Source organism: Malaclemys terrapin, chromosome 6 (genome assembly GCF_027887155.1).
Source record: "Malaclemys terrapin pileata isolate rMalTer1 chromosome 6, rMalTer1.hap1, whole genome shotgun sequence".
In the NCBI taxonomy this organism is placed as follows: domain Eukaryota; kingdom Metazoa; phylum Chordata; order Testudines; family Emydidae; genus Malaclemys; species Malaclemys terrapin.
The window spans coordinates 10,175,359-10,247,447 of NC_071510.1; the positions used below are offsets into that span (position 1 = coordinate 10,175,359).

Below are 72,089 nucleotides of genomic sequence, written 5' to 3' on the forward strand. Positions count from 1 at the left end.
TACCTCCCATAGATGTCGACTTCCCACTCTGCCCAGGCCCCACCCCCACTCTACCCCTTCCCCCAAGTCCCCTCCCCCCTCGCCTCTTCCTGCCCCTGCTCTGCCCCTGCCTTGCCCTCTCTCCACCCCTTCCCCCAAGCCCCCGCCCCCTCCCCTGAGTGTGCTGTGTCCCCGCTCCTCCCTCTCCCTCCCAGAGCTGACCTGTTTCGCGGTGGGAAGGAGGTGCTTGCAGGGAGTGGGAGGAGTGATCAGAGGGGCCGCCGCCACAGGAGAGGTGCTGGGGGGTGGGAAGGGAGAGGGGGGAGCTTGGCTGTGGGTGGGTGCTGAGCACCTGCTAATTTTTCTCCGTGGGTCCTCCACGGCTGGAGCATCCATGGAGTCGGCGCCTATGCTACCTCCCGTCTGACCTTCTGCAGGACCTTGTTTATGTAACCCTTCTGCCCGTCTGAGTTGGCAGCAACAAGGGCCGGGTTCAGTATCTAGGGGTTCCGTTTCAATAACGCAACGCAAAACCAGCTCGAGCTCCCACCCAGTGACCTGGAACAATTACATACCACCCCCTGGGCGTCTCTAAGAGGCAATACTTCCCCTCTTGCAAGCACGGAGTCTGAGTATAGCAAAAGCCTTTTAATAAAGGAGGGAAAGAATGCGGCATTATGTTGGGGAAACACCACAAACACGATACATAACACAAACCATGAGCAAAAGACCCACCCCCAAGTAAGTTTGGCAGTATGCTTTTCCCCTCAGGGTCTTAAGTCCAACAACCTGAAAGATCACCCCAAAGTCCCAAAAGTCCAACACCCCAAAAGTCTCTGTCCCTGGTTAGTGCAGCCCCAGAGTTCAAAATTTTAACTGCAGAGTTTTACCCCCACCCCGCCTCTCCGTGGGGTTCTGCTGCAGCCTTCACCACAAGCCGCTCCACTCCACCAGCCATCCCATGAGCCGCTCCAACCGTCCCGCAAACTGCTCCGCTCCGCTTGCCGTCCCGTGGGCCGCTCCAACCATCCCACAAACTGCTCCGCTCTGCCAGCCGCTTAGCAATATATCTTCAGGCTCCCTCACTAGTTAACACAGCACTCAGTGATCTCAGTTCTTAGTAATTCTAGCTCTTTAGTGATTTCAACTCATAGTAGGGGAACCCCAGTGCTGGTGCACCATTGGCCCAAAGTGAATTCAGCACAGCAGCCTGTAACTAGACTCTTAATGGAATCAAGATTAGCTCTGCTGTTCAACAGTGGAGAGAAGAGGAAGAGGTGCAATTAGTGTTTCAGGCCCTTAAAAGGGGCCCAAACCATCAAGTACAAATACCTGTCCCCAGCCTCTCTCAATTCACTGGGTTTTGGAACCCATGTCCCTTGTCTAGCGAGTGCTACTTAGTTGATGGTGAGTCCCTCTGTCATAAAACAGTTCCACTAGCCTTGATTCACATAATCAGGGTAACAACACTTTATTCTTCCTGCCCCAATAACAGGGAAACTGGGGATCCCACAGCAGCCAAAGTGACCATCTGGGCGGCTGTGGGCTCATGCTAGGCGGGGTGGGTGTGACTATGCAGACAAGACCAGCCCTTGAAGTTCTTTTCCACAACTTGCCACAATTCACCACCAGATGTCAGGATAGAGCTCATCCTGACTCTGCTTACATTTACAAAAGGGAAGGGCGGGAAAGGGTATAGTAGATGGTCCTTCCATCTCTTGTCCCCATGGAGGTTCCCAGGCTACAGATGTTGATGATGGAGGGACCCGTGCCTCTAAAATCACTGACTAGGATCTGGACCCCAGCCCTTGGGCTTGGTGGTAGGCCCGGGTCCAGAAGGGCCAGTAAGCTGGTGCCTGCCACTGCGGTGGCCACGACATCATTGGCAATGGCTGCCCTCCCTCTTGTTTGGAGCGGTGCTGCGAGCGGTGCCGGCTTTGCCTAGAGGTGTACGAGTCCGCCTCCGAGTCTGATGAGTACTCCGAACCTGGCGACCAAGGCAGTGTGGAGCAAGACATTGCACAGAAGTAGTGCGGAGGTGCGGGCAAGCAGTGCCGCATCATCGCCGGCTTGCCCCTAGAGGACACAGTGCTTCTTTGTGGTGCCGGTGCCTATGCAGGGGACTGCATTGTCATTGCTATGTGGTCCCTAGCCGCCTCAAAGTTGTCCGGCGTGGAGGGATGGTCTAAGTCCTCCTCCCGAGACTCCCACATTGGGGACTTCATTAGAACCAGACTCGACGGACCTCGCTGTGAGGCCAGAGTCAATGGTGCTGGCTGAGTCGGAGCTGGAGCAGGGTGTCCCAGCATGGGACGCACCCCACTGGTGCCTCCTTGTTTCACTGCTCTACTGGGAGAGCGACCTCTGTCGGTATTCTTTCTTTTGTGCGGCACCGGCGAATGGGAGTGGTGCTGGGCACTCGCACTGGAGGAGGTCTTCGGTGCCAGGAAGTGCTAGTGCCGAGGGTCCCTGGAGCCCGAGTCCTTTCTCGGCGCCATGGCCTCTCTTATTGAGGCTGGCGTGCTTCACATCGGAGTGCTGGGTTTGGGGGACAAAGCCTGTGCCGGCTGGGGATGAAGGGCTGACTCCATGAGGAGCAGTTTCAGCCTCAAGTCCCTCTCCTTCTTAGTCCTTGGGTGGAAGCCTCTACATATTTTGCACTTCTCAGTCTGATGGGCTTCCCCCAAACACTTTAAACAGGAGTCACGTGGGTCTCCCTTTGGCATAGGCTTCAGACAGAACCCGCATGGCTTAAACCCTTGAGAGAGAGGCATGCCCCAGTCCCCCGGAGGGGAAACATGGTGGGGGGAACTCCGAATTGAAACTTATCTAACTAAGAACTACTTGAACTAACTAATACTAAATTTTAAACTATGTACAGATACGACTAGAAAGAGTCCAGTAGGGGATTGCTTGCCGTAGCAAGAGAAGAGCTGCTCAAACGACGTCACTGGTGGTAAGAAGGAACTGAAGAGGTGACGGGTCGGCAGGGACCTATATACACCGCCATGAAGGCGCGACTCCAGGAGGCTCCACAGCTGACCTGACGGATACTGCTAGGGGAAAAACCTTCCAATGACTGTGCATGCGGTGCACTCACACCTACTTAAAAAAATTAATGGAGATATCCCATCTCCTAGAACTGGAAGGGACTTTGAAAGATCATTGAGTCCAGCCCCCTGCCTTCACTAGCAGGACCAAGTACTGATTTTACCCCAGATCCCTAAGTGGCCCCCTCAAGGATTAAACTCACAACCCTGGGTTTAGTAAGCCAATGCTCAAACCACTGAGCTATCCCTCCCCCCTTACTTGGAATCAACATGAGCAAGCACTCGAAGAATGAATTTTTTTCAGAATTTCATTTTGTGAAAAATTTCCAAATTTTGGCTTTTTGTCCAGATTTGGGAGGGAAAAGTTTCAAACTCTCAAAATTTGTCACAAGAGGGAAAATCCCTTTTCCAACCAGCTCGAACTCTGACTAAATTGTTTCACAGAAAATTTCAGGCTCTCAACATTTTGTGCCATTTCAAATGAAAATGAATTAAAGATTTACAAAAATTTTCTCAAATTGCTATTTAAATTTTCAACCAGTTAGTGGAGTTACTTTGGATTTAAACCAATGCAAATTCAAAGTTTCACTCATTTAACTAAATTAGTTTGTTGACTCTCCTTGTGTAGACACTCTTAATTCAATTTAAAGTTGGATTATATCGATACAACTGAATGCAATAAAGAATCGAATTAAACTAAATTGATATATTGATTTAACCGAAATCCATATATAAACCATGTTTAAATTGAATTTAGAGTGCCCACACAGGGTTTTGCACCAGTTTAACTAAATCATTTTAAAATTAGATTTTTATTTAAACTGGTGCAACTTTGAATATAGACAAGGCCCTTGTTCTTCCTCATTCTGTTAAGAGATTTAATTACAAATGGTTCCTTTTAATACAAAACCTTCAGTACAGAATCAGCCATTTAGTACAGTATTTTTCCTGGAAATCAATTTTTTTCTGCTTATGAATTTTCCATGAACAGACTGTGAAATTCTCACATTTGTTGCGACTTGAAATTATATATAAACTAATTTGGGGAACAGTTCTTAGTCTACACTTTGTTCAGACTGCAAAAATTACCACCAAATATGCAATTTACACTATCACATATGCAATTAACTTCTGGAACTTATTTAGCAGTCATTTCTGTAATTAAATGGATACTTCAGGAAGCTAGAACTATATGTTCGATGATTTCATTAGTGGAATGTACCGTGTTGTTGAGTTACCCAAGACATCCAATCAAAATAAAGAAACAGCACCATATGACTTATGTAAGTAACCCATACAGAGCAAAATGTGCTTATTACAACTGAATATAGAATTCAAAATGTACTTTCAGTGTATATTCAAGCACTTAAGGTAAATATTTTGGTTTAGCAAGTAGCCATGTAATCGAGTTTGAGCACTTGACTATTTATGGAAAGGGAATACAAAAGGGTTGAATATCTGGTTGGATCAAAATTCCCTTTAGAATTTTTAATGATTATTTGCAGATATTTTTCCGCTTGCTTTTCACTCAGCTCCAGAAATTTACACTGCTAAGGACTGACTAGTGAGCAAGGCCTTGTTTACACTAGAAAAGGGGTATAGTATAGAGCCATACTGGCCAACCCTTCTAATGTAGATGCAGCTTATACTGGCTTTTGCCGGTATGACTTATACCAGCTCCCCGAGCGGTGCTTTTGCCAGTATAAAAATGTTGCAAGCAAACCCACAATCCTAACGGACATTACTACACTGCCAAAAGTTTTTAATGTAGACTTGGCCTTGAGGGAGGAAGGATAGCTCAGTGGTTTGAGCATTGGTCTGCTAAACGCAGGGTTGTGAATTCAATCCTTGAGGGAGCCATTTAGGGAACTGGGGTAAAAATCTGTCTGGGGGATTGGCCCTGCTTTGAGCAGGGGGTTGGACTAGATGACCTCCTGAGGTCCCGTCCAACCCTATGATTCTATGACAGCTTAAAGGGACACGGGAAGCTTGAAATCTAGTCAGATTTAAAGAAATGAGTTTAAAGCAGTTTCGGCAATTGCACCTGCCCCTCGCCGCCTTGCCCCATTTTGTGGTTTCCCCGTCATATGTTAATATGTAATGCTTTTCTCTCCTCTGCTGCTGTCGGAAACACTCTCACAAGCAGAAAAGAGGAACAAACTGACTGCAAAGGAGAGATGGTGAAACTGTACACAAAATGCTGCCAAATGTGCAGTGAGTGATCCAAAAGAGAGATTGTTTTGGTTCAGGCTATTCTTTTGCCCATATAACAATCTTAGGTGTTATGTTGTGCATCGGACTGAAATGTAATTTTTAAAAAAAAGTTGGCAAGCTCTTAAAAATCACTCTTCTGTAGAGCCGTCAGACAGGATGGGATTCACTGGCGGCCGTAGGGTAAAAGCCTAGTGCTAATGTTTGAATTTTTTACCACTGTCCTCATTTCTTTTCTAACCTGTCGTACGAGGCTTTGGGATTGTTTCGCCGCTTGGGTCGGTAATGTCATTTGTGCCAATGCAGATTGGGTGCAGTATGTTAGAGTTCTAATGTGGTAGCATTTACATCAGGGCAATGTTTGTGTAAAATGAGCGTGTGAGGTGCCGGGCAATGGAGACTCCAGCCTTCTGTCTCTAGGAGCAGTATCAAGAGCTGGGTAAACTTGTAACCGTTGTTATGACACTGAACTTTGCTGGACAATCCCCTGCTTGGTGCAATCCTGGATGCTCCTTTTCTCATTTGTTTCCGGGACTGAGACTTGCTGGGAAGGTCTGTTAACGGGACGGCCCTGCCAACTGGCTGCTATGTGCTGCCTGGGTGAGGTACCGCTCAGAGTGAGCGACAACCGCCAAGCAAATGCCGTAGACAGAGGCTCCATAAGAGTTAAGTTGTGAGCTAACAATGGTCAGAAGCAGGGTGAGCACTCGCTTCCTGTCACGTTTTCCTGTCTCGCAAACACCGTGAGTGCAGTTTGCCACACTGTTTTAAGGCACTTCACAGTGCCTGAGGTTGAGATGCTGACAGATGCCTGTTTGGAAGTTAAATTACAACTGGACAAACCTGAGAACAATTCTTTGGTTAAAATTCCCCTGAATTTCACTTCCCATGGATTTTGTCTTTTTCAGATACTTCTCTGATCTCCCCCCCACCATAGTATCTGAGGGTTTCACAATCTTTAACATACCCTGTGAAGCAGGGCAGTGCTATTATCCCATTGGCTAGAGGGGAAACTGAGGCACAGAGCCACTCAGTGACTTGCCCGTGGTCAATCTGTGGCAGAGCAGGGCTTTGAATCCAAGTCCTGGGCTAGTGCCCTAACCGCTGGATCATGTTTCTTATAGTCATAGAGTTTAAGGCCAGAAGAGGCCACCCGATCATCTAGTCTGTCTCCTGATACATCATAGGCCACTGAACCCCACCCAGTTCTCCCTGTATTGAGCCCAATAACTGGGATCAGACCAATGCAGCACAGTCCTCTGGAGACTATACAATTTTACTCTGTAGGAGCCCCGTGAAGCTGGAACACTGTGGCCCAGCTCAGCCCAGATCTGTCAATCCCCCTGCCACACCACACAAACACATCTTCTTTCAGAGGGCTGTTGGTGAAGGGGTTGTTGAGGGCCATTGGGGAATTCAGTGTCTCGTGTGTGCTGCCTGGGTACACTGTCTCGCTGTATGTTGCAGGGCCGCTGTTTCGATTTGGATGGATAGTGTTTGTTCGAGGTGCATCAGGGGTTCACACAGGCACCAGATGTAATCATCTACACTTGCCATTTAAAGCGGGAAAAGTCCCTGTTTTGCGCAAAAACCATGGGAGCGTCTACATTTGCCAATGACTTTTGGCGGTAAAACTCAGACGTTTCACCACAAAAAGAAAACCACCTCCATGAGAGCTGTACAGCTCTTACCGGTGATGCTTTTGCGGTGATGTGCAAGTGAAGACACATTCTTCCTGTTTACAGAGCTTTTAGCCTCCACAGGATATCCCACAGTGCCCAGGTGACCACGCTGGCCAGCAGCTCTGCTGCTCTGACGCCAGGTAAACAGACGTCTGCCCCGCCCCCTGTAAAGCCCTGGGAACTTTGAAACTCCCCTTCCTGTTTTCTTAGCAAGTGCTCATTTATCATCTGGCCAGGTGACAAATCCTGCTCCGCGGAGCAAAGGATCCCCTGCTGGGCGCAATGCTGACCTACTGGAATGGATCAGTGTTTGGGGAGAGGAGGCTGTGCAGGGACCCAGGATGCCCCGCAATCAACCCCGCCCCTTCCTACAAGACCTATCCTCAAAATGGAGAGAGCTGCACTGTGGGGTAGCTGCCCTCTGTGCGCTGCTCTCATTGGCGATGGAAGTGCTGCAAATGTAAACCCGATCTGACGCCAGCGCTTTTCTTTCACCGGCTCCCGATCGCTGTTGAAACTGACAGCGCAAAAACTCTTCAAGTGTAGACATAGCCTAAGTTAGACACAAAACTGGTTTTGGGGGGAAATCTGTACTTGTGTTTCAAAGCTGCAAAAGGAAGAGATGCTTCCCATTCCAGAGAGATGAACACTGGACCGGAGAGCTGGACTTTCAGCTCTGCCAATGAGGGTATGTCTACATGGCAAAAAACCCAGGCGGCAGCGAGTCTCAAAACCCAGGTCAACTGACACGGGTTTGTGGTATGGCGCTAAAAATAGCAGTGTAAATATTCCCGCTAACGTCCCTTGGGGGAAAAGATCTGCAAAAGACGCAAAGAAGGCACTTTTGTGATCAAAGAGACTTGTATAAGCAGCATCTGCACCAGATATCGTGAGTGCTGCACATGGGGTGAAGTTAAACTGGTTCCAGTGTTTCTCCTCTGGTGATGGAGAACAAGCGTTTCTTAAAGTCTGTGTTTTTGGTTCCAAAAGATAAATTAATTCTTCCCGTAATAAAGCCCCTGAACTCAGCTTCTTACACTACAGTGCTCTCATTTACCTACAACCACAATATCCTGCTTCAAAAGCAGAACACGTCATCATCTTGCTGTTGGCCATGGTTTTCCTGTTGCTTTAGCAAAAGACGGCTTTTATACCAGCTCTGCTCAATGCTGTGTGCTGTGCCGAGGAGCCCTGAAGATGATTTCATATTGTCCCATATGTGGAAAGCCTGTTTACTTCGGTAAGTTTCTTCCATTGGAAGCAAGAGGCCTTTTTCCGTACGTGTCTTTAAATGTTAAATGAAGCCAGGCACTTTCTGTTCTACTTCTCTTACATTTGCAGTTAGTGACCCTCCATTCATAATGGCACTTCATCCGCTGCATAGCTAATCAGTTTCAGACAGCCAGTTAAAAGTAGTTTCAGTGATTGACCTGCTTCTCATTCCCTGTTCCAGTTTTTGTGCTTTTTATTTAAAAAAATCACATTTTCCTGTTTTTTAAAATATTGTTATTCACCTGCTGTTGTGTGAAAGACCCCCACAAACTGGAGAAGCTGGCTCACTCTGACTATACCAGGGCAGCAGCCCTATGAGAACTGCTGGCAATTGTACAAAGTGAATACACAGAACAAAAATAGAGAGAAACACTTTTTCTCTAATCTCTTTCGGTCTTAGATGATACTTTTAATAACTGAAGGAAAAGCATTTTCAGACAGAAGTCTGATTTTTAAGTTGATGGTGCTCTGTAAAGCTCAAAAACTTGTCTTTCTGACCAACGGAAGTTGGTGTAATAAAACATATTACCTCACCAAGCAACCTCTTTAATACATTGTCTCTCTATGTATAAATATAATCAGTTCTGAATTATGTGGATGTCTGGACAGAAAACCTCAAGATCAGTCCTCCAAAATTAAATAGGATTAAAATGAATTTCCTTCCAAATTTGCTATGAAATATTTTGGCAATGGACAGGAAAAGTTTACTCAAGTTGTTTCAAAATGTACTCTGAAATGTGTTAACTGCTTTTATTAATGAAATGATAAGCTAAGATAAAGCCACAAAATACCTTTTGGAACCTAGAAGTGATTTATAGTTTCTCAGATCATATTTGCAATGGTGCAGTAGGCCCTTATAAGACTGCTTGGCTTCATGTGAATTAGGACTGCTACAGTGTACGCATTATACATGTGACAGAGAAACAAGGATGGGTCAACAGCGCAAAAAGGTACATGGAAAAGGTTTGTTCACTTTTTAAGTTAGCAGTTGTTTTATAGGATTTATAGGATGAATTTTGGTTTATTTTTAAATCACCAGCTACCCTGAGAAGCATGCATGGGATGTATTGGGCTATGGGATGGATTTATCAGACGCTCAGTACCTGAAGGCTACAAAGGGTAGGGGAGCGTATATTGATGGGGTGCTCACAAATCCACGCTTATAGGTAGCACTCGAAGGGCGGGGGGGGGGGGGGGGGGTTCGGTTTTCCAGGAAGAGCTTGGGACTTGGAAGAATCCATCTTGTTTCATTTTAGGTTAGTCCAGAAAGCCAGCAGCAGCTTCTTCCATTTGCCCTTTGTCTCTCCACTGTTCCCACTTCTGTTTCCTGTGGTTAAAATTACCCAAGATGCCCAGCAAAGATCTGCATAGCAGGGTGGGGTCCTTATTGCTATGTCTCATTAACATTCCGCTCCATAGCCAACAGATCCCATCTGTGACCAAAGGGTAATTCTGCACCATGAGCCATATTACCCCTGTGCGGGCAGAGGCAGAGGAAATGAGTGGATCCAGGTGGTGATGGGGCCCAGAAAGGAGGTAGCTACCTGCAGAACGTTGCCCTCCTCCCATCACCTCGTGGAAGCCCCTGGATGCCCAGGGATATCTGTTCCACTGGTTGGGGTGGGACTGAGCAAGGATTAGAGGAGGCAGAACTGGGGGGCGGGGGCAGGGGCGGGGGAAATCAGTGCTTGCTGTAGGAACGCTCTGGTCTACCCCGTGGGAGCACCATAAGCTGTTCACGGTGACCTTATCAGTATTAACTCACGTGCTGTCCCCTCCCGCTCTCTGAAATGGCCCCTGAGAGGGCCTGAATGAAGCAGTTGCCTGGGAGATGATGTGCCCATGGGAGAGCCAATTGGGTGGCTATGGGGCTTGAGATTTAGGAGGCAGAACAGATGCAAATGGTCTCCATTCAGATAGCACTGACCTTGGGTACTCTGTGGCTTCCTTGGGTCAAGTCCCCTGTCAGTTCTGCAGTGGTTGGCTGGGGGACAAATCCCATTATTAAATAATAAAAGCAGAGACTCCATGAATGGACAATCAGAATCTCCTGTGCTTTATAGGGGGGAAATCCAGGAAAGGGACAATACAGCCCATTGCTCTCATTGCATCGTTTCTTCATAGAGACACATCATGAAAAGTTTGCCTGGAAAAATGCACTTTCCTGAGGTTTCTATTAACTATGAAGAGAGCATATGTGCACATATTTGATATATATATATATACTCCCCACCCTTCAGGAGCGGGAGTTAAAGGTGGGAGACTATCTCAGTAATTTCAGGGGGAAAAAAATCTTACAAGAATGTTGTAAATCATATTAGAAGACACTATTAGAAACCAGGGAAATTCAGGGTTAAGGTTAAATTAAAGAGAAACCAAACATTTTAAAGCATGGGAATGTACAATTCAGGCACCAAACAACCTTAACTCTGCCCTGGCCAGAAGTAAAGTTGAGTGTGATTTTGAGGAATTGAATGTGTAACTGTGGGCAGTTGTTTAGTGGAAATAAGAGGGAGTTTGCTGGGGAGGTGAGTGCGTTTGGGTATTAGTTTGGACGGCAAGACGTGTGGAGAGAGGTTGCAGGGGAGGTGAATGCCATAACTAGTGATTTCCTTGATTTTTAGTACTCCCATTAATAGGAAATGACCTTGAGCTAATTCATTCTAATTGAAGGAAGTTTATTATGGGGGATATATATCTTCCAAACATTATGCAAAATTTATACAAGCCCTCTTAGGCATTTTCATTGTAGCAAATTAATTCCTCTGTTACTTGCTTAAGAATGGGTCATTCACTGCATTATTGGAAATGTTGTGGCTTGCTACATAGAGCAGGTCTTATTTCAATAGCCTCATTATTTTCCTTTTTAAAAAAACGTTTTGATGGATTATTTAAAACATCATGGTTTGGTGCACAGGAACTGCATGATTTTATAGACGCTCTTCTTTGTTAGCAGCTAATGTATCTGCTTAAGTGGTTACAATAGTGCGTGCTTCATTATAACCTTACCTACCAGCATGGTTCAGCCTCTGTATCCACTATAATCCCTGCGTTTCATGGGTTTATAATTCAATCATTTAAAATCACATCTGGCTTAATAAACTTTATAAAGAGATTGTTTGTCTAGATGCTTTTTTTGGTAGAAATATGATGCAAATTGGACAAATTATGGAGTTTTAAAGAAATAATTTGCATTAGATTTTTGCAAGGCACAAATTTCAGCCAAAAAAAAAAAAAAGGGTTCATTTAAGAATAAAAATTTGGTACTGTTCTGTTTGTGAACTGATATTATTTGATATTTTGAAATGGCTGTTTGAAATATTTATTTTTGAAACACCACAGATCATACTGCATTTCTATTATGCATTTTTATTTTTAGTAATAATCAATAATAATAATTGTGTGTCTGCACACACAAATTGCACCAGTTTAACTTAAAAGCAGTTATAAAATTATTTATTTAAATCAGTGGTCCCCAAAATTTTATCTCATGCCCCCCAATCTCTGTCTGCCTGCCCCTCCCCGAGCTGGGGCCAGGAGTGGGACTGCAGCGCCAAGAAGGGGGACGTGGACACGGGTAAGGGGGACTGCGGCCACAGCTGGGGGCAGGGGAGGGACCGGGAGTGGAGCCTCGGCCAGCAGTCGGGGTCCTGGGCATAGGGCCGGCAGCTGGGGCTAGGAACGGAGCTGGGTTGCACTCCCTCCCTGTCCCCTGTGGGAGCTTGCCTGGGCCCCAGCCACACCCTCCCGAATGTTCCTTTGTGCCCCCCAGGGGGGCATCCCCCAATTTGGGGACCTCTGATTTAAGAGAATGAAAACCCATGTATGGACAACAGAAGCACAACCAATGTTGTCCTGGTTTAAAATCGATTTAAGTGTGTCCACACAGCCTCTTTCATCAGTTATCTAAATCAGTTTAAACATCGTGGGTGAAATCCTGGCCCCGTGAAGTCAAACTCCCATTGATTTCAGTGGGGCCAGGATTTTACCCCACATCTTTAGTTAAACAGGTGCAACTTTGTTTGTAGACCGGCCCTAAGGCTTAGTATCATATACTGCTGTAGAGATAACAGATCAATTTTTGCATGAATACAATGTTCAGATCCACAGAGACTGGCATTTTCCATGTGCAGTGATCTGTTGGAGCGCTTGTATACTGTCCCTCTTTACACTGGGACAGAGACCACAGCCAACAGACGCAGATATGCCAGAATACTGCAAAAAAGCAGTTTTCATGCTATCTCCATTCCCATAGCCCATCCTGCTCCATTGAAGCTAAACAAGTTCAGACTGTGAACAGTGAGAGCGATTAACCATCGGAACAACTTACCAAGGGTCGTGGTGGAGTCTCCATCCCTGAACATTTTTAAAGCAAGATTGGCTCTCTCTCTAAAAGACTTGCTCTAGGAATTATTTTTGCCTGTGTTACACAGGAGGCTGGACTAGATGATCACAATGGTCCCTTCTGGCCTTGGAATCTATGAAATCAAGGTTAGTTTTGTCCTTATTTTCAATATTGGTGCAGGAGTGGTCTCTATTTTTGTTCGCAGGGACTGAGTCCAATCTCATTAGAGCTGGTCAGAGCTTTTCTTGTTGAAACATATTTTGTTTTGTTTTTTTATGGAAAGTATTTGCTCAATGAAAGAGGAATTGTCCTGATTTTTTTTTTTAATTGTTGAAATGTTCAGTGAAAACCCCAAAACAAATCATTTTTGGTTTGGGGTTTTTTGATGAAAACTTGTAATATTTTGAAGAAAACGTTCAAGCAAAATGAAAAAAAAAATCATTTAAATCAAAATTGTTCGGGGGGCGGAGGGAAGAATCACTTTTTGACCAGCTATAGCTCTCTACCAAGTTTTACTATGGTAAATGCATTGACTTGAGTGGAGTGCCTCCTGACTTCCATCGTTGGAAGTGCAAAGACAGTGAAGCTGAAGGATCTGTCTTCCCTGGAGAGTTAACTCGGCTGATTGCCACCCACGTCTGAACATCTGGGTAAGCCTAATGTGGACATGAGCAGCCACACTGCAAAGCCCTTCCCTAGTCACTATGTTCTCACTGGTGCTGCACACAGCCGCGTGGGTCACCAGGACTTCTGGGGGCACTTCCCATGGTTCTGTGTGCTGCGGTAACCTGAGCTGCCCCACGATTCTTTCCCAGAGAATTGTGGGAGAACGTGTCTGTCCTTCCGGGCCCGTCAAGGAGTTGTGGGAAGGCATTGGAGAATTATCAGTGCTTGATTAATTTAGCCTGCATCCTCACTGCAAAGTGGGTGGGTTACCAACCCGAGTGAACGCCTCAGCGGAGCGTTAGCTATTAGCATTAGCTCCAGCTGAGCCAACGAGTTCAAGTTGAAAGTGCTGCCAGATTCAGTTTGTGTGGATGGCAACAGGGATTAGGGGCAATGCCTACGTAGGAGCCTGAATTATCTCAGCAGTGAAGACAAACCGTAAGTTAGGGCTGCAGGAATGGGACCAATGCTGGGGTGAACACTGGGGATGAAATCCCGGTGCCAGTGAAGTCAATTGGACCCTTGACCCTTGGATGTGGATTCAAACTGACTGTTAACACTTTGGGGTGTGGGGGGTCATCTGAACGCCTCCCCTGCTGCAGAGCTGTGCGTCAGCAGTGTGGGGGCTTCACATGTGTTATAGGACTCCTGAATTAAACAGCAGAATGCGTTAGCCTTGGCAGCCTCCCCTTGCTTTAGAACGCTGCTCAAGAGAGGTTTGCCATTGCCCTCTGGCCAACTGCTCATTTGGCTTCTGTATTTACCGTGCCTCTGATCTACATTTCCAATGCAAATCAGGTTAGTTTGTCAGGTGTCATGACTCAAAAGGCTTCTGTGGTCTGTGTAATGCTCTTCCTGTAAAGAAGAAACAGGACTTGCCTACAGTGACTATAGGAGGGTTTCTTTATTCAGGCTGCTGGCCTACAGAGACACCCGGGAGTTCCCGCTGGCTCTCTAGCTCACAGATTGAGCAAAACATTTTAGCACATGCTTAACTGTAAGTCCATGACTAGATCCATTGATAGTCACTGGGACTGCTCACATGCTAAGAGTGAGGCATGTGCTTAAGTACCTTCCTGAAGAGGGGCCTAAATGAACAGCCCCTGTGCTCCCTAGTCCTGGCCTGCGCTGAGAAGACTGTTCATTAAGCTCCAATTTGATGTCTTCTCCATGACTCGAGGGGACCTGTTCTATGTGACCTTCATTGGGATTTCAGATGCTGCCGGCATGGTTAGAGGACAGGCGTTATCAGCATTACCAATGCACGGCGAGAGGACACGCACGACTAACATCACTGACGTAAACAGCCCTGCCAGCCACAGCAACTCAGTGAAGGACAGGCACATGCCAGGGGATCACAGGACAGATAATGTTTGTAGCCACTATGCTGCTCCTGTCACTTGCACGGATTTCAATGGGTATTTTACTATTGATATCCGTGGTGGCAAGATTTGGGCCCTATATGATCCAAGTCAGGCGAATGTTTGCATCCCCAGAACCATATCTAGGTCACATTACCCTGATAAGGGAGGAAGTAACTCAGGGTCACCAGTGGCTTTGCTAATGTGCAGCTCTGAATAGATTCTTTCATTACATGACCTTTTTAAACGGCATCCTCCCTGACTGTTCTTTTGTCTTCTTCCTGAGCAATTATTTGTGTAACCTCCCTTCACAGAGGATATCTCCACTGTCAGGTCTGTGCGTCAGGAAGAGGCAGGATGGGATTGTAGCTGTACGTGAGCAAGGTGAAATGGATTTGTACTAAGTTCACTCTGCACTTGCGTCAGGGTTATTACAACCCTGTAGCAAGCCACCACGCACAAAGGCTGATGAAATCGGAGATGCTGGGTGGGGGGAAAAAAAAGAAGCGAAGAGCTATCAAAGAGAAGCCTTTTTGCTACAGGCAGGAAATACCAGTCCTAGCTTGGTCAGAGTGCGCGACAAGACGGAGCAGCTCACTCAAAAACCAGCACACAGAAGAGCCATAGACCAAACCCACACTTGCAAGCATGGGGCATGGCTTGAGATGACATTTATTTGTGTCATGGAAAACTAGCTATAATTGCTTTCTATAGGCCATGCCCTGCAGCTTTTGCCAGCGTCTCTGGAGCCAACGCTACTGTTGGCTCCCACTGAAAGGTGCTAATAGCTGCCAGCCGGGGACTGATCGAAAGAATCACAGCCCTTGTGAAAACCAATGGGTGCTGTAGCAGTGTGGACTCACCCCTGCGGCGCCTCCTGCTGGTCTTCTCAGGGAATTAGCTCTCCAGCCCTCAGAGCGCCCTCTGCAGGCCGGTGATCCACTGCCACTGTGTCCCTCCCTGGACTCCGGTGCCCTGTTAGCTGGGGTGCTGCCCCCTGGCAGTAACCCCTTTGTCTCAGGGTCTCCCCTCCCAGGGGAACCCCCACCCACTAACCCCACCTTGCCTCAGTATAAGGCTACTGCCAGTCACCATCTAGCCCCACGCCCTGGGGCAGACTGCAGTATAGGCCACTCATCACAGGCAAGGTCGGGTTTGGACCTGCTGCCTTTGCCTGCCCTCTGCAACCCCCAGTACCTGTTGGTCTAATGCTAGGCCGCAGCCTGGGGCTTTCCAGGTTGGAGCTCCCCAGCTCCTCTGCCTTTCCCCAGCCCTGCTCCACTCAGGTACCCTGTCTCTAGCTCCCTGCAGCCCCAGGCCCTTCTCCCTCTACAGGCAGAAGGAGACTGTTTGGACTAGGGCTCACAGTCTTTTTATACAGGCCAGCTGAGGCCTGATTGGGGCGTGGCCCAGCTGCGGCTGCTTCCCCAATCAGCCCAGCTCGTAGAGCTTTTCCCCTGCCCCAGCCCTCTCCCAGGGCTGTCTTTAAACCCCTCTGGGCAGGAGCGGATAACCACCTCGCTACAGGGGCCAAGCACTCTTTCAGGCCCGACAGAATAAGCAATCCAACCTCCTTCTGTAGTCAAAACAGCTGCCAATAATGGGGGGTCTGCCACAGGCAAAGGCCGCATCAGAGCCGGGCCTGAGGGCCGAGGTGCTGTGCGTATGGACCGAGGGGCTAATGCAGGCGGGGGGGAGATAGGCTGCATGGTGCGTGTGCTGTGCTGGAGGCAGTGAAGAAGCGGTGAGCATGACCGTGAGAGGACGCAGAGGTGCAGGACTTCTTGGGCACAGAACTTGCTGGAAGAGCAGTTATGGGGATTTTTGAGCAAGGAAACTGCCTGCTGCTGTTTCTATTGTTTCTATTGTGCTCAGGGGAAAAACGGACTGCATGCACATGTTTTGCAAACAAACAAGATTACATCAAGAATACATCTGACTGGTTTCACTGATTTCTTCTCCTCACGGACCCTCTTCCCCCCACCCCCACAACACCCGGACTTTGACTAACTGGCTTTAATAAAGGACTAAGGAAGAGTTGAGCATATGATTCCAGATGTGGTGAATTTAGTGTCCCACAGGCCAATCAGCTTGAAGGACTGGATGACTCATGAGGAGTTTGGGCATGCGGCTCGAATATTAGGGGCCAGATCCTCCTTGTGTAGAGGCAGGTCTGTGCTGCTCTATCACAGCAAGATCTCCCATGTACAGGGCTCCTCAGATGACAATGTACTGCCAGAGTCTCCTACATCTATCTCCCCTTATCTTCCTAGAGCCGGAGCCCTGGGCGCATGGGCAAGTGGGGTTCTTGAGAGAATCATCGGAATCCCCTTTCACATCATGCATCAAAGACACAGTTTTGTACTTACAGAAAAGAGTGTGATCAGCTTGCACCTTTCTCACTAGCAGCTGTTATTTCTCCTGCCGAGCTGCTGAATGGATGAACTCCAGTTTTTTAGCGAATTCTACTGCCTCACAACCTGTCCTTCGTATCAATTCTCTGATTTCAATTTGCAAGTCCCTGTCCAGCTACGCTTCAGTAAATTGGCCCATTTCTAATATAGCATGCGAGTCCTCACTGACATCTGGATATGCCGGCTACACCAATCTCCTCACATCCCTCTGCCAGACCAGGTGTGTGGGGGAGGATCTCTTCCTTTCCTCTTCTGCTAGCCTTTAGTTGAGTCCTGGCCAACTCAGATGGACCACTGGCTCCTAACTGCACACCAAGAGCTTGTACCTAGAAGAGGTTTAAAAAAAAAATGGAAAAAAACCAAACACTTTATCTATGTTGTCCATGGAAAGTTTTTATTTTTTCTGTAAATTCAAATGCCAAAATACTTCAAACAAAACTGGGCTTGTCTCTCATGTTGTTTTTCATGAAAATTTTCAAGAGGTCTTGGGTTCGTTCTGATAAAGAATGCAAACAAATTTCAGAACCTCATAATGTTTTGCTAAATGGAATTCTTGTTTTCCAGCCAGCCCTACTCAGTTTAAGGGGAGAAATCAGTGGTGCACTCAGTGCATTTACTTGGTGTAATTTGTTGATGTTCAAAATGTACACAACTCCTGTTTCCCTTGGACGGAGGGGATCCCATGCTGCACTCTGGCAATTCCCTTCTGCAGAAACCTCAGCTAAAGTACAATGGCACAAATCCCCCTGTAAGTGGTGTTGGTAGCTCAGTGCGTGGCAGTTTTCTGTCAGAGTCACTACTGAACCAGATTGCTTGAGGAGGAGGTGTTATATAACTGATTATTATTATTAAGAGCCAGATAATGTGACCAATAGACAAGCCTTGTCTCATGCTAGTATTGACTGTTACCTTATCGACCTTATAAATAAGGTCCATCATCTCGTTGGTACCTTAGTGTCTGAGGAACTAGGCAGTGTAGAAGAAGAAAAGCTCTGTGTGGCTCAAAAGCTTGTCTCGCTTACCAGCAGAAGTTGGCCCAATAAAAGATATCACCTCACCCCCACCATGTCTCTCTGAGTAACTGTTGTCGCTGGTGGTGAACTGACTGAGAACCAACATTATACAGGGCCGCATGCTTAGGATTCATTTTTCCATTATGTGGCATTTAAGAAGCTTCTGGATTCCCTGATGTTATCTAATCAAACTCAGGGGGACGATACATTTGCCGTTCGAACTTAAGCTGACTTTGAAGTCCATGGAGCTCTGCCAATTTACAGCAGCAAAGGAGGCGGCCTTTCATTTTAGTTTACAAAACACCCACGGAGAGTAGCACCGAAGTGGAAACTGATCCACAACAGTGACAGGGAGAGGCAGAGACGCCGTTGTAAAGAACACGCAGCCCTGCCCTGTTGCTTCTGTATGATCCACAGGCTATTGTGTGTGTAATGAGGAGATTAAAGAAGACTCATGGAAAGTATGATGGAAGGCGTGCAGACATTGCAGATGTGCTGAAACATTACTTCTTTCCAAGCTCAGGTTTCTTAGCTGAGTTCACAGGGTTGAGGCGATAAGTCATTTTTATAAATACCACCTGATGTATGTTTTTACTAAAGAGAAGCCAAAGCCAGATGCTTTTACCTGACCCAGTGCTCGGAACTATGATGGTTTGGTTAAAGTGGATCCTGGATTGGAATCATCCCTGGCTTTGCAAAACCATCATCTGACTGTTGAGGTTCTCGTCTCTATTCTCAACCCAGTCCACATGCAGACATAGAAAGTCTGACAATAGCACAAGCACTAGGTAGGCAGCCCTGGTGAGGCGGGTGTGTATAACACTGGCATGGACCCCAAACACGCCTCTCTACCAGATGCTATAACTAAGAAGGTTTAAGTGTACCAGGCCCCCTACAGAAACTAGAAAAGACACAGTCCCTGCCCCAAAGAGCTTACAGTATATGGACAGGATGCTGCAAGCCCTTTATCTACATTCTTTAATATCCATGTTACAGCACTGGCTAGACACACCAGCAGGGTTTTATGGATTTCCATAGTGCTAGGTTCTGCACATCCATGTAATAAGCCGTGATCAATGCTGACTAAGATAAACTGCACTGCTACCCATCATGTTGCACGAGTGTAAGTCATGTCCAGGGGTTTGCTGTGGTGCAGCTCCACCTCTGGCAAATCCCAGAGTAGCCACGGCCTAAATGAGCAGGTCAGACAAAGGGTGGGAGAAAAGGAAGGACTATTATTTCATGTTACAGATGGGGTAGCCCAGAGATGAAGTGACTTGTCTGAGGTCACCAGTCCTGCACACACTATCCAGGGGAGGCCGCACCATTGATTAATATAAAGGCATTAATATATTGCCAGATAATTCTCAATCCTGTTCTTTACGCATGCTAACATCTTGTTTGCCTCTTTGACCGTTGACCAGAGCTGTCTATAAAGATGCCCAGGTCCCCTTCCTGAGTAGATACAGTTAATTTAGAACCCTGTGCGGTGTGTGAGTAGTTTAATTTTTTCCTTCCAGTGCACGTTACTTTGCATTTATGAGCATTGAACTTCACCTGCCATCGTGTTGCCCATTCTCCTAGCCTGACTGAGTCCCTCTGAAGTTCCTCACAGCCCTCTCAGGACTTGACTAAGCCAAATAACCAAATTTTGCAGATGTGTAAATGGCACCGCAAAGGCAGCTGGTATCCCTCTTCCCCTGTGATGTGGGGTGGTGCAAACGTACAGCAAGGAAACCCTCTGCTTAGCTAATCCTGGGCAATGATTCCCCATTGACATCAATGGGAGCCACAACTCACATCAGTAAGACAGAGTGGGTGAGGTGATCTTCTATGGGACAGAAGTTGGTCCAATAAAATATATTACCTCCGTCACCTTGTCTCTCTAGTATCCTGGGACCAACATGGTTACAACCACATGGCATATAACCATGTCAGTAAGGCAGAGAAACTGCTCACCCTAATACCTTGTACATTAAACTAAATTAACCAATGGGGGCAGTGTCAATTTGTCTCATCAACCAGCTGGCATCAAGTAACTCGCCAAAAATTCAGATACAACCGATTCTCCGAAATAGCCGAGAGAGCAGGTTGATTAGCTAGGCTCCATGTCTATAATTCATCTCACTGAGGAGGACAGAGGTGGTGAAAATGAACTTGGGCCACCTACTTTGGTTGAATGTCCTGGTCTCATCAGAAAGTAGAAGAGTGGGGCTACTATAAAACACAGCAGAGCCAATGGTGCTACTAATCTTACTGTCTGTGCGTAAAATAAGCATCAGCCGGTAATGAATAAGCATGTAGCTGGAATATTAACTTGAGGGAATATTACTCACATTGTGACTTCAAACTGATGCCTGAGAAAGAGGAGTGGCAAGAGTGCAGAATTTAACAGGGAATAGCAAACATTCTCAAAACCCAGCTACCCTTACAACCCCGCTCACCAAACTGAGGGGCCTGAAAGCAGCTCATGTACCAGGAATGAACCATGTGACCTAAACTGACCAAGAGCACTAGTAAGAATTTACTTCGCTCCCTGGTGGTGGCCAGGTACTTTATGCTGTTATAATTCAACGTGAGTCTTTCGCTGGGGTTTCTTTTTAGAAGAAGGACGTTGAACTTGTTGGAGACAGAAATGGTCCATTCCCCTTCTTTTTGTCATCTGTTGCTAGAGGCCCCTCTTCTCCCCTCCTTTTAATAATTAAGATTATTTGTGTTAAGTTCATGGGCCATATTCAGCCTTGGTGTAAGCAGGTGGGCTTCCCATGGAAGTTAAGGCAGCCATTTATGCCAGGGCTGAACGTAGTCCAGGATTTGATCCTTCAGATGTCAACAGCTCTTTCTTATTTCTTTCTTGGTATCACAGTCTTCTGTTTGTGACCTCACAGCCATTTCCATAGCAGCCAGTGATGTCATCTCAAAGAATGGCTATGACTTCCGGTGGGGAATAAGTAAGGCTACGATTTAGTCACGGGTATTTTTAGTAAAAGTCATGGACAGGTTAAGGGCAGTAACCAAAAAGTCACGGCCAGTAACAGGTCCATGACTTCCATGAATCCGTGACTTCCGTGAAAGACTCGCAGCCTTAGCAATAACCAGCAGGAGTGATTGATTCTCAAGGAACAAACAACACACATTCCTAATAGTATAAATGTGGTTAAGAAATACAGAGAAGTAGGATACAATTTTGTACTTGATTGTTTGTCAAAGTCCTTGAAAAGGCTTCAGCACTTGGAGGAGTGTTTCCTTCAAAGATTTCAAAGTCGTGGTCCAACCCCCACCGACTTACTATTGAATTAACTTACGCTGGGATGCCTTTCGTCTCTGAGCCCAGGCACAGAAAATAACAGCCCAGCTAAAGACATGCTGAAGAGCTACACAGGAGTTGTGGGCCAGATTCTCAGCTGGTGCCAGTGACTGACATCGGCTGGGGATCTGGCCCATGCAGTTGATTCACAAAAAGAAACTGATTAACACAGGCTGAGAAATACAGGTTAAAGTGGGAGCAAATGAGGAAGAGGAGGAGGAGGATGGCTGGCCCAGTGGTTAGGGTGCTAACTGGGACTCAGTTCTTTGCTCTGCTACAGATTTTCTGTATGTCCTTGGGTAAGTTACTTAGCCTCTCTGTGCCTCAGTTCCCTGTCTGTACAATGGGGATGACAGCACAGCACTGCCCTGCCTCACTGGGGATATCGGGGGAGGGGGGAGGGGGGGCTCAGTGCTGTGATGATGAGCTCTGCTAAGTACCCAAGATAGAAATGGCAAAACAAAACTTTAAGCAGAAACCTCAGCACAGCCTTAAAAAAGAGGCTCTGCGACACTTTAGCCTGGCCGTTTTCTCTAGAGAGCTGAGGCAGATCAGCACTAAACGGATAGGGCCAGCGACCAAGCCTGCTAATGATTTTGGCAAGAAACTCTGCCCTCAGCTCTTGGGCTCCTGGCTAATAAGGAATGCCCAGCTCTGGATGAGTCAGCAGCCTGCTCTGCCTGCACTGAGGCCCTGTGTCTCTGCACTGCTCCCAGTGCCATTCCCTCTGGCAACCCCCCTCCCGCTCCAACTGCTGCTGCCAGTGCAGACCAGGGAGCGCAGTGTACTGATAATGGCCGGGCAGTGCAAATGGGCTGCTGCCAGTGCAGACCAGGGAGCGCAGTGTACCAATAACGGCCGTGCAGTGCAAAGGGGCTGCTGCCAGTGCAGACCAGGGAGCGCAGTGTACCGATAATGGCCATGCAGTGCAAAGGGGCTGCTGCCAGTGCAGACCAGGGAGCGCAGTGTACCGATAATGGCCGTGCAGTGCAAAGGGGCTGCTGCCAGTGCAGACCAGGGAGCGCAGTGTACCGATAATGGCCGTGCAGTGCAAAGGGGCTGTTGCCAGTGCAGACCAGGAAGCGCAGTGTACCGATAACGGCCATGCAGTGTATAAGGGCTGCTGCCAGTGCAGACCAGTGGGTGGAGTGTACCGATAACTGCCGTGCAGTGTAAGGAATGGACAGAGATGCTGAATTGCTCTCCGTCATGGAGAAGGGCCATTCATTTTCTGCTCCGTACACATAGAACTCATGGTTGTTGCATTCACGACGAGTGATGGCTATCGCTGGGTACAGTGGAAGTTTATTCTGGAGCAGCAGAGAGCTTTCTGGTGTAGCTTCTCCTGTCACTCTTGATAATTTATGCACCGGTTACTAGTATGGGATGTAAAATACTCTCCCACTCCCCTCCCTTCCCACCCCACCGCATCCCACCTCTTGTCTTGGGCAGTCATTTAGGTCTGTGCAGAGCAGGTATGAAAACACCACTATCCTAATCCGGTAGAGCACAGGGTGTAACTGACTGAGCAGAGCAATGTGGAATCAGGGTTTGCTGCTGGCATTCCTAGTTGCTGTAGGTCAGTTGGGACGTGACAGGTAAGCTGTTGAACGGAATCCACAGGTGAGAGAGAACAGCAATAGAAGACAACATGAGGAAGATAAGGGGGGATTGCTTTTCCCCCTTGGCAGGGGATCCCTTTATGACTGGAAGCACATTCTAAACACCCGTTCTCATGCATCCTGGCTAACAGACTGGCTAAGATGCTGCAGTCGCAGCAATGCTGGGAATGAGAACTGTGGCTACCTTATTCTTAACTCACCCCACATTGCAGTCGTTAGCCGGGGGAGCACATTCAGAGAGCCAGATGCCCTTTCCTTTCCTCCAGAGGAGAAGTACATTGCCCTGCTGTTGAAAGGAATGGACCACGTGCTACTCAACTCAGGTACAAGGACCAGAATCTGGCCCATCTGGGCTAAAGCTGAGAGCCAAAAAAGCACCTGACAGCCTACTCACAAGGCATCGGTGTATTGAGCCGGCCCTTCCACCTATTCCCACCGCTGCTAGCCCCTTGCTTCTGCAGAGCCAAGGCCCTTTGAGCGCCTAAGTGACCTGCACCTGGCTGCGTCGTACCCTGTGTGTGCTCAGTGAAACTGTTTGCTGGCCAGTACTCGCCTTGGCACGAAGCAGCTTTCCCTGCTTCCTCAAACAGAAGGGATCTGATGGCGTAAGTTGCTAAGTGGAGCAGGAAAACACAGAAGAGGGAAAACATGCACCCTAAAGAGCGTGCATGACCAAGTACCTTTGGGATCCCACACCACTCGCTAGGCCTTTCTGCGGAGAACACTTGTATTAGAGCAGGAGGCTCTAAAGTTCAGAGTCTATTCATTTTCCTTGTGTTACCCTCGCTGCTGAATTTCATTCGACAGGGAGAGGAGCCCTCTACAGACGCCTCATGCAAATGAGCTCCTGCATGAGAGCTGCGCTGACATACTAATGCTTCACCTCACCAAGGGCACCCACATGCGTAGGTTGTTCTGAACAGCCTCTCCCCTAGGGCGAGGGGAATGTTCTGTGCTGAGCACGGCTGCAGCATGCCTTGCAATTTAGCAAATGAAGGGAAGATTTCCCCCCCCCACAAGTATGTGATGCATTGTGCATTTAATAAGTCCCATTGCAGCATACTGGAAGCAAGGGGATGGGACAGAGCCACTGATGGATTTTTGCTATCAGCATTAAAACAGCTCCATTATCAATCAGCAGGTAACCGCAAAAGGAAAAAATGGGGCGACACAGTGCCTGGTGATAACACGTGGAGCTTTTCACTGCATGGTCACCACTGCTTTTAATTATGCTCAGGTCAGCAGTAATCCAACCTCACCACACCAGACCCTCAGCTGGTGTCAATCAACATCGCACCATTTATTTCAGTGGGGAGGGTCTGGGGCACTATATTGATCTAGGTTCTTATAGGGCTTCCATCACTGCATAACATGAGCATATCGCCTATATAAGTGCATTTATTTTTACAACACCCCATGAGGCAGGGCCGAGCTATTATATCCATTTTACAAATGGAAAACCAAGGCCCAGAGAGACTAAGTGGCTTGGCCAAGCTGTAAGAGACTGGATGCGGGGCCGTCCTACCTAATAGTCAGGGTGGGAGGCTGGCCTAGTGGCCAGAGCCCAGATCAAGAGCCAAGTTACCAAGTCTAGGGAGCAGAGCAGAGCCAGAAGCCAAGAATCAGAGCTAGACTTTCAGAAGGAAAGCAGACCAGCTGCATCGGGAGGAGCATAGAACATGATTGAGTAGCTAGCCCTGCTACAGGGTTTAAGAATGTGCCTGCTGGTATCTTCCACCAATTGGGGGGCCAGGTTCATTTGCTGACTCAGCTGAGGGCAAGGATCTGGGTCTGGGCTCAGCTGTGGGTCCCTGACACAGTGAGTCTGCCGCAGAGCAGTGAGGTGAGCGTAGCTCTGGGGTGTCACCGTGAGCACTCACCCCCCTGCTTCAAATTCTGCTCTGCTGTATACCTGGCAGACTCCTCGGCTTTCAGTGGATTCTATAGGTCGATGCTCAAATCCTTGTTCCTCCATGGGAGTTAAAAAAACTCATCCTTTGTGTAGCTGTCCCATTAGCAGGGTCGAAGTTCCTTCTCATCCACTTGCTGTGTCTTTCGGTTCCAAATGATGTCAACATCAACTAAATCCCTCAGTAACGTGGCTTGCAGGAAAGCAAAGAACCCACTGCAGACCGCTTCATGCTCCACAATCACGTAGCTATATAGAGGCACTGACTAAGGTCAGGGACTCAGTTAAAGAATCTCATCCATTGAACATTTTTGCTTGAAAAGATTTTTCATTGGCCAATGGGGTTTAGCTGAAAATGCATTTTTCAATTTTGCATGGTCATGTGACAGGAGTAAATACTCAAAGAAAATCACTTTTTTCTGAACAAGCAACTCTTTGCACTAAGGAATAACTGTGAGGGCTAAAGCCACTCTGTCATTCTGCATTTCACTGCAAGGTTCCTTAACACGCTCCTGACTGGCTTCCGCCTCTGGATTTAAAGAAACAGTTCCCATATCGCCTCACAATTTAGGGACTCAATAGTTTGGCGTCTCAAGCCCACCATGCTGTAAGTTGCTGTGTATGGAAGCAAATTGCATCTACAGTTTGGCACATGACTACCGACGTTAGCTGTATAACTGAGGTTCATCTTCTTCACAATGTAGCCCTTGAAGGACTCAGTTTCCTTATTACTCTGATTTGTATAAGTCACATAGGCCCACTCCTTGATCTGTGTCTTAGCAAACCCCTGCACCTTCGCTTGATGACCTAGGACCCTCCAGGAAACCGGAGTCTCTAGCTCTAAGTTGAATTCTGCTCTGTCCTGCTGTTCTCTGAGTCTTCCATCACCTTCCCTACATACAAAGCCCCCTGGGGTTGCAGAGAGAGTCTCAAAAATGACAGCAGGAAAACAATGCCCCTGTTTACCAAACGGGATTATTATTTGTACTGTAGTGGCTACGGGCCCGAACATGCTAGGAGCTGTACAGACACACAGCAAAAGACAGTCTGTGCCTTGAAGAGCCTATGGTCTGAATGGAGAAGACAGACAAGGGGAAACAGAAGCACACAGAGAGAAGTGACTTGCCTAAGGTCATCTAGCAGGTTAGCTGGTAAGAATAACACCTAGCTCTTAGAGAGAACTTTACAAAGGAGGTCAGTGGTGTTATACCCATTTCACAGATGGGTATACTGAGGCACAGGGAGCTGACACAACTTGTCCATGATCACCAGCAGGCTAGTGAGGGAGCCAGGAACAGAACCCAGGTCTCCTGAGTCCTAATGCAGGGCTCTAGCCACTAGGTCTCTTTCTTTGTAACTAGGTATCTCATCTCCACTGTAAGACTAATCCAGTCTCACATCAAAGCTATTTCTCCTCTAGCACGGCACTGGACTAGCAGGCTGTCCAAGGGACCAAGAGGGATGATGAAACGAGAGGTTGCTGAGCCGGATGAACACAGCAGAGCAGATAATACGGAGGCTGCTTCTCCAAGTGGGTTACCGTAATGTGCAACAACCCTACCATGGCAGAGGATTGGTACATGACTAATGCTGTCTCATTGCTTCCTTGAGCCCCTCCATCAGCCTGGCTGCACAATATGAGAATGAGACAACAGAGGGGTAAACTGCTTGGAGCAGGCACTGTCTTTTTGCTCTGTGTTTGTACAGCACCTAGCACCATGAGGCCATGGCTGGCCGCTAGGCACTATCGCAATACAAAGAACAACAATAAATGTCGCACTCAGTACACCTATTTAAGAAAAGAACGGATATGTGCTTAACCGTCCATCGGTCTTAGTGGACATACTTCTACAACAGCAGGGCTTTCCTGGCAAAGGGTTAGGGTTAGGGTTACTAAGAGGGGTCTGCATATCTCCAAGTGGGCTGTATATTAGAATAAAGTATCAGCCATTAACAAAACCAGTTTACATACCCTGGGCCAGTTCAGATCTGGAACTCTATCGCCTTCAGTGGAGTTAGTCCTGATTTACATAGGAGTAAGTGAAATCAGGCTGCTTGTATACTATTAGCTAGCAGTAATATGGAATAAACACAAGTATCAGAGGCGTAGCCATGTTAGTCTGTATCCACAAAAACAACGAGGAGTCCGGTGGCACCTTAAAGACTAACAGATTTATTTGGGTATAAGCTTTTGTGGGTGAAGTGGTTTTTTACCCACAAAAGCTTATGTCTAAATAAATCTGTTAGTCTTTAAGGTGCCACCGGACTCCTTGGAATAAACATGGTCGTTCTTGCAATTATTATAGCTTTCTGCATAATACCAAAATTAATGATTGGAACCTTAACCCTCAAGAGTTAAACAGAAACTGAGATTTAATGGATTTACAGGGTAAAACTTCTGTATATTGACAAGTGCCAGAAAAAGATGGAGGTAAATATTTGCAATTTATTGTATGGAATTTTAGCTACATGGATCCCATTAAAATCAACCCAAGTCACTGGATCGAATTCCAGTACAATGCTTCATGATTGCCACATTATTGTGCTGTCGCAACGTACCATGCTGCACAATGCATATACTGTGCTGAAGCAACGTATGTACCCTCCATAATGATTTTGCTAACAGGACGGAGTTTGTTTAATTATTCTTATCTTAAAATACAACAACAAACGAAAAATGATATGATTGTTGCATGTGGGCTACCTATTGGCATCAGGAGAGAGGATCCCTCTGGGCATTCTGAACTTCCCCGTAGCGTCATCCGTTTGGTGTTGGAATGGTGCCTGAGAAGCATTTGAAGCCAGACGGCTGTATGCGTTCTCTACTCTATTGAGCCACTTCTCCGTGAGAAAAATGAGTTCTGCTCATTGTTTAGAGGCTGGGACACGATGGACCAAATCCTCAGCTGGTGGGTAAATCAGCGTCGCTTCATTCAAGTTAACAAACCTGCGCTGATATTACACCAGCTGAGGACCTTCTGCTACGTCTTTCATTACTAGTTTCTTCCTGGCCATCTTGTGAATAAAACCCCAAGCACCAGTGCTTCAGGGAGAGGTGTAGTTTCTGGGAGGCAAAACAGGCTGCAACGCATGATTATTACACAAGGCTATCTTTGCAGTCTGGTTTGGGAGGAAGAGGAGAGTGACGTTTCCATTCTCCTGCTACAGTTTGGTCCCCTCTGCCACGACTTGCACCAGGGTGCTTTCTTAGGTGCTGCAGTCATGTTATGGAGCCCAGCAGCACGGCTTGTAGATATAGCTGCGAGCGATGGCGGAGTCCTTGGGACAAAGCAAGGCCGGTTCTGTAATTGCTGTAGGAAAATGGAACCCTGAGTTCAAAGGTATATTGATCGCTAATCATCACAGGCGCAACATGCAGGGAAGGTTCATTAGAGCTCCAAGAGGGGGAATAATCATTCTGAATCATCTTCTAAAGGAAGAAAATGGATCTCTCCATCTCACAGCTGCCCAGCTGAGAGACGCTCATGTTGCAGGTTTCTAGAATGTACATATCAGCGTATACTCATACCTTCACTTTCCATCTTCTTCCCCTTGTCAATTCCTGATCCCACCAAAATAACTTTGCCCACTAGATTCAGCCCGCTCGGCCATGCACTGGTGATTACAAAGCAAGTGAAGTAGAAGCTGAAGCATGAAGCAATTCTGCATGGCTTGATCTCATGTCAGATCTTGCAAATAAACCCCAAAGGGGACTATTTGTGTTGTCTACAAGTACCAAAACTTGCATGGTGCATAAAGCTCCAGGGCCTTGTCTACATGGGGGAAATTGACCTGCCTGGCTATTCCAGATTCACCATTCTGCCATAGCTGTTCTGATATAATTTACCGATTTTGGAGTAACTCCCTCATGTGGACGCTCTGTTCCAGAATCAAAGTGATGCTAGTCCAGAATAATTACTTTGTCTCCATGGTCACTTTTGTACGGGATAAAGCGTCCACATGAGGACTTATTCTGGACTAGCTAGAGCGGAATAGTGATTCTAGACAGTCACTTGCTCCTGTGTATACAAGCTCAGATAGTCCACAGTCTTGCCTCACTGAAGTTTACAGCCCCAAGCTTTAACCCGACCCTGAAGTGAACATTTCAGCCAGCAAGCAGAAACGTTGCACTGGGTCAGTCTGGAATATGGTTACATACAGGTTGGGGGGAAACCTGGAGGCAGAGGGTTTAAAAAGCAGCCTTGCCTAGCAAGAAATTGGTCTCTGGAAAATGGAGGGTGAGGGACACTTTAATTGACAGCTCATTTAAAGTAGGCTGTTTCAGAACATGAAGCTGACACGGTTAACAAATCTCACCGAAGAATGTTACAACTTGACCTGGATGGAAAATGCCATTTCGTTTTTGTACAAAATGTAGAGAAAATGTCCATTCCCCTCCCCCCAATTTCCCATGAAAGTATTTCAATTTTTTGTTAATGAAAAACCAACACCAAAAAGCAACAAACATTCAGTGTTTTCATGAAACGTTTTTTTGGTTTTCCAAAACCAAAAATGGAAAATCTTCACTGAAATCCAAATCAAAGCCAGAAATAGTTTGCTGCAAAATGTTCAGGCTTTGGATTCCAGTTTTTCACTGAAACACCTGAAATGTTTAATGAAAATAAACAATTTCCACCAAACCAATAAATGAATGAATAAAGAAATGTGGTCAAAAAGCCATTTTTGGCAAAAAAAAAAAAAAACATCTTTCCCGCTAGCTCTACTTAAAACTGTGAAGGCAAATATAGATTCTCAAGATGGTTTTTATTATGTGCCGTAATTAGCAGCGACTAATAATCTGTCTTCTTAAAGGGCTGAGAAATGACCTAATTTTCATGATGTCCTGCTAAGCTTCAGAAGCGGTATGCAAGGTACAATTATGAGCCACTGTATGTGGGGACTGTTGTAACTGTATGAGAAATCTATTTTCCTGGTAATTATTTTGGTTCCTGTGAGGATACAGGTACTGTTTCTTTAAGTCTATTGCAGGACGCTTTTGCAGGCTTTGGGGAAGAATTTCTACAGTGCAGCAGAGAGAGACAGGAGCTTTAGGGATAATACTGGTTTCCTTATTCTCATCGAGATGCTTGTTCATTGCTAGAATCCCTCTTTCTGGCATTTTTACCATTGTCCCATGATGATCCCATTTCTTGAGATTAGACTTGGCCTCCCCTTTTTAATGCACATCAAAGGAGACCAGAAGGTTCTAATAGAGGAGTGTGAAACAAGAAGGTTATTATAGTCACATTGTTTCCTACTCTCTATCCAGTTACGTTCATGGGCCATTTTCATCTACAGAGCAAAGTACCAGATTCTGAATGCCTTATGTAGTCAGTCTTTCCCATGTTCTGTGCTTTGACTGGCTTTTCCACAGTTAGGCTCTCCCATAAATTACTCTAAGCTGAGGAGATGGCAAGTGATTCAAACTGCAGAGGAATGAAGAGCTCAGAGCAGTTTGTTTCACAGCTGTCAGGAGGTGCATTAAGCTGTAAAATTCTGATATTGTTCCTCTCAAATACTATACAGTGCAATGGATAATGGAGTCAAACACTAGAGCTAAGCAAATATTGGTGGGTGGGAGGGAATAGAGGGGGAGGTGCCATGCATCTTTATTTGAATTCCAAATCACATGTGGCTTTCATGTGTTCATGACCCTTTTATGTTCCCTTTCCATTAACACGTGTGCATTTGAGCTCAGCTAGTGAGAACACTGGTGAAAATCGAATGTGAAGCTTGGCTGCTCAAACACTCGTTGAGAGCAAAACTGAGACTGAATTCAATGAAAATTCCCCATTCACATTGTGTTATTAGCTAAATGCGCTGTCAAATCAGGGGATGGAAACAATGCCACGTCGCTTATGTAACTAACCAAAACACTGGTGAATAGTTTATTGCGAACAATCTGCAGACCAAGAATTATTTTCTGAAGACATTTGGGAGCATTTCATGATCCATTCACAGAAAATATGTACCCAGAAATAAAGGTGACAAAATTATTTAGTGTCAGTTATTCACTCAGCTCTGTCACATAAGTCGTGGGCTTTTAAAACGGATGGATAATTTCAGGATCAGCAATATTTATAGTTATTAGAGACAGTTGAAAAATGGGCTGGAAATATAGTGAGAATTTTTTCCTATTTCCTCATCAAAATTTCAGTGAAATATTGAATTGAAATTTTAGCATTGTTCAGCCTGGCCTAATGGCTTGCTATGTTATGATCTGGCTAATGGAATCACGTGCTTAACGTGTTTGCTACAGGCAGCTATCAGGCTCCAGTACAAACAGGTATTTAAGCATGTGAGCAGGCCCCCTGAAGTCATGCGATTGAAGTTAGGGATGAGCTTAAACACCTGGCTGAACTGGGGCCCCAAGGAAGGAATTTCCCCAAATTCCCCTATACAATTGCACCAGTGACTAGAGGCACTTGAATTGGGGATTTTTCCACCTTTCTCCAAAGCATCACGTATTGCCCACTCATTCTATTAGACTAATAACACCTAGCTCTTCTACGGTGCTTTTCATCAGTGGATCTCAAAGCGCTTCACAATCTTTAATATATCTTCCCAACATCCCAGTGAGGGCAAAAAATGTTATTATCCTGGTTTTACACATGGGGAAACAAAACACACAAAGGCCAAGTAACTTGCCCAAGGTTACCCAGGAAGTCTGTGCCAGAGCAGTGAACCCAGGACTATCAACTCCTAGGCTAGCATGTTAACAAGGGGACCATTTCTCCTCTCAGTGTACCATTCCACCAATGACCTGATCAGGGTGGATTTGATTTAAATCAATTTGATTTAAATCACTAGTCAGAAAGACTCGATTTAATAATGGATTTCTACATAAAAGTGCATTCTTGTTGGTTGTTATAACCTTAATACATATTCTTCACAACTCAGAGATAGATGTAGGTTTCATTTTTAGAAGATACACACTATATATTATTAAAGTGATTTATTTTGAAAACTTTTCAGATTAATTTTACAGCTATATCAGAAAATGAATGATTGTTTGGTTATTTCATTTACCAAAGGTAATCGAAGCAGATATTTATGAAGCCATTGGGAGGTGAACAATCTCCAATTCAACAGGATAATCATTAATATTTGGAGGATTTTCGTGTCATGCTGTATTAGGAGGAGACCATCACCAGACAGACATTTAAATTGTTTTATTTAACTAAAACAACAACGTTATGTATTTTGGATTTTTTTCTTCAACAGCAAACATATAATATTTTTACAAAACAAGCATATGAAATTTTGAATTTAGTTAAAACATTCAAGTTTTTTAAAATCAGGTTTGTTTTTGTTAAAATTGTTTTTAACTAAAATAGTTAAATGAAATATTAAAAAAAACAAAAATTAAATTGACTATGCCAGCCAGGTCAACATGAGAAACTTAAAATATTGGCTTCTGCAGCTAATTCAGTCGTCTTCACCTTCATTTTCCTGTTTGTTCATAATCTGGAAAAGAAAAACAAGCTTTCCTGCTTTTTCAGGTCCCAAACGATTTCTCAATTTGGAATGAATTAGTCCAAAGGAAGAAAATATTCTTTCTACACTGGTAGAAGAAGCTACTGCTGTTAAAAGTGAGATTATCACTTCAACAGACTCTGAATCCAAGTGCTGAAGTGACTTCCACCATTTCATTGGTGTGACTTTCTTTAAAACATCATCAGCAAACATATATTTCTTGAATGGTTCACCCTCAGTTCTGATGTTTATTATAGTTGGCATTTTGGAGGGATGATTGCTGGATGTCCATGTCATAGCCAACTCCTCTTCTTCAGCAGTTGAGGTTTGACCCTGGTACCGAGTATTGAGAATATTTGCAAGAAAATGAGCTGGAGACAGTGCTTGTCCCATTCGTTTTTTTAATGCTTGTAATTTAACTCTGTCATTGCATATTTCTCTTTTTAAGATCTCACTCAGTTCCTTCCAAATTTCAACAGCGTCAGCAATAAAACAGCTATTTCCCTGCATTTTGTTCAAGGCTACAGAAATAGGCTTCAGGGTACTCAGCATGTGTTCAACATTTCTCTTAAGCCCAATGTTGAGAACTTTGGCTGTGACAGTGCCATCTATTTGTTCACAATTTTTTTCCACAAACTGTCATGAGATTAGGCCAGTTCTTGATATAGGGCTCAAAACAGTCCACTACTGAGTTCCATAGCACATCTTGTGGGAGAGTTAGCTTGGTTCCTCCCACTTTTTTCAGAGCAGCTGCTGCAAAGTGGTTGTTTCGGAAGTATTTTGCAATTTCAACAACATTAGCCTTTATTTCTGCAACACTGAAGTCTGGCTAGGAGGTGCATCAAAGGAGCACTGCAACCGTATGTTATTAGCTTGGGACTCTTCACTCTCTTCTAAATAATTTCTTCTCATCTTGGATACATTTGCAGCATTGTCTGTGACCGAGCTGTGTACTAGACATTTTAAATTTTTTTTTTTAGTTTGTTATAGCTTTTACTGCGACTTCTTGTAAGTATTCTGCAGTGTGCGCATTTCCTGATGTATCAATTGTTTCTGTAAGGAAGACATTCCCTTCTTCTGTTGTCACACAAGCACATACAACAGGATCATTGTGGACATTGCTCCACCCATCAAGACTCAGGTTAACAATCCAATTTTTTTTAATCACTGATTTTTATCCACCCTGGACCTGATCCACTGTAGTAAAAACTGACGCTTCTATAGTTCGCATCAGTAGTTTCACTGTAATCACTCACAGACAATTGCATAATCATAGCTGTGCACAATGGAACCTAAAAAAATGCCTTGGTGAGGTTTACCAAATGACCACTTTTGTCAGGTGTCATTACAGAAGAGTTCAGTGGCTTCCCCGGAGGAGACACCCTTGTGAAGTTAATTGGATCTTGGTAGGCAGGCTTGAATTTTTCCTCTTGCTTTGGGGCAAGAACGTATGCACTTTATGTGGGGGAAGTGCGGGAACGGGGAATGAAAAGACCTGCTGAAATTCCACTGCATAGTCCCAAGAAAGGAGCAGGGGAGGTTTGGTCTGTACTCTTAAAGCCCTTAACCTCCATGACAGCTTGGCTTTAATGGCCATCCCACTGAAATACTGATTAATTTTTAAACATTTTGTCAGGAAACATCTGTTTATTTCACGTTTGGCCAAATACTCTTCCACCTCTTTGGCTGACGATAGCAGCGGAGACAACAATTGAGGGCATCTGACTTGCTGGAGGTTTGTCGAGCACATTATTATGGCGTAATGCATGCACCTCTTTTCTCCTGGGGTTTGTGTCAGGCAAGGCTTCGCCTCCCAGCAGCGTGTCCTTGTGCTGCAAAGTGACAGGATTCTGTTCCACTGCTCTGAAAAAGTCCGATGTGACAGCAAAGTCAGCAAATGGAGAATTCAGGCCAGTAAATGGGCTTCAGCGGCTGAAGGGATGACATGCATTAGCCACAATATGAATGTTTAAAATAAAGAGGGGTCTGAAGGGCCATCTCATCTTGCTCGTCCCTTGTGGGATGCATCTAAAAATCCTGCTTTAGGATCTCTTCTACCAACCAGCCCAAGATGTACCATCTGATTTAGGAAAGCTGCTTCAACCCGCACAACAAAGTGGGGAGGGGGATCCTTTCCCTTCCCCCTCGGTCATGTGTGCATTTGTACTTTGCTAGAAACGGTTGCTCAGAATCTGCCTGTTTCCAGAGAGGTCTGTGCTAATTAATATGATTACTACTGAGGTCTTTATAACACTTTTCATCCGGAGAGCTCAAAGCACTTTACAAAAGAAGTATTATCCCCATTATACAGATGAGAAAACTGAGGCACAGAGGAATGATGCAACTGGTCAAAGGTTACCTGGAATAGAAGCCTGGTCTGCCGAGTCCCAGTCCGGCATGCTACCCATTAGCCAACACCACCTCCCTTTGTTGGTAATACACTAGTTCAAACATGTATGCCCCTGTCCATCCCTCTCCAAAGACAGCCACTGCTGGCAGTGCGGGTTTGTTGGCTTGCAATGACTTACAATGCAATCCTTTCTTAACCAAGCAATTTGAGCCTGATGAATCCTGTAGCTTCTGCTTTAAGGGGAAGCAGTTAAAGTGGGGATTGGAACCCACGACACGTTTAATTATGGTACTATAGGTATGGTGATTGCAGGGTATTACGAAGGTGACCGTGGGATATTACTACAAGGGAAATCAGAAGTGCTCCAGAACGGATATACCTGCTACTGACCATGTGGTTATCACGGGCAAATCTGCAAGGTTAGGAATACTGCCCTTCCCATATTGGAAGGGGCGGGTTTCTGCACCTGTCACAGCCACCTCCAATGTCAGTGCTCAGGAGATGCGAGAGCCAGAATGACTGAAATCAACTGTGCTGTGGGAACCTAGATCCGGAGTCCCAGCTGGTGGACCTCACCTGGGGATTGCCCAGGGATTGAAGGGAGAGAGACATAGGCAGGGGCCCTCTTGCTAAACCCCAATCTGCACCAATCCTGTTGAGTTGACACATCACCGCAGCTCTTATGTGACCAGTGGAGAAGGGCAAAGTGCGTGGAGATTGGAGATTGTTCCTTCTCCCCTCCCAGTGGGCCAATCCAATGGGAATCAGAAATAAATGCTGGTCAGGCTAGAAAATGCAGGGATTACATGTAACCCATCCCAGGCTTAATTGAGCACCATCCAAGAAGGAGCTTAAAGGGGCTGCCAATGGGATCAATGTAATGACTGGGCACCACTCATGGCCTCTGTTGTCATCTGGCTGCAGCCCTGTTTTAGGTTATACTCTTAAATGGCTGGTGCCAAACTTCATCCTGGCCTGAGTCAGGCCTCCAGGTTAGCCCCTACACTTGCGAGAGTCTGAATAATTCCAAGCCCTACTTGGGTCAGTTAAACTCTAGGGGCTCGGTTCATCATTACCAGCACTGTGCGGCTTCCGCAGAGCCCTACTGCATGGGGTGATCCAGGGCTGGGCAGGGGCATGCCGGAGGAAAGCGGGGGGGACATGCCAGAGGAATGGGGATGTGCCGGGGAATTCTTACTGGCCAGCAGAAATTCTGCCCCTCTGTGTTGGTCCACAAAGCTCCCTATACAGCGCTCAACCTAGCACCCAGCTGCCCTGGAATAGAGTTACTTCAGGTTTTGGCTGGATATGGGCCCATGTCGCCAGGTTCAGATCTAGAACCCACATTTCACCAAATTCAAGCTATCGGTCTGGTCCCATCCAGATTCCAGCTTCGGCCCAACACGCCTGAGCCCTGGGGTTGGGATCAGAGTCCAACCTTTTCCAGAGTTAAAGGGAATTTGGATCTGAAGCGGCAATTTTCCTCCTGGACTTCACTGGAGTGACTAGTATCGCTCTGTAAGAGAGGACAGAATCTATCCTGTGACATTAAAGGGACATTGGTAACTTGAAATCCAGCCAGTTTTTTAAAAAAGATGTAAAAGTTGTTCTAAGGCTTGCCCCCGAGTTCCCTGCTAATGTTTGTGGGTTTAGAATCACATTCCCCTGCTTGATGTGGAAACACACACATACAGTACAACCAGGGGAAACTGACTATGGTGATGTGGTGAAACTGACTATGCAGAAAGTGCTGTCACGTGCAGCATCAGGGACTGGATCAGTACTGAACTAGCTCCCCATTGTGTTGCTAGAGAAACCACTCACTGAGCGAGCTCTTAAATGGAAACCCTCAGTGCTGGTGATGAGTAAAGCTCTTATCGCCCTTTTCACAGGGGTAGAGATGTTAACCCTGGTGTCCTGGTTTAAATCCAACTCAGATATTCTACCCATCTAACTTCCTGCTGCTGTTTCAGTCTTCTTCCTGTAACCATTGTGTAAGGTTGGTGTATGCTGTTAAACAGATGATGTATTACACCCCAGAGCTGGCAAAATTTCTGGAGTGGGGAGAACTTTAGAAATGGGTAGAAACACAGTTTACATAGTCCAGTGAGATCCGTAGGGATAAAAAGATGCCTTACAAATGTAAGATATTATTATTATTGGCTGGCATTCCCTGTGGCCTTATACAGATGACTATAATGTACCAGGACCAAAGCCCCTCTACGGGGAAAATATACCAGGGAAATAAATGCCCAATAATTGTCTGACAGCTCCACAGGGAAGATAAATAAAACGCGTTTCTATGTTTCCTGAAATGCAGTATGTGGCTGTAGCGTTGTCCTGATTTTCTTGATTCACTCCCACAAGAATGTTTGCATCAAGCCATGCATTCATCCTGATCCTGAGCTATGTTATCTCTGAGTTTGATCATATTCCGCCTGGGGAGCTAATAAGTACTGCCCTCTCCCTTTAGCAGGATTATGACACAAGATCAAATACATAATTGCCTCAGAGTAAAATTCTAAATAGTAATAAGACAACTAGGTACCCAAGTTGACTGCATGATGTGTCTCCCTGTGTGTCTTTTTATTCTTAGCACAAACACAAACCAAGAAAGCATCTACACTAAACAATGTGTGACCTGGGAGAGAAATCCTGCCAAAGATGAAAAAAAAAAAAACCTCCCAAACCCTACACTTGATTGAAGCGAAGAAGAAAGGCAATTTTCATCCTGGTTAGGCGTGAAATTTCCAACGTGTAAAGTTTAGAAAGAGTAAACTTCAAAAAGGCAGAGCCACAGCGGTGCTGTTGAAACCAACTCACAGAAAAAAGCCAAATTGTCCCTGTATTAAAGATTCTACCCCGGCTTTGATTTGAGAAAAAGAGTCCCACTCTTCCCTCTTCCTTGGCAAGCAATTCCACGGATCAAAGACACTCATTTCACATATGTTCCACTATTAATGAGGTGCTTGGAGTATAATTACTCATACCTTTTTCTTCTCTTAACAGCTGAGAGGAAGCGTTCTCTAGGCAAAGACTATCATCCCCTTTGTCTGAAGTGTTACCAGTGCAAACGGCAGCTCAGCCCCGGCCAGCACGCAGAGGTAGGAAATGAACTGTCTCTTATCTGCCTGCCTGGATGAGTTCCTGCATGCCCACAATAATCCATCTCCTGATTCCATTTCAAAGGGCTGGTTCGCACTGGGATGCACTAAAGGCTGCATGCAATATGCTTAGAAGTTTTTTCAGTGTGAAAGCTGGGGAGATAAAGGCTGATAGAAAGTGGACATACACAGAGAACAGCAAACAGATTAGAACTATTACAGCACCAGGGTAGCACCACCATTTACTAAAAATATCCAGCTTGCCAGAGTGATAAAGACAAACCACCGTGTGTCTGTCACACTCCGGTGTGGGGAGGTGGACGGGGTGAGTGTGTTGAGAGCCAGAGAACAGGTTGCACACGGTATTGTACACGCTAGGAGAGCCTGACAGGAATTTTTCAGCAAAATGTTTTTTCAATCAGAAAATACCAATTTGCCCAAACTGAAGCCGTTCACAGGCAAGGGCCAGTTTCGATCACTTGCTCATCTTGAAAAATTGTTTGGAGAAAAGAAGTTTTGACATTGTCCACGTGATTCGTGTCGACATTTTCAGAATGAAAAATTCCGGTTCAGAAACACTTTTTGGTTAGAAATTTCTGCTAACAACAATTTAAAAAAAATCTAAATTTAAATGAAATGTTTTGAATGAGCTGAATTATTAAAAAAAAAATCTGAGGTTTGACAGATGGGAAAAATTGAGATTCTGACTTTTCATCACAATTCAGGATGTGAAAGTTTTCCTGGGATGGGAAAACCATTTCCTGCCCAGTTCTAGACTGGGGAAATCAAACAGACTCAGATCTGAAGGGGCAGCCGATGAGTACCACCGGGGGAGGGGGGTTTGACATACCTCAAGCAATAGAGCTGAGAGCCCTGCTTTTGAAGACTGCCCCGAGCATCAGTGAACTCTTGGGAAGATTTTCCTAGTCTAACCCCAAGTCGATGACTCTTTAGGGATGCTTCCAAATCAATGGGATGGGTTTTTGGAGAGGGTTGAGGTGTTCCTCAAACGGGGGTGGTGGGGAGAAATGGAAAGGGGCTTTGTGTAACTGGTTGGCTGGCCAAATGGAGCTAGCCACTAAATGATTTCAGAGCCTAAGTCCCTCGTTCAAAAGGGATTTAGACAGCTGGGGCCATATTTTCAAAGGTACCCCCATTCCTCGACTAGAGGGGGATTGGCAGGGGTCCCAAGAGCAGTGGATTTCAGAATAAATAATCCTTTGAGATTACCGGGGCAGTTCCGTCTCTCAGAGCAATTGTCTCAGGCTCTCTGCAGACTCAGGCCAAAGTTTCAAGCTCTTCTTACTAACCATCAGGGCTAGAAACCATTTTTTAAATTAATACTGGAATTCACGTCATCACATGATTCCAGGAGTTGGAGCCCCAGGCTGCCTATGCCTTAATGTGTCCCTGCTTCCAAGTCCCAGTGCAGGCAGCGGTGTTCAGGTCTTTGTGGGCATGCATGCACCTGACCTGCCCACATCCGCGGTGGTTGATTTCTCAGGGTAGCCAGAGAGAGCTGCTCTTTATTTGTCTGCAGTACTGCCCTGTGACAGATTCTGCATACAGGATCTGATTTATACAAGACACCCAAGAGCTGTCATGCATCTGCATGCAGTTTCTGATTCTGCAACATACCCAACCATATGCTCCTCTTCTCTAAAACCAGAATCAGTCCTACTGCCACACTCTTCAAATCTCCAATCACTGAGACAAATGAAGATGGTGGCACGTGCTGCCGCAGACCTTCCTGGCTCTGTGCTACAAACAGCACAGCCCCCACTTGCTTTCTGCAGGTTCACGAATCAGAAAGGCCAAGAGATCTTTCAGGTTCTTACCCAGAGGGCTGTGGTGATGATCTGGGTAAGGGCAAGGCACTAGGATGATGTTGTCTCTAACACACAGTAACCTGGGCAGCTCAGCCAGCGCATTCCCCTTAACATGTGATCAGAGCCAAATTCTGCTTGCTGACTAGGCAGAAGTGGGAAGCTGGTGGGAGTCTGTTTTGTGTCTGTCTCATGTGCACTTCTTGTGTCTAAGGTGATATATACATCACCCCTCCCTCCCCAAACAGCCTAATGAGGAACGATCCCCAGCCTGATTTCCCCCTTCTCGAGGACAGTAACAATTGGCTGCGGATCTACACCAGGCGGGCTGAGCCCAGACCTACTCCCCACTCAGCTGTTCTGGCACCTGTATATTCTACACTTTTTAAAATGTCAAAATCAGCCTAGGAGGCCATGGTCCTGGACCCCTTGTGGATTAGATTTTATTGAAACAAAATGTATTGATTGACCCCAAACAAGTCCCCCCCCCAAAAAAAATTTGTTTCACAGGAAATGTGAACATTTCACAATGAAAGGAAATGTCAAAATGTTGGAATTTGCCATGGCTTCAAAAAAAAAAAAAAAAAAGAGAGGGTTCAAAGAAGAGCAACCAAAATGAGTCTTGAGTCTCTACTAGGAGAGATGGAAGGAACGAGTTTGTTTAACCTAAAAAACTACCCGAAAAGGCAGCAAGGCACCGGCACACTCCTAAAAGCGGCTCAGTACCGAAGAGCACAAGAAACTATCCTTAGGGGACACTGGGGCTAAACTAAGGAGCAAGGTGCTGAAGTTAAAGGGATAAAGGGAGGTAGCAGAAGTAACTGATGTTAAGGTCAGTCAGGCAGCGAAACGAAGTGGCGAATAAGGTAGCTTGCTATGGCACGGTCACTAGACGCCTCTAACCTGGAAGCAGGGGTTTTAATTAGGCAATCTGCGAAGGTCCCTTTTCATTTCTGAAAGCTCTGACTCCCGGCTCTGCTGTAATCATAGAAGATCAGGGTTGGAAGGGACCTCAGGAGATCATCCAGTCCAACCCCCTGCTCAAAGAGGGACCAAATTCCCAAACAGATTTTTACCCCAGTTCCCTAAATGGCCCCCTCAAGGATTGAACTCACAACCCTGGGTTTAGCAGGCCAATGCTCAAACCACTGAGCTATTGAATCCAGGTCTCCAGAGGAAGAGACTGGCTGTTTAACTCGCTAGCCTCATAGCCATCGGGCCTGGTGGATAAGACCAGAAATAGCAGACACCCACCTATTCTGGAAGCGAAGCTGCTTCCCTGAATATGTGCATCCCATCCCCACTGTGTCTGTGGGAAGTTCCTTTTACTAGTGGATTGATTTAAAGTGACTGCTAGTCCTGACAGTCACTATTTCCTGGCAAATGTTGACCTCTGGCTCAGTTGATTTCATCATGTAACCAGCATTCCCTATGCACCCTCTAATACTGTATGAATTTGCTTAAAAGCAGAAGTTGAGTTTTTTCAGACCCAGCCATTTAATCATCAGGCTGCAGTGCAACATTAGTGGCAATGGTGCTATTTATCACGAGTTAATTGCAGCTCTGGGGAAAGGCGATTCTTGGAGTTCACAAGTGTGTGTGTGTGTGGGGGGCATTAGAGGTGTTTTTCAGCAATAGATAATGATCGAGATTCAAAATGTCTGGTCGGTGACATACTCTTTGAGTGCCCCCAAAGCCCCATGCACAGCGCGGGAAGAATGAAAAATGCCAGACAGTAATATTGTACAGTATCCTTTGAGCTCATGACAAGACCTAGTGCTCCTAAAGGTGGGAAATCTCAGCAGCACTGGCTGGTCATAAAGACCCCCCAGGCTCTTGGGATTTGTTTGCTAAGGAAGTTTCCCGACACACCGGGCGTTTCCTTTTTCCATATTTGCTAGGTGTCAATATGGGGTAAACAGAAGAAAATCCACCCACTCATTTTAATTTCAGGAACTGAAGGGAAATACTAGGTAGTGATGTTTAAACTATCCCCTCCACACACACCTGGGTTTTGTTCCTGTTATTCCCTTTGACCTGAGCGATTAGCTAAATACAGGGTGTCATGGGTTGTTCCAGTTAGGGGGACAAACTGGTGATAGAGCCAGGTATTGCCTTTGATGCAATCATGTTTCTTTACAAAGATTATACATAAAGTCCTGTTTGCCTGAACACAGCAGGAATCAAATAGCAGGAGACAGTTTCCTTGCTTCGTGTTCCAAGCCTCCCTTTCCAACCAGAACTCTGCCTAAAAAGCTTTCTCTTAGCTTTCTCTTAGAAGCACATTACCAGCCTTCTCTTACTGTCTTCTTGCTCCTTCTGCTTCTGTGGTGCTGTCTTTCTCTCTCCTACTTCTCCTCTCCCACACATATCCTCGCCCACAAACAACGCTCAGCAAAGCCCTCAGCCCACACAGTTCTAATTCCTGGGCAGACTCGCATATGCCTTTGTTTTAGGTGGGAGCTGCTTAAGTGTCTCTTACAAATATTTTAAATGAGGGGTGGCAGCCACACCCAACAGGTTAAATGAGGTATGATCCAACCCACAACATTACACTATTATTAATTATCTGTGTTGCGGTAGCATCTAGGCCCCAGCCATGGATCGGGACGCCAATGGGCAAGGCACTGTACAAACACAGAAGAAAAATACGGGCCTGCAATGTCTCCTCAAATCCAACAAGCCAATTATGCCATTTAAGCGAACCATAAGGGGCTAGAATCAGATCCTTAGCACCACTGACTTCAATAGAGCTATGACAGTTTGCACCAGCTGAGGTTCTGGCCCAGTGACTTTAACTGGATAAGAAGCACATAATGAGAAAATGGATCACGTCAGCCCAAAGAGAAGGTCCATTATTTAGAAGCTCCATCCAACTCTAACTCATTCCCAGGTGCAGTCTCCAATCAGCTCCACCTGCAGCTGCTTCCAAATGGCCAGCCTGCTTTTGAACCACATCCAGACGCCATGGCTTGCAAAGCTCTAGACACCGCTGGTTTGAATCGAGCACACACATTATTCCTGATCCCATTTTAAGCAGGACTTGCCCTCTCTGCTCTGGGTTCCAATTCCACAGGCTGCTGAGACACACAATCTTTCCATCCACTTCGATCACTTTAGATCAGGTCCCAACAATTTTAATTCCTCTGGGGTTTAGGAGTTTTTTCCCTCTCCCGAAGTAGAAAGCCACATTGAAAAAGGAAAGTTAGAGGTAGGCTGGCTTGCCAGAGGTCGGGATGGCAGCTACCTGCACTGTGATCAGATCTGTCCACTGCCATCAGCTAATATCAAGCTGCAATGCGAAGCTAAAAGAGCTCTGTGGTACAAAGCAATGCTCATGATATTTTATTTGAAATGCTAAACTTTGCTTGCTTTTTTTTTTTTTTTTAAAGACAGGCCATAACAAAAACAACCCTCTTGCTGAGTTCCCTCTCTGCCACTCCCCTTCCCAGCCCTTCAGTCAGTTTATTTGCTTTCATCCCAAACTCGCCTGTAGCAGCTCTGTATTTTACTCTGTCTGAGAACACCCACATCGGTGCCAGCACTTAAATACCATTAGCAGGAACATTTGCGGGAGGAATAATGACATGCCTTTAGCCCCCACTGAAATGCTTTGGACTCAGTGCAGTTTTTGGGAGACAAGGAAGCAAACTGAAGAAAAATTAAAAGGAAATGAAAAGTGTCTCTCCTACAGAGTGGAGTAGTTAGCATGGACTAACTCCATACGTCTAATTCATATACTGAAATAATCTATTAGCAGAAGGTTTCGGCCTAACAGATTCTGAAGGAAAATTATAAAAAACGTCTAACTGTTCTCATTAAATATTAAAAAAACCAAACCACTCAATGCAACACATTTTTTGTTTGCCTTTAAAAATTCCCCATGTACTGTTTGCAACCCAAACATTGAAGCATCATGCACATAAAGAGAAGTGCAATAAGCCAAGAGAAACTGACTTGGATCCAGTTTGCAGTGTTGTTATAGTCATGCTGGTCCCAGGATATCAGAGAGACAAGGTGGGTGAGGTAATATCTTTTACTGGAATAACTTCTATCGGTTAATGAGACAAGCTTTTGAGCTCTACAGAGCTCTTCTTCAGGTCTGGGAAGGGTAATCAGAGTGTCACAGCTCAATAAAAGGTGGAACAATTTGTTAAGCATAAGGAGTTAACACATGTTGCAAGAAACCATTCCAAATCAAGTAGGAAATTAACACATCTTCAGTCATAGGACAAAGGAGAGGTAGGGCAGATCTACACTAGAAATTTACATTGGCGCAGGTGTACCGATGTTTGTGTTAGGCATGTGTAGGATCCAGGGTTCTTGAATGGTATGTTGTAGGGGTTACTGATCATCATAGCAGTGGCGATATGGCTTCAGGTTTTGAATCTGTTGTTCTGGCAGGGTCTGCTGCCACTTTCAGTTGGTGTATCCTGGTCTTTGCGGAGTTTGCTTCTGATAAGGAGCTTGGCAAGTTTGGGGGTCGGGGGTTGGAAGGCCAGAAGCTGGAAGACAGGAAAGATTTCTTTCAGGATGTGGTCCCCATCAAGTATGGGTTGCAATGTTTGATGATACCCTGCATGGGTTCGAGTGTGGGTTAGTAGGTGACAACTAGGAGTGTGGGGTCAGTGGGGTGTTTTTTTGTTTTGTTCTGTATTGAAGCAGATTCTCTCAGGGAATTAGGGTGACTCATTCCATGATCCGATCGACTTCTCTGGTGAAGAGTCCTTATTTGGTGAAAGCGGTTTTGAGCGTGTTAAGGTGTGCATCCCGAATATTCTCCTCAGAGCATATTCTATGGTATCTGAGGACCTGGCTATACATAAATTTCTTGGTGTGTTTGGGGTGGATGCTGAATCTGTGGAGGTAAGTGTGGTGATTCGTGGATTTCCTTATATCTAGCTCTAGGGCTCCATTGTTGAAGCTGATGGTGTTTTTCAGGAAGGTGACGCAGGTGCGGGAATGTTCTAGAGAGAGTTTGATGGATGGCTGGTGGTTGTTGAAGTTTGGGGGGCACTCTAGGAGGGAGTTTTGGTCATCTGTGGAGACAGCGAAAATAATCGTTGATGTATCTCAGGTATATCATTGATTTCATGCAGCATTTTTCTAGAAATTCTTCCTCCAGGTGATGCATGAAGAGGTTGGCATATTGTCCTATGACTGCAGCAATTGCTCACTTCATTTAGAATTGTTTCTTGCAATATGTGTTAACTCCTTATGCTTAATGATCTGTTCCCCCTTGTATTTAGCTGTGATACTCTGAGTACCTTTCCCAGACCTGAAGAAGAGCTCTCCATGGAGCAAAAAAGCTTGTCTCTCTCACCAACAGAAGTTGGTCCAATAAACAATATTACCTCACCGACCTTGTCTCTCTCTAGAGTCTAGTTTCACAGATTATACAGAAATGTAAATAAAGAGCTCCATGGTGAAAACCATAAGTCCTGGAGCACCCACTGAAAAATTTAGTGAGTGCTTAGCACCCACTGGCAGCCAGCATTCCCCCCCCCCCATGCCTCCTGCCTGCCGGTGGCCCTGCTGATCAACTCTCCCCGCTCCCTCCCAGCACCTCCCAGCCGCTGTGATCAGCTGTTCCATGCCGTGCAGGAGGCGCTGGAGGGGAGGGGAGGGAGAGGAGCGGGGATGGAGCACACTCAGGGGAGGGGGCAGAACTGGGTGGGAAGAGGCGGGGCGGGGGCAGAATGGAGGCACGAAGAGGCGGGAACTTGGGGGAAGGGGTGGAGTGGGGGCGGGGCCTGGGGTGGCACAGGAGTTGAGCACCCCTGGGACTAGGAGGAAGCTGGTGCTTGTGGTGAAAACATTCTTTCCATTTGAATAATATAAAGAAATATTGATAACACACGTACAGTCTTTGGGTTTTCTTTAACAATGATTTTAAATCTGACAGTATATTTTTAAGTGAATTATAATATACCCCTCCTGCCTGTTAAAATGTAATTTGTGTGAGTCTTTATGTCTCCCCTACTCTGAGTGGTGCCTGCTCCCAATCCAGGTTTCCAACACAATAGTGCAAATCACAGCTTCTTCCCCATTACGTCTAAACTGCCTCACGTGACCTGTTATATATTGCTCGACCAGTGAAGAAATATTTGCGGCTATACAACCTGGTGCTGTAAATCCATCACCTCCGACAGCTAAGTAGCATTGGGCCAGCTCAGGCCTTGGATGGGGCAGCTAGGTGTTGCAGGAAGTGTTATCAGTGGTATTGCAGGTAGCACGCTTGGCTCTGAATGAGTGCTGAACCATTGCCCAATGGAGGTGCTGTCTTTCAGATGAGATTCAAAAACAGGATTGGTACCACTTATGGTCATCAAAGGTGCCATGGGACTTTAAAACAGGAGTAGGGAAGTTAACTCTGATGTCATGTCCAAATTCAAAGATGGGTAATTATATTATAACTACTTAGATTCCCTCTGCAGTTTTGGTTGGATAAGGTAGTCTTCACTTTCTGTCCTGAACTGTTCGGAGTGTTGCTGTTTTTCATGAGACATTTGTCACATCTCATTGCAAAGGTGACTACAATTCCTTGGTGGATAGAGTGAAACTGACCTTCATATGATTGATATGGCAAAATTGAATGAAAGCTGTAAGTTACAGATAATTACATATTTACATTGAGTTAACTCTCTCTGTAAACAGGTGGAGAGATTCAGCAGGCAGACAGAGAGGGGGAAATAGCAATCTTTCTAAGGGCCAAAAATCTTTTTAAGGCCAAAAGGGTCCATTGATGATAATCAAGTCTGATCTTCTACATGGCACAGGCCTGGGATGCCTGCATGAAGCTCAAGACTGCTGGTTGCACAACATCATATGTTTCAGAAAAAGACATCCAATTTTGATTTACTGACTTTGAGTGATAGAGAAACCACTACATCCTTAGGAGAGCTGTTTCAATGCTTAATCTACTCACTGTTAAAAATGTGCTCCTTATTTCTAGCTTTGTTTCCAGATATTATGCTATCTTTATCCTCTAGATTAAAGAGTTATCTGCAGTTAGAAATGCCTTTCCCATTTAAGTATTTGTAGATCATCATCAAGCAACCTCTTAAACTTGTCTAGGATAAATTGAATAGACTGAACTTCTTCAGTTACTCATTGTAAGGCAGGTTTTCCAGACCTCAAATCATTCTTGTAGCTCTTCTCCAAACCCTTTCCAATTTGTCAACATCTTTTCTCATAGATTCACAGATTTCAAAGCCAGAAGGGATATTGTTTGCTTGTGCCCAGCTTGTCAAGCAATTCAGGTTGCTCTATATCAGAGACCTGGTCCTCTTCATTATTTACCATCCCCCCAATTTCAATGTCATCTGCAAACTTTATCACTGATGATTTTATGTTGTTTTCCAGATCATAGATAAAAATGTTGGTAAATTGTAACAATGGCTAATTACTCTCACTGTTAAAAATTATGGCTTATTTCCAGTCTGAGTTTGTCCATGACTCCATATTCCATGATTTTGTCCAGGATCGATGTCCAGCTAACTGGCCTATAGTTACATAGGTCATCCTGTTTATCCTTTGAAAATATTGGCACACCATAATTTTCCCCCAGTAGTCCAAGATATTTTAAAAAGCAACATCAATGGTTCAGATAGTTTGCCAGCCAATTCTTTTAAAACTCATGGGTGCCAGTTATCTGATCCTGCAGATTTAAAAATGTTTAACTTTAGGAGTTACTTTATAACAACTTGCCTAGGTATTGTTGGAATAAAAAGTATTTCATTATCCCTCTAACATGGGGCTACATCATACAGCTTATTTCCAAATGCACAACAACAAAATTATTCAACCCTTCTCCTTTTTCTGCAGAATTATTGACAATTTTACCATATCTGTCAGTAAAAAACCTCTTATTTCTAGGAATTCCTTTGTTCTTGATTTATGTCCATACCTTTTTCACTGATACCTTTAGCTTCCATTATCAATTGTCTGAATTTCATAACTACTAATTTATAGTCATTACAATCAACTTCCATCTTTTTCAATTTGTTATATACTGTACTTTATTTTTTATAGCTGATTTCACTTCCTTTCTTAACCAGGATGGTATTTTATGTGAATAAGACTTCTTTCAGGGTTGCAGGATTGTGATTTATTTAGTAAAGCTTTCTTAAACACTCCCAGTTATCATCCATTTTTTAAAAATTGTCTTTCAATCAATTTTGATCTTAATTGTTTCCAGCATCAGAAAAATGGCCCTTTTAAAATGCCAAATATATATATTAATGGGCAGGACTATATCCTCTTTGCACATAACAAATGTAATTAGGTCATGAGCACTTGCTCTTAGGCAACCGCTAATTGTTAGCTCAATGATCAATTCTTCTTTATCTGTCAGAATAAAGTCTAATATAGAAATACTCCTAGTTGGATATAATATACTTAGTGTTAGAAAATTATCGTCTATAGTTTTCAGAAATTCCAAGGACGTTTAAATAGTGGCAGCTTCAAACTTCCTGCATATGTCTCCCCGACTGAACTCCCCAATGACGACATGTTTATTTTTTCTGTACATTGCAAATAGATGTTTAAAGAGCAGCTTATCCTGCTCTCAATGTCCGTAACAAACTCCCACAGGTCTCCCACCTTGTGGCTCATCAGTGAGAACACTGATCCGTAAGCACTCCAGGTCCTGTGCTTTGAACTGACGGTAGCTCTAAAGCAGGTAATGGTATCTGCTGCCCACTCTGTCCTGCCTAAACAGGGTGTTTCCGGTGAGACCATTCCCACTACATGAATCCTCCCACCATGTCACAGGAATAGCTGAGTGGCCTGCAGTCTTGAGCCCTGCCTCCCTATCCTCCCCTGAACACCTGTGGAAAGGGACAAAAAAAGAAACTGCAATTTGTCTGCTAGTGATCAAGTAGTGCCCCTTGCCCTCTGCCACAAGCATCTGTCACAGTCTCTAGGTATATTTTACATTCCAATACAGTCATAAAGAACCCCAATAGATGCCCAAATCAACACCCTTCCACAAATACAAATAATCATGCCTTTCCCGCTCAATCTGCCTCCTCTATGAAGGCCCAGATAAAGAGCTGATTCTTGCAGCATGATTGGAAGCTCTCTGACCCAATTATAGTAGAAAGACAGCCTGAGACATGAGGCCTTGTATCAGAGGCTCGGCATGAGGCCTAAACTAAAGTAGCGGTCAAGCCTTGCCAATATAAAGCAAAGTTAGCAAGAGACAGCCTGTGAGCAGGCTCACGGAACCTGGCAAGAACAGGGCTGGTATTGCAAAAACACACACATTCCTGAGACGTGCTGGGCACAGGACACTCGCGTAAACACATTCCAGAAGGGTGGTACCAGAACACCCCGATACCAAGTATAGTACCAACACTCTCCCTGAAGATGATACAAGGATACACTGACCCCCTCTTAGTGATAAGGTCAGGATGACAGTGTGATGGATAGAGATGTTTTGATCAAACCAATATGTACAAGGTAATGGGTGGTAACAAATCACGTCAGGGGGCAGTAACTAATCATGTCAGAGGGACAATACGTAACTTGTTTGTACTGGTGTATAAAGAAGGGTCTCAGAGTGTCTCTGGTCAGCCTAGCGGGGCAGTGGAAAGTCCCGCCATTGACTGAGGAGGTCCATTGTCAGGGGCACACATGTGCTAGTGTAACGTAGACACTGATCTGGGGAGCTAGGATTGTGCTTTGTCAGCAATAAACCTGGCTGGGCGCCTTCGCTACTGAAACGGGTCTGTGGTTTTCTTGGGTGGTATGATCGAGGTCTGCTGCATCAGCTATCTGCGCAGGGCTGGGGTAGCACACAGAGAGAACACACACGCACACGCAGCCAACATCTGACAACACCAAAGAGCAAAGTGAATTCCAGAGCTGAGTCTCCTTAAATGGAAACATCCTGCCACCATTCTCTCCCCCACATTTAAACATGGGAGTTCTAAGCTTGAACAACCAGCAGATCTCAAATGTGGATGTGTGACGGGTGGGGGAATCTGTCTATACAGTTTCTGAGTTCTGTGTGGGATTATGAACTCCCTGCATGAACTCTCTTTATGAGGCTGCAGATTCCATTTTGAATGTGGGGCTCTTTACCTTCTTGGTGGTCCTGTTACCTCCAGGTTGGACTAGAATTCCAAAGGCTGGTGGCCAAGGAATAAAAAGAGAGGGTTGTTGACTTGAGTGCTCAACCATTGAAATGGAATCGCTCTAAACAACAGACTGGCTCCCAGGATTCTGGGGTCACCTGTTGAGGCTGACCAGGGAGTCAAAGGAGAGTATAAAAGGAATAAGCTGTTCTATTTGCTCTCTCTTTGGCCATTTGTCATGAGCTAAAGATGAGAGAAGCTGCAGCAGGACCCAGTTGAGGTGGGCGGTGGAATAGGGAATGCTGCCTGCCTACCTACCTACCAGAACACAGGCGGTCCCCCAGGACTCCCAAAGGAAGGATAAGCTGGAGAAGGGAAATGTGTGTAGAGTTTATTATTTTTATATGAGTCTGTGTGTTTATGTGATTAACTAAATCACATAAATAAACTAAAGAGCAATAATGTGTTGGAATTCTGTGCATAGTGTCTGTGTGCAGCACCTACCACTTGCCTCCTGAGGGAGTTAAACTGTAACGCAGCAGGCTCAGACCTTTGGGTGGAGTTCTGGGAGAGGCGGTGTTTAAGCTACTGGGGTAGCGTAGGGGTCAATGCTGGATCTTGGGGCCTAAGGCAGGTGGGCCGAGGGCAGGGCTGGCTTTATGACCCATGGGGCCCAATTCCAATACCTGGCGGCAGTCCGGGGCTTCAGCGGCACTTTGCGGTGGGGGGTCTGCTCTGGGTCTTCCGCAGCACCGAAGGACCCCCCGCCGCCGAAATGCCGCCGAAGACCCCCAGAGCGGACCCCCCGCCGCCGAAATGCCACCAAAGACCCCCAGAGTGGGGCCCTCTTAGGTGTGAGCGTGGGGCCCTCTTAGGCGCGGGGCCCGATTCCGGGGAATTGGGTGAATCGGCTTAAAGCTGGCCCTGGCTGAGGGGCTCCATTCCCATGACAAGGTAAGAGACTGAGAGCCAGCACCCAAGACATTTGCAAGGAAGACCAAGAGAGGAACCAATACTGCAGCCTGCTGAGGCCCAGGGATGCTTAAAACATCCAGGGCTTCAGCGGTTGGAGTCCTCACAGCAAGCTGTTTGGCAGACACTGGGAATGGGTGACAGGGGGTGGATCACTTGATGATTCCCTGTTCTGTTCATTCCCTCTGGGGCACCTGGCTCTGGCCACTGTTGGAAGACAGAATACTGGGCTAGATGGTCTATTGGTCTGGCCCAGTATGTTCTTAAGCAACAGGGCGGGCAACAGGGGAGCCTGACCAGATCTGCGATAGGAAGTAAAACAAGGAATGAAGGATGGTTTCTTAGTTCAGAAGTGCCAAACTATGCAGGGATTTATCAATCCACACCTACACTGTGAATACTCAGAGACAAACTGGAAGGAAGACTCTGAAACAGTATACAAGATATTATCACAAGTGGTGCTTCAGGGATTTCCTGTGTGTAGGAAAAACCTAGTCCCTAGAACTAGCCCTTAGTTGTCACTAAACCTTTTGCTGTTCTTCTTTCACAGTATGATGACAAACCCTACTGCAATCACTGCTACCTGCAGCACTTTGGACCAAGAGGTAACATCCTTGCCTACTCACTAGCTCACCCTTCACTATAATCCTGTAATTCAACAGACTGATTTTTAAAAGCAGCCTCTAAATCTGTGTCCCCTGTTTTCCAGGCACAGTCATTTATGCATGGAACAAGAATGAATTGGCCCAAATAAATAGCATTTGTGGGAGCAAATAAGAGTTAGATAGTCAACACCCTAATTGGTCCTCAGAAATCCCAAGCTGAAGTGCAAATAGATTTTATGCAGGCAAATTTGCAAGTGCAAATTTAGATATTGGATTGAAGCCCCTTTGAAAATGCAGTCAATAATATTTAAGGTTAAGATTCTGTCACAGGTATTTTTAGTAAAAATCAGGGACAGGTCATGGGCAATAAACAAAAATTCACGCTAGCCCGCAACCTGTCCCTGACTTTGACTGAAAATACCCTGAGGGGGGAAGACAAACAGAGCTCTGCCAGGGGCTTGCAGCTGCTCCAGCCCTGATGCTGCTCCTGTGGCAGGGGCTGACCGCTGCCGTGCCAGCCCCAGGGGGCTAACCCAACCCCAGCTGCTGCTCCGGTGGCCCAGGGCTGACAGCTACTCCAGCCCTGCCCCAGAAAAAATCATGGGGGTTCCGGAAAGTCACAGAGTCCATGACCTCCATGACAGAATTGTATCCTTAATGATACTTAATGTTGCATTGACATCTTCCAGTTTCATTATGCCCTTCTGAGACGCATAGTCTTAGCAAACGTTTCTATGGCATGAAGAACGAACACGACAGAGGGGTCTGTTGGAAGTAGCATGGCCTAAAGGAATGAGTGGAAAGTTGGGTCTTAGGCATTTCTAAGGTCTAATCTTTGTTATATGTTTGTACGGCACTTAGGACAACGGGGCGCTGGCCTCTAGTCGCTACCATAATACACATAACAATAATAAATCTGTGTGGCCTTGGGAAAATCACTTCATCTCCCTGCCTCAGTTTCCCCATCTCTATAATGGGGGTAATAATCCCTCACTCACAGAGGGCCCAGTCCTGCAAACCTTACTCACCTGAGGAAACCCTATTCCACTGTTAGGAGGACTCAATCCGCAATTAGTTAATGATTGTACTGCATTTCTAACACATGGCACTTGATTCGCCTCTCGCACCAGTTTTACTGTGTCATAACTGCATTGTGCTGCCGGGTAGTTACTCCTGACCTGCAGCGAGAGGAGGATCGGGCAAGTGTTATAGGTAATAAGTGCTAAGGGCATCCTTATGATTATTATTGCTGTTTTTCCCTCACTTCCGTGTGCCCTGGCTGATGTCATAGATATTCACAAAACAAGGGGACGTAGCTGACACTCAAACAAACAAACTCATCAAGAAACTGCAGACTGGCTTGATTTGCATCCACTTGGATAGAGTCCAAAGCGCCTTTCATTCTCGTGTAGCATCTGGTGAAAGAGGGGAGAGAGATGAGCCCGAAGGAGCTACTCATTCTACCTCAAAGTGTCCGTGCCTGCTCCTGATTCAGTGAGGTCTCTGACCAGCTCCAGAGGAACAGTTTATAATGCACATGGGTTTCCATTCCCACTGGTGGGTGAGGCCTTCGCTCCCATGCCAGGAAGAATTACACAAGGTGACCGTTATCTTAGAAAAATGATTGGAGCTTTTCCTGTTACTTTCGCCCTGATGTCCATCTGATGAAGCACCATGAATTGTGTGCTGACTGTTTCGCATTGAAAAGTGAGAATGCCTTTCAGAGGCGTGGACCTGTGCATGGCCTAAGCTCCATTCCCAGCTAGCATTCAGACTCAGATCCTGATCATAGCAGAGTTTCCTACCCAGGAAACAGGACAGGTTCTGAAATCCAGTCCAACGTAGGCATTCATGTTCAGAGCTAAGTGAATAATGGATTTTTTGGTTCAGGGGCCAAGCCAGAAAATCCTCCCCCAAAATCCAGTTCGATTTGAAACAAAATCAGTTTCCCCCCAATTTTTCATCATATTGAAAAACTCTAAAAAAAAAAAAATTTTGTTTTGAAACAACACCATTTTAGTCGATTTGAAACGATGATGATGGTGATGCTTATTTTTAGTGTTGCGTTTCGCTGTGGCTGTTTTGAGGGGATTTTTATCTTTTTTGTTTAAACTGGCCAAATGTGAAAACGAAATGCCATTTTGAAATAAAAAAAAGTCTAAACAAAATGTTGTTTTTAGAAAAAAATGTTTTCTGGGTATTTTTGGCGGAAATTATTGGGCAAAGTTGACCCAAATTTGCAAGCAGCTTTGGAGCCACCTCCTGGCCCCCCAGTGCATTTTTTGGCAATTTTTTTATTTGCCAGAAATGTTTCTCCAAGCTCTCTCCATGCTGCCCTCATAGGCATAGTGTCTGGGCTCCTCGCTATTATCTCAGCACCACTCTGAGGGAGGGAATTGTTGTTATACAGATGCAGAACTGAGGCACAGAGAAATGAAGTGACTTGTCTAAGGTCACACGGGAAGCCTGTGGGGGAGCAAAAACTGAACCCAGATCTTAAGGGACCCAGGCAACAAGCTTAACAACAAGGCCAGCCTTCCCCTCCAAAGAAGCAGCAGAGGATCTGATTCTGATTACACTTACGCCAGTGTAAACCAGGAGCAAATTCCCTGAAGTCGGTTATTTATTATTCATTATCATTTACAGCAGTGCACAGAAGCCCTAGTCAACATCACAGCTTCCCTGTGCAAGGTGCTGCACATACACATAGTAAAAGACAAGAGCTTACAGTCTAAGTAGACAAGACAGACAACGGGTGAGAGAAAAGGAGACTACATGGAAGCCCAGTTGAGGCACCGAGAAATTGAGTGATTTGCCCAAGGTCACAAAAGAAATCTGGAATAAAGGCAGGAACTGATCTGCATTTCCTAAATCCTAACAGAGCCTCCTCTCCATGCATGTGCATGTAGACCGGTGAAATCAGAATCAAGCCCCAGGTTTGCATTAGATCTTTGATCCAAAAAGAAATTGTAAAATTGTATTATGTTCAGAGAATGTGGATAGCAGACTGGGTAATGCCCTAGCCTTTCATCTCTAGAAGTGAAAGCCTCATGTCAAAATGAATTTGGAGGTGTTTCACATATCACAAAACTACTGCATGGTTGGCAGGACTGTATCAAAAAGGACACAGGACTAGAATAGCAGAAGTTTTGTAGGTTGGGCTAGATCTGTTTGGTGGAAGCTTGCATCACATTCACCCAGCAATAGCCAATGTTTAGAACTCATTGCCATGAGAAAGAAATTCACCCATAGTTGTACAACCAATTAGTCTTATTAATAACCACATTTATTACGGCAGTGCCTAAGGACCACCCAAGAGCCGGGCCTCATTGTGCAAGGTGCTGTACAGAGTAGTAGATGTTCCCTGCCTTGAAGAGTTTACAATCTACATTGAACTGTTCTTTATGGACCTATGCTTGGCCTACACACAGGTTTTGTACCAGTATGATTATGTTGGTTAAGGGAGTGATTTTTTTTTTTTTAACCAATATTAGTACAACCCCTGGTGTGGATGCTGTTATACAGGTCCAAAGGTGCCTCATACCAGTATATTTAATTCTGCTTCGTGTGCTGTACTACTATAAGCACATTTATAACAGCATAATGACATCCCCACTAGGAGGTTGGACCACTTTAATTATACTGGTGGATTCAAAACAGTACAACTTGTACATGTAGAAAAGGCCTAAGCCCCTTTTAAACCATTCTTTATATGGTTATTCATAGAAGAGTTTACACAAAACATTTTCACACTACGTGTTGTTTGTGAACTGATTAATTTGGGCATTCTCTCTGTGTTATTTGTGTTGTGTGGTGGCTCACCTGAGTCACATGGTAATGTTTCTGGTACCTGGTTGGATGACTGAACCATTTGAAGCAGGAGAACAATGAATAGTCAACTTCTGGTGTGAAAAAAGATCATTCACGCTAAATTCATCGAAAATTTTAGGATTCATGACCATTTTCATGAACACCCATTCCTTAGCGCAACAACATGACCTCAGGAATGACTGTTAACCAAACCCAGTGCTTTTATACACAGAAATATTAGTGTATTCCTTTTCTTAGCCACAGAAACTGTTCTACCTGATTGACACTGCAAAAGCTGTTTATGACATCAGACTAAATTCTCTACATAAGAGGTATTCCATAGTGCTGTTCTATGCCAAAATGGACCCAATAATTAAGACATTGAGCTTGCATGTTGAAGAGGATGTTATCAGAGCTCATGTTTAGTTTGGTTTCTCCCGAGACCGAGAAGTTCATGAGAGTTCAGTTTTTAATTGAACAGCTTGCCAAAGCTTCTACAGTGCTTTGAGTAGGCATAATTTCCTCCTGTTCTTAATAGCAAGTGGAATCTTTGATGAGATTTTCAAAGATGACAACACTGCAAGATAAGGTTTTACCGTACGTTTCTGTTTTTAATTCCCCATCCCCCCTGAAATTTAATGTTTCCTTTTGTTCCTCTCTGTGGGCTTTCTTATTCATTTGTCCTCTTGGTATTTTTGTTTTGTTATTTTAAAGGAATAAGACGGCCAACGTCTCGCTCATCTCTTGGGGCAGCTTCCTCCTCCAAAGTTCCAGTGGGAAACCAGAACAGCTCCTAGATGGCCCTGCTTTAATATTCAAAACTCGGAGACTCGTTACTGGACTGTGATCAAGTAGCAAGATGGCATTGTATTTTTACCCACAGACTAAGAAAAATGCAGCTGAAGAAGAATGTTGCTTCTGAGAACGACTGATAATCCAGACAAGTCATAAGAGAACATGCTTCTAAACTGAAATCCCTCCTACTGCAGATTAAAATTGTGCTGTGATAAATGAATTTTAATGAGCTACAATGAATTTTAATGGGATATATTCTTGTTTGTGTGAAGGGGACATATTCATAGCATCGACTTGATTTTCTAACAGCTTAGAAATTGTTGGTTTACTCATCTGTTACCTGAATTGACACTGAAATCTGTAAATAATGATCTCTTTACCAGTATAACGGACTTCCAGGTGGAAACTTTCTCAGCAATGATCGATAGGTGTCTCCAATTATTCCCTGGTTGGACAACTCAGATGTACAAATCTCTCCACCTCATCTTCTCCAGTAGGGCAAAAAGCTGGAAGCTTGGAACCCATTACTATCAATATTTCCCCAGCTTTCTTTGCTGAATCGGTCTTTGACTGGCAGCTGTTGGGAATGTCAGCACATACCTTGGTTACTCTAGCTAAGAAACGGTCATCTCTATCATGGTGCAATTTGTCTTCATGTGTACGTGAGTTGGAGTGGATGGAACAGTAGCCCAGGGATAGCATTTAAGTCCTGTAAAGACACATGTATGTCTCTGCATTTGCCCAGTCACGGATGCCTCCCACCCTAAATTCCTATTAGAACCAGGGTCCTGACTCAGTCCCCTGAACTTTAAGCATGTGAGTAGGGCCATTGATGTCCATGGTCAGAGTCTACGCTCCTCTAGTATTGATCATTTGTTTTCCCCATCAAGTATTGTTCTGATACACAAAATTACAGGCTATTTTTGAATTAACATTGCTAATCCGTATAACTGGAGTTTAATGGGTCTTTACACCCCCCCTCATTTTCCCCACATTCTTCCATTGTACTGAATGATCAGACCTAAAGGAATTTCACATCATTAAACATCCACCCACACCCCAATCAAAGAAATACCAATTCATCTGCATTTTTATACAAAAGCAGACTAGAATTAATTAATGGAAAGAAACTCCAGCAGAATGGAAGATGTGATGTTCTCGTACTGAAATGCCTGGCTTATTAAATCTCTACTCCTTGTAAAATAGATGATGGATTTTTAATGTGTGCTCTGGATTCCAATGAGCCAAAGTGAACTTGAAAACTCCCAATTACTGTAGTTTTTGCCATAGATGTCACTGTGAATAAGTGGTGGTATCATTTCAATATGTGAAATAGACTTCTCCATTTCTGTTTCAATCTGCATTCCAAGTTTGCAGAATTTCTTTCACTATTATGAATCATTCTCACCTTTTTCAGTCTAATATTTTATGCAACAAGTTCACATAATTCTTCCCTCTGAAAATCATACAATCCAGTTGGCAGTTGCCTGGTATCCTTTTTAACTTAGCTACTGGTGCATGCAAATGGTAAACACCAAGAGGATGATGTTGTTAGCAACTTTGATGCAGTTAACCTGAGTTACAGAAATGGAGAACTTTTCCTTGTAGGTGGCTTCAGTCTACATCACATCACAGGATAGGCCTGGGGTTCTCAAACTTCATTGCGTTGCAACTCCCTTCTGACAACAAAAATTACTACGGGACCCCAGAAGGGGGGAACCGAAGCCTGAGCCCACCCCAGCCCCACCACCCAGGGTGGTGGGGGGGCAAAAGCCAAAGCCCCATTGACCTAGGCTGGGGGGACCAAAGCCCAAGGGCTTCAGCTTCAGGCAGCCCCTGTAACCTTAGTCCCACTGCCCAAGGCTGAAGCCCTTGGGCTTGGGCTTTGGCCCTGGGCCCCAGAAAGTCTAAGCCAGCCCTGGCAACCCCATTAAAATGGGGTTGCGACCGACTTTGGGATCCCGACTCACAACCGCTGGGATAGGCCATTGCTGATTGGCTACAAACACATTTTTTGTGTTTTTCAAAAAAATCAAGAAAAAACATCTAAAATAAGTCACTGGGATGCCAAAGGCTCTGAGTGTGATTGCCTATCACCAAAGGCTAAATTGTACAGCTGATCCAAAAGGCCAATTATTTTTCATGAGAAATGAATTTATTTCCCCCCCTAAATGATCCACAACGTGGTTTTATTATTATTATTATGAAAAAAACAGAAAACCAAAACATTTCTACTTAAAAAAAAAAAAAAATTGTTGGATTTTCAAAAAACAACCCCCCCCCCCCTTTTTTTTTTTACCATAAACTGAACCTAAAATTGAAGAGTGACAGTTTTGGGGTAGAAATTTTCAGTTTCTGGTTTGTCATCAAAAAACGCCCACCAATTCTACTAAAAGGCCATCATCTTTCAGTGGCCTCAGAATTAAACAGAACTTTATAAAAGCCTTATTACTGATGGGATTAGAGTCTCTCTCTGTCCTGCCCCCGTTTCTGTTGGTATTTTTATGTAAAAATGTCATGCCTGCCATGCAAAGTGTAATACACTATCGCTAGATAGTCATTGTTTTTCTTTGAGTTTCGATATTGTTTGCTTTGGTGCCAACAATTAAAATAGTCATGTAATTGCTTTGATGCTCACATAGCTGCTTTCATGTAGGACCCTCTGTCTCCCTCCATCTCACAGCCTGGAAGGAAGCTGAAGATCTTTATGCTGTGATGTTCAAAGGAGGCCAAGGCAATTCATCCCAGATCCTCAAAGATATTTAGGTGCCTAACTCCCACTGGAGTTAAGTGCCTAAATACCTTTGAGGATCTGGACTTTAGGCACCAAATCCCATTGAAATTCAACTGGAGTTCAAAGCCAATCACAGAAAATACTTTTTCATATGTTGTGATTAACCTAGGAACTCATTGCCACAGGAAGTTGTGGAGGCCAAGAGCTTAACAAGATTCAGAAAGGACTTGGACATTCATATGGGCATCAAGAGTACCCAGTGTTGTCAGAACTGATTACAACAAAACTTTGAAAGGGATATTAAACCTCATGTTTCAAGGCCCAAACTAATTAGGGAATCAGGATGAGTCCTCCATGGGGGGCAGATTATCCCACATTTCCCACTCCAGGGTTTTTACACCTGCCCCTGAAGCATCTGGTACAGGCAGCTATCAGAGACGGGATATTGGACTAGATGGACCAGGAGTTTACTCCAGTCTGCAGTTCCTGATGCAGCTGATGAGGAGAGTACCTCCCTATTGACTCTGAAAGATGCCGATGGCATGAGAGCGTAGGATGGATATCATCTGTCAAACTCATGTTTGCCCCTCATACAGTACCAGTTAGTGGCGGAGACAGCTACAGAGCTGGACACTACTAGCTATGGAGAAGACACAGCAGAGAAATGGGAAGATGGACTCAAAAGCAGACTGGACAAAACATTTAGAGCCCTAGTGCCTTCAGACAGTGCACACCTCTGGGGGGCAGCATCTGTGGACCCTGGCCAGGATACACTCCTAAATAGGAAGTCCTTGTGCTAGCGCAGAGAGATGGATTAAGGGCCTGACCCAAAGTCCATGGAAGACACTGGAAAGTCACTTCACTGGGCTTTGGATCAGGCCCTACTTGACCCTGCTGGCTCTTTTCAGCCCCATCACCTACACTCATGAAGCAGGTTTGTAGAACAAACACCCATCCCACAAAAATGGGAACAGGTCAAAACTTTCCCATCAAACCTGGGTTTGTCGAAAACCTGAAACCCCAAAACTTTTCAGCCAAAAGGGTTTTTTGACAAAAGGTACAAATCTTTGTGGCGCCCCCCCCCCCACCATTTTCTAATCAACTCTGCACCTGAGCTGTAGTTCTACTTTTCAGGCACCGCCCACACCACAAACTTTTGTGTTGTGCTAGGACACGGGCCTGCCCCTTGATAGCAATAGTTGAAACATTGATTGTGGAGAAGCCGCAATTTCATATCCCTTTAGAATGAACTTGACATTTGGATCCGCTCAGCAAAAACAAACACCGAACAGCAATGGCAATGAGTAGCATCGATTTATCATGATAAACCTGGCTTTATGGACTGATACACAGAAGCTCTTAACTTCTCTTTGGAAAGGCCTTTTTGCAATCGTGTTTTCAAGTACAGATGTGCCAAATCAACCCGGGCATGTATGTCTTGTGTTTGGTTATTCTACAGCAATACCAGTTCCATAGACTACAACTCTGTTAGCATGTACCCAGAGACTTAAGGCTTCTCTTCAGTCCTACCAAACAGTCCTTCATAGGATCAGTTAGGGAATCTTTTTCAGTTACATGATTAGAACTCACCCATATTTACACAGTAAGGCCCTCTAGGGTGACCAGTTGTCCCGATTTTATAGGGACAGTCCCAATTTTGGGGTCTTTTTCTTATATAGGCTCCTATTACCCCCCACCCCCGTCCCGATTTTTCACACTTACTGTCTGGTCACCCTAAGGCCCCCAGATGCCACAACGGACAGCATATAGGCAGGTCGCAGCATGCGCAGGGAGCTCTGCTAAAATCACTGTGGCTCAGTACAAGCTCAGCAGTCCAGCAACACGCTATCAATTACTTAATGCTCTATGGCTCTGATGTTGCATGTGTTTCAAAGCGGGTGGCCCCTTGTTCCTCCCTGGAGCGCCATTGATTTCACCGTGCGGACAGAAGCCTCTACGCACACAGGCCCAATTGCAGGATCAGGGTAAAGTGGGATTTTACTGTGATATTTGCTGTTTTTCTTAAGTCCCCAGCAGCTGGAGTCACGTGATTCCATGACAGGTTTCAGAGTGGTAGCCGTGTTAGCCTGTATCAGCAAAAAGAACAAGGAGTACTTGTGGCACCTTAGAGACTAACAAATTTATTTGAGCATAAGCTTTTGTGGGCTTAAGTGGGTTTTAGCCCACAAAAGCTTATGCGCAAATAAATTTGTTAGTCTCTAAGGTGCCACAAGTACTCCTCGTTCTTTTTGGTGATTCCATGAGAATCCCAGTTTTCATGAAATAGAAAAGTAACTTTCCAGCCCTCATGGTTGCAGTGGAAAGCTTGAAAATGTGACCTTTGTGCCCACTAAAGGCTCGAACCAGAAAGTAAATAAAAAGAACCTCAATATGTATTTTTTTAAAAGCAGCTCATGATTGCTAAGTTAAGATTTTGGGTGGACCTGACACATGATTTTTGAGTGCTTGGGGTTGGAAATACTGTTAATAATAATACCTAGCTCTTCCATAACTTTTTATCAGTAGATCTCAAAGCACTTTACAAAGGAGGTCAGTATCATTATCTCCCTTGTACAGAGGGGAAACTGAGGCACAAGGCGGGGCAGCGACTTACTCAAGGTTACCCAACAGACCGGTGGCAGAGCTAGGCATAGGATGCAGAGTCCTGATCTCTCATGGCTCCTGAGTAGTTAGCACAAACAACAAGAACAACAATAAAGGTTATAATGAGGCTGCTGGGCTCATCTTGAGCCTATAGATGCTATTTGGATAGTTAGCTGTGTGAAAGGAAGTGCCCAACTCCTGCTCAAGGCAGTGAGATTACCTTGATGGCTTTGACACTGTAGCCCTTTGAACGTGAAAAACTATTTATCACAAGTTTTTAAAAGGCAATGAAAAAAATCACTAGGAGAAATTTGAATTTCTCAAATTACAGCAAGATCCTCCAGGGAATTTCCCATGTAGGTTTTGAACTGAGATGTCTGTGGATTATAGTGAAAGAAAAAAAACCCAAACAAAACCGCCCTCTGAAGTGAGATTTTGAACACGGCTGTCTGAGGAACTTTAGCATCAAAAGCTCCGATGGCAGAACTCTTTTCTCTGGGAAGCCAGCTTACTGCTTGGGGCAGAATTAAGCAACATTAAATGTTGTATCAAGGATAAAAATAAATAAATCCAGGCTGATATGTTAACCATGGGCATCCCACATCAACTTTTAAGGAGGCTTCACTCTCAGTCCTCCCCCTGTGTACGGGAGTTACCTTTTAACTTCAGATGCTTTTTTTAACTGATCTATGTAGAAGTGCTAATACAGAGCCAGACCCTGGGAAAGAATAAGCTCATTCAACTCCCAACAACTCAAAGGAGAGTTGAGGGTACGGAGGTTCATGAAGGAGGCCCTCAGAACCAGGCCATAGTTAGCTATAATTAAGCACTGGGCCGGGTTACCAAGGGAGGTTGTGGAACCCCTGTCACTGGCGGTTTTTAAGAACACATTGGACAAACCCCTCTCAAGGATGGTCTAGGTTTACTTGGTCCTGTCTCAGCACAAGAGGCTGGACTTGATGACCTCCTGAGGTCACTTCCAGCCTTATCGTTCTATAATCCTATGAAGGGTAAGGCACTTAGAAAGGACACTGGACAAACAGCGGTTGTTTATGTTCCGGTAGCACAGAGAGGACGCAAGTGAGATCAGGAATCCATTGTGCTGGCCACGGCATAACACAGAATTAGAGATGGCCTCTATCCCAGACAGTTTACAATCGAAGGCTCTGATTCAGGAAAGCATTCTTAATTCAGTGTAACACTTTATCACATGCTTAAGTACTATACTGACCAAGGCTTAATACACAGGATAGACAGGGTACGTCTACACTGCATTGTAAACCCAGATCTGTGGGACACGGATTCAGTGTTTCCAGGCCCGCATTTGAACACCCACACTGCATTGTAAACCTGGACTTACAATTGCTGGACCCGGGTCTCACAGCTGTGCTAATGCGTCCCTACTGCACTATGCAGGCCTTCTGTGTCAGCCCTGCAGTTCGAGCTGTGTCCACACTGCAGAATGACAGGGCTTGGACATGAGCAACACTGGACTCAAGCTCTGACCCCTCCTGCAGGTGGCTCCTGGAACCCAGGTCCTCTGTGCTTGCTGACCCGATTCTGAAAGATTTGGTTGGCCAGGAGGGACAGCTGGGCTCAAACCTGACTCTGAGCTTGGGTTTACAATGCAGTCTAGACATACCGATAAAGAGTGGGAGGGGAAGCAGAGTCACAGAGAGGAGAAGTGACTTGCCCAAAGTCACACAGGAAGGCTGTAGCAGAGCTCCCTGTAGGAGATTGCTCCATCCCCATCTGGAGGGTGAACCTCTTGTCCCCTTTTCTCTTCAGACACAGTTCTGAAGCCCTGACCCCAGCCCAGCTTTCCTTCTAACCCCTCACAGCCTCCTCCCTTCCCCTCCCCTCCCAACGGGCCGTCTGCTGCACTCAGCCATGACTTCTCCTTCACTGAAAAAAAAAATGTGGACCTCCAACTATGTAAATGGTTTTACCCCACAGTACCTGGTTTTGTCTGGTAGTGCAACAACATCCTGGGATGCGTGCACAGGCAGAAAAGTATGTGGTAAGCTATGGGCTGAGAAAGGTAAATAACGTATCATCTTCCAAAACACTTGTAATAGGTTTAAAAATGGAGCCTTTGGGGAAATGGGAGTATTATCAGGGAACAAGCATAATAAGAAAATATTACAGCTCCACTGCTATATCCTCTGTAACCATAATAGTTAAATCATGACACACCATAACTTGTAGGAGGGGAGTTCCAAGCAGCCTTCTAATACACTGCTTCTTCAGAAGAGATGCTATTACGGTGACACGATAGTTTTCTATGGGTAATTTACTTGAGTGATTAAACTACTGTGATTTATTTTATGGTGGAACATATTTTGGGGTTAGCCAAGCTGCAGGATGCTCCAGGGAATAAGTCAGTGCACATGGTAGCGAAGAGAGGAAGAGCGACAGAGATCAAGAGAAACAAAAATCACAGCAAAGAAGGTCAGGCCCACAATGTCCATAATTTAGAGACATCTCGAGCCTGTTTCTTTCTCATAATTTCAGCCAGAATGGAAGAATTGACAAGAAATTCTTTACCATGAAAGATTAGAGATGTAGAATAGACTCCTCCGTTCTATGGCCAGAAGGGGCATTGTGGGCATCTAGTCTGACCTCCTGTATGGCACAGGCCAGAGAACTTCCCTGAAATAATTCTTAGAGCAGATTTAACAGAAAAACATCCAGTCTTGATTTAAAAATGGTCAGGCATGGAGAATTCACCATGACCCTTGGTAAGTTGTTTCAATGGTTAATTACTCTCCCTGTTAAAAATTAATGCTTTATTTCCTGTCTGAATTTGTCTAGCTTCAACTTCCAGCTATGGGTCATCCCAGATTGTCCCCTGCATTAAGGTTCTAGACATGAAGAGCACGAACCTCACTCTAGACATTTCCACCGAGGAAAGGATTGATTCCAGCTACAGGGAGAGTGCCCAGGATCAGATGTTGATGGGGTCCATCCTTTTTATAACCCCTGAGTCCAGGTTCAAAGGGCAAAGACAAAGACAGAGAGAGGGAAAGCAGAGACAGAGATTGTGGGGTGAAAAATTTTTTGGACAATGATATTTTTTTTTAAAACCCCACTTCCACCCCCTTCCCTCTCTTTCTGAAAAAATTTCAACCATCTCTATACAAGAGCAGTTCTAGGGGGTGTCCCAACAGAAATGTCCTCACTGGGGATGGCACTATCTTTTTGCCCTTCCCATTGTTACCCAGATCTTTACCTCCTTGAAGCCACACAATCAGCGCTGCATGCAGACCCCTACCTTTTAGACAGGGTGGACGAACAAGAATGCACTACATCCACCTGTTCACTTCCTGGTACAGATCCAGCTGTTGATTATTACCTGGCTAAGACCCAGTTCTCTCTGACAGCACCTCTCCCCCTGTGTCCTATGGTAGTAATAGTGACTGTCAAGGCCATCATGGCAGTTGGTCCACAGGGGTGAGCTGAGAGGAGAAGTGGGAGGTCACTTCCAGGGGCAGGCTATTGAATTCCACAACATCCGTGGCCACTAGGCAGTTCCAGTCCAGACATGGAAAAATCCAGAGCAACGTCTCTATTTACGCCCTGCATTTTGCGTTTCCAGATTCCTTGATGCTCAGTCTTTTTACATTCTCTGAGGCGATGAGGTTTGCTATCTTGGGGCCAGATTCTGATTCCTTTAGTCAGTGCACAGCACCCTCACAGTGGAATGGGGTACTTCTCAGTGCGTGTAAAGAGAGGAGGATCTGGCCAACAAAACACCTCAACGTTGTGCAAATTCCAGAGACTGGATGGGAAGGATAGTCTTCTGAAGATCCCAATTCAGTTCCCTGATCTTGCAGACTTTTTCTGTGACCTTGGACAAGCCACGGTACGTAGATTGACACTGCAATTGAAGATGCGATCGCAGCTCGGATAGACAGACCCGCACTAGCTTTAATCGAGTTAGCATGGCCGTGAAGACATAGCAACATGGGCTGTATAAGCCCACCTGGAACCCTGGGTTCATGTGTTCCTAGCCCGTGCCAGCGTCTGTGCTGCTGCATCTTCATGGCTATTTTAGCTGCATTAGCTAGAGTGAAACTGGTGTGCGTATGCATAGCCATGTCGCAAACACACCTCTAGTTGCAGGACAGATGTACCCCACCTCTCTGTGCTTCAGTTCCCCACCTGCAAAGAGGGATAACAGCACCTCCCCACCACACAGGGATACTGTTAGCTGCTCGGGCCCTATAGCAACGGGGCGCATATAAGTGTCTGCGACACAGAAAGCCCTGCTAATGGTCAGCGGCTAAACACTGCCCTCTGATCACTGAATACACAGCGTAGACCACATGCTACCTGATCGAAAGAGCAACGGCTGCATGCAAAGATCAGCAATGACGATGCCACCCTTGTTCATTGCAACGTGCCAGTTCTCACTGTGACAACCTCTCCGTGATGCTAAACAGGCTCCCATTCCAATGCGATTAGATCAGTGAGATCGCTGCTTATTTTTCACATTTGGGGAATTCATCAGTTTGTCTCAGGAGCTCAGAGGCCATCATCAGAACTAAGGAACCACCCCTGCTCCTCCTACACAGTCAATATTTTTATAGGATGAAATCTCTTTGGAAACTAATTGGAAAGAGTGATATGCTTTGGAAGCGATTTCTGAACAGCTGGACAGGGTAGCAGAAGGTCAATGCTTCTTCCTTCTCTTCCCCCTCACTTCTCCTATGCCCTCCTTTTTTTATTCTGTTATTTCCCCCTCATTTCTCTTTTCCTCTCTCTCATCTCCATCTGGTCTGACTTTGGCATGTTTCATTTAACAATCTCCTTTCCGAATCATGAGCCTGGCTTGGTAGGCCATGGACATGCTCCTCTCTGGCTAGTTAGCTAGAAAGCCAGACAAGAAGATCCACACCTGACCTGAGGTGGTAAAGGTGCATACAGCGCTGAAGGCAAATCTAACGCCTGCCTTTGATCCGAACTCACTGAAGTGGCTTTCAGATACAGCAGGCATGTGAGTCTGCCTGCTTACTTGTTTAGCTTAAATGCTGTTGATGACAAGCAGCTCCTAGCCTAGGATAGCTGTAAAGATCAATCCAGGCCCAAGTTCTCTGATCAGACAAACCGAGTTCAGCTCCTGTGTGTTCTGGGCTGACTGCACTTCCAGGGAAATAAAACAATTATGGTCCGTTTTTAGGAACGGAAGCAGAGTCACGAGTGGCAAGGTGACAGGGGCTAAGTCATGCTAGTAGTGGGGTGGAGAACAGGTCCCTCTTGTTGAAAGTAGGTTTGCTCGGGAGTAGAAAGGCGTTTCATGTTGAACCCTTACTGGTCTGCAGTGTTTGGCTCCCATGGTACTATGGTTACCAGTGAATCCAAAACTACTGAAGATGGTTTAAGAACAGATTTTGTGTGGATGCCACCGGCCACTTGCCCTTGTGCCCCGGTATAAGGAATTAGGTATGGATGCTGGAAGAACTGAGGATAACAGACCTGATCTTGCTTTCTCCTTTTCCCCCGCACCCATATATTCTTTAAACTCTTCTTGTGGCAGGATCACCATAGGCAGATAATAAGAATACCTGGCTCTTATCTGCTTTTTATCCATAGATCTCAAAACACCATACAAAAGTAGGTCAGGAGCATTATCCACATTTGATAGAAGGGGAAACTGAGGCACAGAAGGGGGAGTGACTTGCCTAAGGTCACCCAGCAGCAGAGCCAGGAATAGAACGTAGGTCTCCTGAGTCCTATTCCAGTGCACTAACCTCTAGGCAACACTGCCTTCATGGAGGCAGATAGCACTATGCCCCTTTAAAAAGGTAGCTTCTTTGTGGGCATGGGAAGGCTGACCAACTCCCTCCCTCTCACAATGGTGTTTACAGTGAGAGGTTCAATGGCTTTATTTCACTCTCTGAGGACAACACCAACAACAGCAAGAGGGCAGAAGATTTTGCAAGTGAATCACTGGCTAGGGAAGATGTGGAGGGTTTTGGTTTCGTGGAACATTGATCCTCCTTCAGTGGGGAAAGAGAGCTATACTGCTTGGATGGCCTCCACCTCAGTAGAAGGGGGACCATCTCCTGGGGGACAGGTTGTCTAGAGTAGTGCAGAAGGTGTTACACTAATAGCAAAAGGGGAGGGTAAAAAGAGGGCAGAGATGAGCACTTAGCTCAAAAACAAAATTGAGATGTTGAGAACAATCAAGAAACCAAGAATTTCTCCTCTTTGTGTCCTTTGAATTGCCTAGACTCCAATTTCAGGAGCCTGTGTAACAAAGAGGAGGAATTAGAATAGCTCATTCATGAGCATAAATTCAGTCTTGGTATTACTGAAACCTGGTGGGATGAGTCACACGCCTGGAATGTTAAAATCAGTGTCAAAAATGTCATTGCCTGTTTCCAAGTCACTGGTAATTTGGACAAAAATGATCTTGAATGTTTATGGATCAATGTCCAAACAGATAAAGCACGAGATGGGGTATTAGTGGTGTTAGCTACAGACCATCTCCTTACACAACTATTTTTGATATATAGGAAAAAAACCTACGTGATCATGGGGGACTTCAATTTGAGGGACATCTGCTGGAGGTCTCACACTGGCAATGCAAAAACATCCTTGGAATTTCTAAACATTATAGAAGACAATTTCCTAACTCAAAACGTGTTCTTTATTCAATCTTGTCCTAACAGACAAAGAGGAACTGATCATGACTTGATTACATCTATAATGTGCAAGCAGAATAAACTCCAGACCAGCAATATATATAATGGACAAACACCTGTCAGGGATGGTCTAGATAATACTTAGTCCTGCCTTGAGCGCAGAGGACTGGACTAGATGATCTCTTGAGGTCCCTTCCAGTTCTATTATTATGTAGACTTGGTGCTTTAATAGGACCAGTTTCACAGAGCTGAAAACAATATGAGCCAAATCAGTTGGGAGAAACAATTTAATCAGAAAAGTGTGAATGATAATTGGGAATCATTTAAGAACACCATCTCACAAGAGAGGAAGAAGGCTGCCCTGGTTAAAAAAACATAACAAAAAACAACCTGGTTTAGAGGGTAAGAGAAGGCAGCTATAAAAAATAAAAGATGATATATATTATATACATATACACACAAAGGGAAGAAATGGGGAAGTTGATAGTAATTGCAGAAAACTGATAACAGAAGTTGAGGGGACACAAGGAGCAATCTATGGCCACCACAGTTACAGACAATATAAAGGAGGGTTTTAAAAATATATTAGGAACAAAAAGAAGCTTGACAATGGTACTGTTCATTACTAAGTGGAAACGGTAGAATTCTCAATAATGTAGAAAAGGCAGAAGAGTTCAAGAAATATTTCTGTTCTGTATTTGGGAGAAAACAGATGATATAGTCTCATCATATGGTGATAACACTCTTTCCATTCCACTTGTATTTCTGGAGGATGTTAAGCAGAAGCTACTGAAGTCAGAACTTTTAAATCAGCAGGTCCAAATAACTTGCATCTAAGAGTTTTAAAAGAATTGGCTGATGAACTCACTGGACAGTTAATGTTGAATTTTTAATAAGTCTTGGCGCACTGGGAAAGTTCCATAAGACTAGAAGAAATCTAATGTTGTTCCAGTATGTAGTGAGGCAGAGCGGCCTCCCTCTGGACTGGAGATGGAGGGACCACTACACACCCCTTGGTGGGCAGAGCCGAACTTGCCCTGTCCCCCTCGATGGAAAGACCAGGGTGGGACAGGAAGTATAAAGGGAGGGCCCTGCAGCTCAGTTGAGACGGATGCCTCAGCCCTGCTGCGGCGCCCAGGAGATGAATCTACACTCTGCCATGCCCTGCCCCCGGAGGAGATGGACCCAGATGAGGAGTTACTGGGACTACTGTTGGCTGTCTACCCAAAGGAGCCCAAAGACTGGTGGATACCAGAGGTACCAAGCCCTGGGGAAGTAGGAAGTAGCCCAGGTACAGCCGACGACTGGCCAGCTACAGGCCTGACCGCTTCTAGGTCGGTGTGTTGCGGCTGGATCCCCGCCGACCCAGTTGCGGGCCTCTCTGCCACTGCTAGGGCCTTGGGCTGGGATGTGGTGGAGTAGGGCAGGCCCGCATCCCCCTGCCCCACCAAACACTGGGATGGCAGACTCCCCACCTTAGGCCAGGAGGCTTGTGCCCCCTGAGGACTCCTGTCAGAACCCTAGACTGCCTTCTGGGTGCTCAACCCCTTTTGGAGCCCCCCAAGACTGTGTGGATGCTCACTCCTACCTGAACCCCGAGACTGTATGGGTTTGCTGGCTGCCTGAGCCCCAAGCTTAGGCTAAAGGCTGCTCCCGAGAAACTATAGCCCTGTCAGCTTGATATCGATCCCAGGCAAGATAACAGAGTGGCTGATCTAGAACTTGATTAATAAAGAACTAAAGGAGGGTCATGTAATTAATGCAAATCAACAGGGGTTTATGGAAAATAGATCCTGTCAAACTAACTTGATTTTTGTATGAGATTACAAGTTTGGTTGATGAAGGTAACAGTGTTGATGTAATATGCTTAGACTTCTGTATGGCATTTGACTTAGTACTAGATTTAATTTTTTAATCTAAATGTTAATATAAAATGGACATGGCACACATTACATGGATTAAAAACTAGCTAACTGATAGGTCTCAAAATGTAACTGTAAACAGGGGAATCACGAGCGAGTGGGTATATTTCCAGTGGGGTCCCTTAGGCTTGGCCCTAAACTATTTAACTTTTTTTCAGTGATCTGGAAGAAATCATAAAATCATCACTGATAAGGTTTGCAGATGACAAAAATTGGGGGAATGGTAAATACTGAACAGGACAGGTCACCCATACAGACTAATCTGGGTGCAAGCAAACAATATGGCATTTTAACACAGCTAAATGTAAATGCATACATCTAGGAACAAGGAACGTAGGCCATACTTATAGGATGGAGGACTCTATCCTGGGAAGCAGGGACTCTGAAAAAGATTTGGGAGGTCATGGTGGATAATCAGCTGAACACGAGCTCCCAGTGCACCACTGTGGCCAAAAGGGCTAATGCAATCCAGGGATGCATAAACAGGAGAATCCCAAGTAGGAGCAGAGAGGTTATTTTACCTCTGTATTTGGCACTGGTGCGACTGTCTTCAGTTCTGGTGCCCACAATTCAAGAAGGATGTTGATAAATTGGAGAGGGTTCAGAGAAGAGCCACAAAAATGATTAAAGGATGACAGAACAAGGAGCAATGGTCTCAAGTTGCAGTGGCGGAGGTCTAGGTTGGATATTAGGAAAAGCCCTGGTGGAATCTCCATCCTTAGAGGTTTTTAAGGTCAGGCTTGAAAAAGCCCTGGCTGGGATGATTTAGTTGGTGTTGGTCCTGCTTTGAGCAGAGGGTTGGACTAGATGACCTCCTGAGGTCTTTTCCAACCCTGATATTCTGGGATTCTATGAAAGCACACCTCCCAGAAAGGCATCAAGAGACGGGTGGATTCCCCAGCTCTTCCCTGCCACTGTTTGGCTGCAACATTTTCCACTATTCCACCAAGCCCCTGCAATTACCCATTCCACTAGAGAACCAGTCATTTCACCAGCACCCCCAGACCCAACCATCTCATCACGGACAGTTACTGATCCTCCCAGGGTAATAGCTTTCCACAGCTAAGGTTCTTCACTGTTTCCCCATCTCTCTTCAGTTTGATGTTGGTGGTATTTCCACATCTCTTTCTCCTCATTCACCCTCTTGCAGGGTCAAATCCTCAGTGAGGGACCAGTTGGGCCAATAATTTATATCAATCTCACTCTGGTTGCTTAATTACACAGGGCTTCCTCTGCCTTTACTATGCACAAACTTAGGGGAAGGAGGAGGCCACTAGGATATGAAGCTTCCTTTAGATGTCTTAGAAGAAGGCCTTACATTTATGAACAGATCTACATAAGAAACATGCGCCATGGCAAGCATCAAAGAATTCAGATAGGAATGTGAAGCGTTCACTTGAAAGGCAGTTTGCTGCTTCCAACCAGGCAAGCCTCAACACAGAGCTTTCAGAAGCATCTGTTCTCGGCAGCTTCTGAAGGCCGATCTGATTTAGGCTGCCACCTTAATCAGAGTTGTGTGTCTGATATTTAGAGACAAGTCTTTATTACCTGCCTGGCCGAAAGATTAGGAAGGGGGAGGGAAGAGGAAATCTTCAGTGTTAAAGAAATGAACAAGAAAGCCTCTTGCTGGGAAGGGAGGGGAGCCTTTGACCTAGACCTGACTCCTTGATAAAATGGAAATTGATCCATTTCTGCAAGAATACAACTCAGCTCCTTAGCGGTTGCCATTTGTTTTATGAAGTCAGGTATGTTTGTGCAAGGTCACATTACCTACTGCAGCAGAACAAACTGCATCCCCAGAGCTGGCTCATCTCAAGAGACTAGATGAAAAGAGAAGAGTTTGCATTACAAACTGTACGTAACAAGTGCATTCCTCCGGCCTGGTGCTCTGCGAACACAGAATTTGCCAAACTGGATCAGCACGGTGAGTTACAAACACAAACAAATGCATAAACTGAGCAGGACGTTAGCATTCTGGAACTTGGGGTTGAGCGGATATAGAGTACAGCACCTCATTTGGTGCTGTTAGTGGCTATTTTAGGCCATGGACCAGCAAAGCACTTAAGCATTGAGGCTAAAATAGGATTCAATGGGACTACCCACAGTTTAAAGTTAAGTATGCGCTTAAGTGCGTTGCTGGAGCTTAGGCAGGGTATGAGATATAAACGATGCTAGAAAATGTGGGATCCCATAGCCCATCCCTGCAGAAAGGAAAAGCACTGCTATGATGCTCAAAAGCAGCACCTACAAGACAACAGCAGATTAACGCCAAAGAGAAAGCTGCAATCACTTCAAGCATAAATAATACAAGATTAACATAAGTGACAT

At 45.2% G+C, this 72,089-nt stretch overlaps 1 protein-coding gene across 1 annotated transcript; it reads left to right on the forward strand.

Moving 5' to 3' along the window:
* Positions 1–8,087: 8,087 nt before the first annotated feature.
* Positions 8,088–58,049, forward strand: LOC128839512 (cysteine-rich protein 1-like). The gene is made up of 4 exons (XM_054032569.1): positions 8,088–8,162; positions 37,667–37,761; positions 51,192–51,246; positions 55,771–58,049. Exons 1-4 carry the CDS (start codon positions 8,120–8,122, stop codon positions 55,851–55,853), a joined length of 276 nt encoding a protein of 91 aa, XP_053888544.1. The 5' UTR covers positions 8,088–8,119; the 3' UTR covers positions 55,854–58,049.
* Positions 58,050–72,089: the final 14,040 nt, after the last annotated feature.

Bases quoted from the DNA above. Each gene is read 5' to 3' on its own strand.
- LOC128839512 (XM_054032569.1), top strand. From the start codon at position 8,120: ATGATTTCATATTGTCCCATATGTGGAAAGCCTGTTTACTTCG. The intron at 37,762-51,191 runs GTAGGAAATGAA...CTTCTTTCACAG, and splicing joins GCCCCGGCCAGCACGCAGAG to TATGATGACAAACCCTACTG. The intron at 51,247-55,770 runs GTAACATCCTTG...GTTATTTTAAAG, and splicing joins GCAGCACTTTGGACCAAGAG to GAATAAGACGGCCAACGTCT.